This window comes from Pogoniulus pusillus, chromosome Z (genome assembly GCF_015220805.1).
Source record: "Pogoniulus pusillus isolate bPogPus1 chromosome Z, bPogPus1.pri, whole genome shotgun sequence".
Classification (NCBI taxonomy): Eukaryota; Metazoa; Chordata; class Aves; order Piciformes; family Lybiidae; genus Pogoniulus; species Pogoniulus pusillus.
In genome coordinates, this window is record NC_087309.1 from 90,788,283 (window position 1) to 90,842,869 (window position 54,587).

General features: G+C 43.0%; 1 protein-coding gene across 2 annotated transcripts; it reads left to right on the forward strand.

Annotated features, from left to right (window-relative positions):
* The first annotated feature begins 18,800 nt into the window (after positions 1 to 18,800).
* SLC25A46 (solute carrier family 25 member 46) lies at positions 18,801 to 36,217 on the forward strand. Of its 2 annotated transcripts, XM_064176722.1 has the most exons (8): positions 18,805 to 19,393; positions 22,175 to 22,217; positions 24,817 to 24,874; positions 25,353 to 25,430; positions 26,783 to 26,883; positions 29,694 to 29,750; positions 30,154 to 30,211; positions 34,147 to 36,217. In XM_064176722.1, the coding sequence occupies exons 1-8, from the start codon at positions 19,141 to 19,143 to the stop codon at positions 34,723 to 34,725; spliced, it is 1,227 nt and encodes a 408-aa protein (XP_064032792.1). In that variant the 5' UTR covers positions 18,805 to 19,140; the 3' UTR covers positions 34,726 to 36,217. The 2 variants fall into 2 exon arrangements, with proteins under 2 accessions (XP_064032793.1, XP_064032792.1); XM_064176723.1 differs by lacking the exon at positions 29,694 to 29,750 and having other exon boundaries at positions 18,801 to 19,393.
* Positions 36,218 to 54,587: the final 18,370 nt, after the last annotated feature.

Sequence of the window (54,587 nt, forward strand, 5' to 3'; positions counted from 1 at the left end):
TGCATAGCTCAGATTCCCCTGCCTGTGTACTCACTAGCAGAGCTCACTTAAGCCTGCCTATATATATGTGGAGCCCATAATCTCCCAGCCAGCCATGCATACCTTGCATGCCCGCTGCCTTATCATTGATTGCCTGCTAAGTGCCACTGCTGCTGAGTTACCAGGAAGCAGACTCTGAATTGCCTGCACATGATCGGCCTGTCTGGCCACTGTTACATTGTGCTGAGGCAGCACGACATCCTCTCATGCACCTGAGGTCCTGCCAAGAATCCCTGGACAGAGCATCCAGAAGAAGCCAGGAGACAAGGGCAGAGATTGTGTCCTTTGCCAGCAGCACAAGGTCAGAGACTATTTCCCCACAAGCCAGGAAGATTCATCCTTTCCCCCTGAAGCCAGGAGGATTCCAGCCTCAAAGTCCATGGGCAAAGACTCCCCTGAAGTTTGGACACTAGTAATAGGCTGTGACGTAGCCCTGGAGGGTGACTGATGATTAATAAGGATTGTAAGTGAATGCTTTAATGCCTCTGTAATATCTGTTGCCTCTGTCATAGAGCAGAAACAGTTTCCAGCCCACTCTGCTGGGTGAATAGCATATAGATTCTGAGCGGCATTAAGCCATGGGGAAGATCCTCTCTCTGTGTATAGCTTCAATGTTTGCTAGTTATTAATAAGTTACTGTAGATATTAATCTTAGAATGTTTCCATGACCATGTAGAATCTTTTTAATATTAATATACAGTGGTTGGGGGTGGCGAGAGTTCAGAATATTGAGTTTAATAAATATATATTTTTATAGAATATTATCTTACACCAACTAATTTCTCCCCTTTGCCAAAATAGGCGTAGGTGGCAGAATACCCCTCCATGACACAGGCCAACCACAACATAGGGTGCCAGGAGGAGCTGTGTTTCAGTACCAGTTACTTCTGAGGCAGTTTAAAAACCCTCAAATGCTGCCATTATCTGTTTCTTGGTTGAAGTGTAGTTGGCCTCAGCCCCTTTGTAGCTTTGACTCCAAAACCCTGGAGGTTGACTGCCAATGGAGCACCTGGGTAAAATGACTCTTTGTTCACCAATATGGTTAGATGGCCATAGTCTGTTTTATTTCCATGATGCAGAGACTTACATGCTTTCTTGCAAGAGGTGTGCTCCACTAAGATTGGTTACATATAGAGGGTACAGGGTTACATGTAAGGCATGGATAGGGTAATATACTATAACAATCTGAGGGTCAGCCTCCGGGGCTGGCTAACTCTGCCCACATGCAGCTGGTACTCCACCCCCTGCAGCTGCATGTGGGGGGTGCTACCCAGCACCTGGTATCTTAACTCCCAAGATGGGCTCAAGGACACTTCCCAGCACAGGTTGCTCATGTTTATCATTTTGTGTCCTGTTAGCAAGAAATTCTCCAACACTTGACCTCAAGTCTCCCTGGATGTTTTCTGCCAAAGACTCCATGTGGGACCATTCTTCCCTGCAGTGTAAAGTACATCTGAACCATCTTGTCCTGTATGAACTGGACCAAGGTCTACTGCATGCACAATCTCCTGTTTGATTTGTTCAAAAGCCTGTCATTACTCAGGGCTCCACTGAAAATCATTCTTCATCTGAGTCACTTGGTAGAGAGGGGTCACAATCAAGCTGTAGTTTGGGATATGCATCTTCCAGAAACCCAAGACACTTGAGGAAGCCTGGATTTCCTTCTTATTGGTAAGTGGAGACATAGCGGTGATCTTGTTGATGACATCCACTGGGATTTGGCAACACTTGCCATGCCATTTTATTCCTAAGAACTGAATCTCTCTTGAAAGTCCCTTGACCTTACTGTGTTCTATAGCAATCCCAGCCTTGTGAAAATCTGGATTATTTTCTTCCCTTTCTCCTAAATGTCTTCTGCTGTGTCACCCCACTCAATGATGTGATCAGTGTACTGCAAGTGTTCTAGAACTCCGTGCTGTTCCAGTACAGTCTGGATCAGTCCATGCCAAGTGGTGGGGCTGTGTTTCCACTCCTGGGGCAGCTGATTCAAGATATGTTGGACACCTCTACATGTGAAAGCAAACTGTGGTGTGCATTCCAATGCTATTGGAATGTAGAAGAATGCATTAGCAATGTCAAGCAGCACACCTTCTGGCTGCCTTAGACTCCAGTCAGTACTGGAGCTCCAGCATAGCAGTACTCACGACTGGTGTGATCTCACTGGAGCAAAGTAGTCCAGTGTCAGCCTCCATTCACCACTGAAATTCTGCACTGGTGTTAGGGATTAAGCCCTCTAGGGGGCTGGGAAGTGGCCTGTAAAACCCAATCCCAGATGGCCCTGAGCCCTCCTGGTAGGCAGGGTCTAGAACCTAAGCCCTCAGGTGCCCCTGACCTCCCCTAGTGGGAAGTTCCCTCAGGTAAATGGTTAGCCCGCTCCTACTTCCTGTCTCCAACCCTATAAAGAAGCAGGTGAACTTCCTGTTCTTTCTCTCTGCCTTTGATCACCAACACCCGCCTTGCTGCTGCAGCTGCTCCTACTTAGCCAGCTAACCACACGGCTAGCCAGCTACCTCAGGCAATCCATTGCCATCAATGTTGCTATATATATATATTTTGTATCTGTTTTTCCTTCCCTTACACCTCTGCAAACTCCCTTACCTTAAAAACCTTTTATTCATTGTTAAAGTTTTTCTTTTAACTTCCAAATTGGAGCAAGACTATTATTTGAGTATTTTCTACCCCTTTTACCCTTCTGCCTAAAATATTTCATGCAGGGAAAAGGCACAGGGAGAGAGAGCCTAAAATATTTGTTCTGTTTGGCTTTGGACTCCAGCAAGCTAAACTAGAACAACTGGTCATATGTGCTGTTGAAGGGTGAATAAGTTTTAGTGATCATCTTTCATCTCCCCAGTTTTTTAATTAATTTACAGATGAGGATCAAAGAATCCTGACTGGTGTGATATTGCTGCTGGTTCACCACTGCAGTGGAAAGTGGCATTTGCTGATCTCTAACACCTAACAAGAGCTACCACGAAAGGGTCTCCTGAAAGACCAAATAAGTCAGTCTATCATTTCCTTTCCTCTATTCCTAACACAGCTAACCAAATGCCCACCAGTATCCTTTTGGATCTTTGAAATACCCTTTCCTAAGATAGTCTATACCAAGGATGCATGGGGCACCTAGGCCAGTCACAATCAGATATTTGTGGCATTCAGTCTCAATGAGGCTCACCTCAGCTTCTAAAACACTTAGCTGTTGGGATTTGTCTGTCACGCCAGAAATATAGATAGGTTCTGTCCCCTCACAGTTGGATGGCATCAAAGTACATCGTGCACCCATATCCACTAAAGCTTTATATTCTTGTGGTTTTGACATACCAGGCAATCTGATCCACACATTCTAATAGACCAGATTGTCTCTCTCTTTCACCTGGAGGCAGGGTTCATCTAATCCCAATCAGAATCACTTACATATTCTAAGAAAGCCTTAGAAGTCCCTTTGAGAGGATTAGAGGCAGCATTGATTTGCTTTTTTTTCCAGAAGATTTCCCACTGGAAACTAAGGCAGCATTCTTCTGAGAAGGGATTCCTTGAAATTAACAGACTGGTGCAGTTAGGGCTGAAGTGGACTTTCCATATGACTTTTTCATGTTCTTCACCTGGTCATGTAAGTAAAACTGGAGGATGCTTCATGGTGTCTGCTTCCCAGATTCTCTCTCTTGGACAGAGAGGTGTTTGCTTCTAATAGCTGAAATACAAGGCTGCACAGGAAGGGTTCATTCCCTTAGAATTGGTTACACTTTCAAGTCAGTGCCTCCATGGCTGAAACACGGGCCTGTACCTTAGGAGACTTCCTTCATATTGCCGAATCAAGCTAACCAGTTCATCCACTGTTTGTCCTTGGCCATGTCTCATGGCCTAGACTGACATTGTCAATGAGCTGGTTTATGACAGTACAGCTCATATGAAATTTTTGCCTGTGGCTAGTGTGCATACTACCTCATCTGCATATACAGGCTGAAGATTGTCATTCGTGTCATTGTAGAGCATTTCTAGCACAGCTATTTCTCTCAAATATTGTATGCCTTTCTCCATGGGAATCCATCTTCCAAGGCAATTCCTCATATCTCTGAGGAGGTACCTATCCCTTACACCTGCTAGAAGCCATCTCCAGAGACTGAGAGTTTGTACCATTTTCCCGATAACCTTGTCACTGTCCCCTTCCCCAGACAAGGATCTCAACAGCTTGACTTCCCTGCCTTCCAATTCCAAACCATTAGCTCAAATATCCCAGCATCAGAGCATTCAGGTGATAATGGCCTCATATGGGTGGCAGCCATAGTCCTTCCATATGTCCTGCAACTCACCCAAAGACATGTGCCCATCATAAAAATAAAGTGATTACCTCTGGTGCTTCCTCTTGCCCTTTTGATGGCCCTGATTCATCCTCATTTTTTTTTTTTTTTGCAAAATGAGCCGTTTTTCTTGCGTACTTCTTTTTCTGTATAGTGGCAACTTATACTGGTAAACAATGGCTCTCTGGGACTGCTACCATGCTTCTTGGTCTCTTCGCAGGCCCAGAGATGTCTTCCTCCTCTCCCCCTTCCTCTGCACGCTGAATGGCACTAAGAAGAGCTTGATATACATGGGCCAGAACCCAACACGTCCCAGTGATTTGTGTTTCCCAGGAATTTTCAGGCTGACAACATCCTTTTATCAAACGCTTCACCAGCTCATTAGGATTTTGCAATTGCTCAGGAGTGAAGTTTGAAAACACTGGAGGTGATCAGTGGGCCAAATACTGGCCCAGACTTTCCCACACACCCTAGCACTCATAACTATTCAATCTTAGGGCAGGTGTCCATTGTTCTTGGAACAAATTTGTGACACTATGACCAAGACCAGGCACACATTTAAGAGACTTGATGTCAAAAGCAGTTATCTCTAAAGGTAATAAATGGTCTTTTCTATTCCATTCATTAGTTGGGTGATATTACTGATAAACGATGACACCATATACAAAAATCAGACTAAAGAACTGGAGCAGCAATCCACTTATAGCAAACATGCTAGTAAAAAACACAGTAGCAGGAAAATATTAAGCCATTTTGCCAGAGTGACAAATACAAGCATCATGGTTACCAAGATTACCAAAGAGCATGCAAATACAAAAAGTTCATGAGAGTTTATATGAGAATGTCTGTAGTGCAACCAGAACAGGAAACACACTCAGGAAAATAAATGTTTTAACACAAAGGGAAACATGTTAAAGCAAATATAGGACAAACAACAGAATCGAATTCTTAATATATCTCAGCTCAGCCCTCTCAAGACCCACATATGGTGCCAGATAAGACATGTAACAAGTTAGCACACAGTAAACAAGTTAACCTGCCTGACCTCTTCCCTCCCTCCCTGCTCCCCTCTCACATAACAGCAGGGAGATAGAGAGTTTTAGTTAAGGTATACAAATGATCTACTACTCCATTGCAGAGATACCAGATTAGACTAAAGAGTGGGGAGGGAAAAAAAAAACAAACCTGACCAAAATCTGTGCAGAATCTGCACAAGAACCTGCACCATACTATCCACACAAAAATCAAAACCAGAAATAGAAAGTCCAATGTCTCAGTTCTAGTTTAAATTTCCCAGAAACTCAAATATCGTTAATAACACCAATAACAATTTATAGGATGTCTTTCCCTCTAACCCTTTTTTTCAAAGAAATCAAATTAGATGTAGAGAGGAAAAGGTAAACCACACCCAAATAAATAGTCTCACTTTGATTTGGAAGTTAAAAGAGAAAACTTTAACAATAAATAAAAGGTATTTGAGGTAGGGGAGTTACAAAAAGGTGTAGGGAAGGAAAAAACAATATTTTACATATATGTACATATATATAACTAGATTGATGGCAATGGGTTTTGTCCACCCTTGTGGACTGATGGCCACATGGTTAAAAAAAAAAAAAGAGCAGCAGGAACAGGAGGGTGGTCCTGTCAGGCAGGGAGGCAAGGCAAGAGAGAACAAAACAGGAAGTTCCTCCGTTTTTATAGCGGGCTAGACAGGAAGTGGGAGTGGGCTAAGCACTATACCTGGAGTAAGGTTAAGGCCTACCTCTTGGGGGGGGGGGGGGGGGGGAAGTCAGGAGGATCTGGGGTCAGGGTCAAGACCACTCCCCCAGGAGGGTTAACCCCTTACACCCAGCCATCCCCACCAGAACAAGGAATTTTACAAAATATGTAACATCCTGTGAGCTTCATAAATCCCCTCAAGGCCCATTTCTGTCATGCAACGGCCATTGCTCAAAATGGTGTAGAATATATACAGATGATTTTCAGCTGGAAACACTACACTCTCATTCTTCGTTGACCTTGGTGCTCTGCAGGGTTGGTTTTTTTTATATGTATATGCTCTCACCTTTCTCTCCCCACAGCTGTTGGTGTTTTTTAGCCTTTCTTAAGTATCTTCTCACTGAGGTTATACCAGCTTTGCTGATGGGCTCAACTTCAGTCAGTGTCAGGTCTGCTTGTGAGACAGATGGAACTAGCTGTGTCTTTTGCAGGGACATCTTCTGGTGTTTTCTCACAGAAGTAATTTCTGTAGTCACATAAACCAAAACCATCTCTTTAAAGATGCGCTGCTGTGTGCTAGTTTGAAGCAGGCTAGAATGTTTTGGTGAGAAAAAGTAGATAATTGGCTGTGAAAAGGAAAACAATTGTGATGTCAGCTTCCCTCACAGTCTCACTGACAGGTATGGGAACAAGAAAGTAAACATTAGATAACACTTTCGCTGTTTTTTACTCACTCTGCTTCTGGCTTCAGACTGAGCTACATCTCCCTAACCTCACTGCCACTAACCTTGCTTATTAACCTCTTGGCTGAACCTCTTTTCTTCCTTAGGACTGGGGTAAGGTTGAGAGGGGCAGGGGGAAGGTGCAGGGGTGGTTGAGAGCCCCTCCTGGGGACTCAGGTTTCTGGGAGGGAAGTTGTGTTTCTGTATTACCTTTTAATTTGTATAGTTCTGTATATAACTGTATATATTGTAAATATCTGCTTGTATATTGTGCTAGCTGTAAATAAATAGCTTCATTTATATTCCCAGAGTCCAGCTGAGTTAGCTGGGGTACCTTCTAAAGTGTGTGGGGGCAGGTAACAGCCAAACCACCACATGCTGGAAAACTCAAGGAGCCTCTAAGAATTCTTCCGTCATATGAAGTATAGAGCTACCACCAACCAGGTGGATCTTGGACACATGGCATAAATCAAATCTGAGTCAGAAGATTTTCAGTCTTGTCTTCTGCTAATTGGGCAACAGAGCAGTAGCTAATAATCTTGTTTTCTAGGGGGAATGTAGATTTTAATTCTGTAGGACTTTTCAGAAGAAGGTAAGGAAAATCTGCTCAGACTATCCACTCTGCTGACTCTGTGTGGAGCAGCTCTCTCTGCAAGTATGACTTGTTCCTGCCTGTCATAATGTATGCAAGAATTTTCATGCATAGAGGAAGTGAGTCCTCAAGAAAAAGAAGGGTGGAAAATACCTGTGCAAACACATATGTGTTGGAGAATTTCTTGCTAACAGGATATGAAATGATAAACATGAGCAACCCGTGTCCTTGAGCCCATCTTGGGAGTTAAGATACCAGGTGCTGGGTAGCACCCCCCACATGCAGCTGCAGGGGGTGGAGTACCAGCTGCATGTGGGCAGAGTTAGCCAGCCCCGGAGGCTGACCCTCAGATTGTTATAGTATATTACCCTATCCATGCCTTACATGTAACCCTGTACCCTCTATATGTAACCAATCTTAGTGGAGCACACCTCTTGCAAGAAAGCATGTAAGTCTCTGCATCATGGAAATAAAACAGACTATGGCCATCTAACCATATTGGTGAACAAAGAGTCATTTTACCCAGGTGCTCCACTGGCACATATGCTGGTACAAGCAAGCAGCATAGCCAAGCATGAGGTACACGTAGACAGAAAAGGTGATTCATGTCTTCTTACTGAGATATTAAGACAGATACTGAAGGTTCATATATGGAAAAAACATTGCCCGTTGAGTAACAAGCTGCTTATCATAGGTTGAGTTTTAATCTACTGCTATTCACACCATCTTGCCCATGCCAGCTTCAAAAGGAAAGCGCTGTCTTGAGTAAAGTATTATGAGGCTTTAAGTTCATACTGTAATGTGTCAGGCTTCCTGTTCTAGTTGATGCTTTTGGGTTACAGGGTTTTGGATATTGTTGTCTCTCTTCCACTGAGATTACAGTGGGACAGGCAAAGATAGGAGAGTAGCTCCCTGGCTTGGGTTTTTAATTCACTTGCTTCTGCTTGTTGCCGCTGGCTGCTTTCTGCTGTGCTTTTTCTGCAAAAAGGCTAAGGTAATCATGGTTTTGTACTATGATTCTCTGATTTGTTCAGTAAACTCTTAGCTATCTCTTTTTGTCTCAGTCCAGCTTTTTAATGTGTTTTTTTCCCCTCACTTCTGTTTTGGGGGAGGCATACAGGTTAACCTGCTAGTTCAGTTTAACCCATTACACTGCTTTTTTGCAGCTTCCCAGAGAACAGATGCCCTGCATGCATGGCCTATGAACACACAGGTTTGCTGTGAGCTATGTGAGTATACACAGCTGTGAGTCAATGAATTCTTTTACCTTGCATATAGGATCCTGAATGACACAGGCTCCCTTTCTTAAAGTTACAAGCTGGAAGAAGACTTGCCTGAAGAGTGGGGCTTGTATTTCTCACAAAGAACTTGAAGATTTCCATCTGTAAAGCCAGTCTTTCTGGTTTTACAGATGGAAATCTTCATGTAAGTGAGACAATGCTTTGGAAGACTGTTCAAGTAATCTTGCTGGGACTGAAAAAGTAGGAATGGGTAATGCTTATCTGTGACCTACACTTTACTCACCCAGACTACATAGAGTCAATATACCATGTTTTAGAAAAGACAGCAAATCTGACTTATTTTTCCAAAGTGGAAAAAGACTGAATTTTCCTTTGGAACAATACTCAATCTCCCTCATTTTCTGGGTGTGGTTTGCTGCTTTCTCTTCCAGAGTACCTTTGTTCAATTTTCTCTTCTGGAAGCTGGTCATGCTGCCAGGAGAGTGCAGCAACTAAGCACAGAAACTGTCCCTATATCAGGTCATATGGGAATGTAATTTAAGAGATCACTACCACCGTCAGCTCTGTGTCTTACTCTACTTATTGCTCAATGCATTTGCCTGCTGCTAATTTTCTTTCTCTTTTCTGCTTTCAAGCAAAATAAATCAGCTCGAAGTTGTGCTGTATATTCTGAAAGCAATTTCTATGCTATGGGAACATGATCAAATACCAGGTGCTCTTCTGGGGATGCTATATAAGACATAGATCCCACATTTCCGTTTAATAGTACTGTTTAACGTCTTCTTTTGTGACATAGACCATGGGATTGAATAGACTCTCAGCAAGTCTGCACATGATATCAAGCTCAGTGGTGCAGCTGACATGCTTCAAGAAGCAGATGCCACCCAAAGGGACATGGACAAGCTCTAGAAGTGGGTCTGCGTGACCCTCATGAGATTTAAGAAGGTACTGCATCTGAGTTGAGTAACTTCTTAGTATCAACATGGCTGGAGGCAGAAGGGATTGAGACTAATAACCCTGAGGAGAACTTGGGAGTACTGGTGAATTAAAATTTGGACATAAGCTGGGAATGTGCACTTGCAGCACAGAAGGACAACCATATTCTGGGCTGCATAAAAAAATGTGTGGGTAGCAAGTCAAGATTGGTGATCCTGTCTGTGCTAGTTTGAAGCAGGCTAGAATGTTTTGGTGAGAAGAACTAGATTACAGGTTGGGGAAAGAAAATAATGGTGATGTCTGCTTTGCTCACAGGCTTGCTGAGATGTATAGTAACAAGAAATAAAAACATTAGATAACCACTCTCGCTGGGGCTGCTGTCTGAGCTACATATTACTCTCTAACCTCACCCTCCATTTTGGACTAATCCACTTTGCTTCCTAACCCCCTGTCCGAACCTCTATTCTTCCTTGGGACTGGAGTAAGGTTGAGAGGGGTAGAGAGAAGGTGAAGGGATGGTTGAGAGCCCCTCCTGGGGACTCAGGTTTCTGGGAGGGGAGTTGTGTTTCTGTATTACCTTTTTACCTTGTATATTTTTGTATATAACTGTATCTACTGTAAATATCTGCTTGTATATTCTGATAGCTGTAAACATAAGCTTCATTCATATTTCCAGAGCTGGCTGAGTCTAGTCTGGGTGATTTCCAAAGTGTGTGTGTGTGGGCGGGTAACACCCAAACCATCACACTGTCTTCTCTTCTGCTCTGGTGAGAGCCAACCTACAGTATCACATCAAGCTCTGGAGCCCTCAGCACAAGAAGAACATGGACTAGCTGGAGCAGGTCCAGAGGACCACAATGGGTCCTCCCCCCATGTAACACCTGGGATGTAAAACCTCTGCTATGATAAAAGGCTGAGACGTTTAAGGTTGCTTAACAGAAAGCTCTGGTGAGACCTTAATGAAATCTTTCAGTACTTAAAAGTGGCCTATAAAAAAAGTTAGGGATAAACTTTGTAGTAGGAGGTGTTGCAATACAACATTGTATGGAATTAGTTCTAAACCGAAGAGGGGAGATTTAGGCTAGATACAAATGATTATTTTATAATTACAGTGGCAAAACACTGGAACATGTTTCTGACGTAAGTGGTAGGAGCCCCATCTCAGGTTGGATGGGACACTGAGCAACCTTACCTAGTTGAAGATGTTCCTGCTTATTGCAGGAGAATTTTACCAGATGACTGGTCCCTTCCAATTCAAACTATTCAGTGATTCTGTGATTTCCACAGCTTTACAGGGGACTAAAACCATGTAACAAACACGTGTATTGTACATTTATTTTTGTGTTAGATGTTTGCATTGTTGGTACTACTGTTGCCTTCCTGCTGCAAGCAGTGTTACAAATAACACACTGCTCGATTCTCTGGCTGCATTTTCTCACAAATCCATGATTCCTGTAAGGTTCAAGAGCCACCCATTTCATGTGTAAGGCCACATGATCAGATTACCACATATCCTTAAGGTCATATATATTCCAATATTTATTTAACTGATCCAGGCTGAATCTGTCTGAGAAACAAATGTAACTTGGTTGGTTTTAATATGGATCATTATAGGAATAGGGGAATGGCCTGTTAGCAGGGAACAGCTGCCCGAGACAAAACAAAATATAGTATAGACCTTGGGCATGCAATGTGTGGGTCAGACAGACCTCAGAAGAGTAAGATAAGTAAGATCCTGCGGTCAGGACTGCTCAGATAGTTGCATAGCAACTTATATCAAGAAGCAGAGAAGAAAGTAGAAACAGCGTCTTCGGCCTGAGCAGAGTATTAGCCAATCATGTAGTAGTTACTAACTTTTACTGTAATTCTATCCAATCAGTGATTAACATGCTAGCCCTTCTGATACAATATATACCTGCCTATTTTTCTAATAAAATGGAATTTTGGCTTGCATTAAGTCGTTGCCCCGTCCCTTCATTGCGGCAAATGGTGACTCCCGATGTGATATCAGTGCTTATCGTCTGGGATACGAGGACGACCGGCCGCAAGCCTCTGGGAACTGAAAGCTGCTGAAAGGAAGCAGATTGCAGGCCCGCACTTCATCACCTCCTCGAGATTGGTAGGTGAGCTCAGAGGAACTTATATATGGGGAATCAAACCTCATATGAAGAAAGGGACGTTTATAAGCTCATGAAAGATTTTGTATATGAACATAAGAAAGACATATCCGGTTATGAGCTGGAATTACTTATGAGATGGGTCAAGGATGAATTCCCTGACACTACAGAAATTACGGTTTTTGAGTCAGAACTATGGGACAAAGTAGGGGTCTGTTTATGGGATCTTTCTACAAATGGTGATTTAGATGCACAGCGCTTGCTTGCACCGTGGCGAAAGGTGTTTGAGGCTGTTAAAGAACAGGAGGGGAAGTCGGGGAGAGCATTTAATCCCTTAGACTTAAAGAAGAAGGGAATGCAGACGAATGCTCCGATTCAACCCTCTGCCCCTCCCCTGCCTTTTGATGCTAAGGACTCGCCTACCCTACCGGCGCCTAAGCCGCGAGTGCGATTTAAGCCTGCTGTGGGAACTTCGCAATCAACATCATTTAGCGAAGATCCTTTTGAGTTAGATCCCTTCGATCCCGAAAAGGAACCAGACCCAAATCCACCGGATGGTCATGATCCCCGTGTGGAGTGGGCAGCAATTAAACAACGAGCTTTAGACGAAGGGGATGCCGACATGGCAGGGTGTATTACGATTCCGCCCCGACCTGCCACAGTACCAGCCCGCATTATTGCAGCACCGGTGATCTATCCAGGGCGTGGCGGCAACCCCCAGTGGGAAGCTCTCAGCTTTTCAGTTACCAAAGAGCTGCGCCGTGTTGCCGCTGATAATGGACTGGGTTCACATTATTTCGCGGGATTGCTTGGGTCCGTTTGTGAAAGTTACGTTTTAACACCTTATGATCTGAAGACAATAGCCAAATTGCTTTTAAATTCTTCTCAATACGTGCTTTGGGAGTCGGGATGGCGTCAGAGTTTAGAAACTGTTTTACAAAGGTTTGCAGCGGGGAATAATCCAGCCCTGCAAGCATTAACTATGGATCATCTGATGGGCACGGGGCCATTAGCCGATCCCGTTGCCCAGGCGAGAGATTGTCCGAGAGAAGCTCTGGATGCCACTAAGGAGGCTGCTAAACGAGCACTCCTTAAGATTCCAGACACCCGCAAACCCCAAAAGGCTTTTACGACTATTATGCAAGGACCAAAGGAGTTGTTTATGGACTTCGTAGCAAGACTGCAGGAAGCTCTTGGAAAGCAGGTTGAAAACGAGGAAGCTAGGGAGATTTTACTTCAACAATTAGCAATTGAAAATGCCAACGTGGACTGTAAGAAGTTGCTGAAATCGTTACCGAATCCAAAACCCTCCCTGGTTGAGATGATGGAAGCTTGCAATCGCTTCGGGACGTCCGATTTTAAATGCGAGACTATGGCGGCTGCTTTTGCCGCTGTGAACACAGTGGGGAGGGCGACTGTTTGTTTTGGCTGCGGGAAGCCAGGTCACATTAGGAAGAACTGTTATGCTCAAAAGGGGCAAGTGAATAAGTCTATATCAATATGCCCCCGGTGCCAGAAAGGTCGCCATTATGCAACTCAGTGCCACTCTAAATATGATAAACAAGGGAAGCCGCTTCAGGGAAACTGGCGAAAGAGCGCGGACCGGCGCCGCGCTCCGACACAAATGATACACCCGGCATACCAGCTCTCCGAACGCAAATCCGCGGCTTGCAATGAGCCACAACAGGCAGTGCAGGACTGGACTTGGAAACCAAACATGCAGTGACCTTACTCGATTCTTCAGTTCATTTATTAGACACGAACTTTCAGGGACCTTTGCCAGAAAATACAAGAGCTTTGATTTTGGGAAGATCGTCGACTACCCTGACTGGTCTTTTTGTATTACCGGGAGTTATTGATAGTGATGCAAAGGAAGTGAAAATTATGGTTTGGACACCACTCCCTCCCTGTACGATTGAAAAAAATAGTCGTATAGCTCAGTTGCTTTTACTTCCTAGGGATCCATTTAATCCTCAAACAGTGAAGAAACGTGAAGGAGCTTTTGGTTCAACAGGACTTCCAGAGGTCTATTGGACTCAGTCGGTGTCTAATGAAAGACCTATACAAAAATGCATAATGAAAAAAGCAGACCAGCACGTTGTTTTAAATGGCATTATTGATACTGGTGCTGATGTCACTGTTATTTCTTTGGCCAAATGGCCCCCGATATGGCCACTGGCAAAAATCTTACAGCCACTGGCAGGAATAGGGGGTGTGGGGGAAAGTCAGCAGAGTGTGGAATTTATACAGATTGTTGGGCCTGAGGGAAGGATTGCAACTGTTAAACCTTTTGTGTTGCCGGTACCTATGGTCCTGTGGGGGAGAGGTGTCCTGTCGCAATGGGGTCTCACATTGGAAACACATTTTTAGAGAGGGCTGCTGATGGGTGCGATACCCCAAAATTATCTTGGAAAATACAAATTCCTATATGGGTAGATCAGTGGCCCCTCCCTGAGGAAAAACTTCGCGCCTTGGAACAGTTAGTACAGGAGCAGCTAGAGCAAGGGTACATAGTACCTTCTTTTAGTCCCTGGAATATTCCTGTTTTTGTGATTCAAAAACGATCTGGCAAATGGCGTTTGCTTCATGATTTAAGAAAAATTAATGATGCTATGGAATCCATGGGAGCATTGCAACCAGGGCTCCCCTCTCCCACAATGATCCCTAGAAATTGGGCTTTAACTGTCATAGATTTGAGATTGCTTTTTTAGCATTCCTCTTCACCCTGAAGATGCTCCTCGGTTTGCCTTTTCCATCCCAAGTGTTAATATGCGAGCACCTCTAAAGCGTTATCACTGGACTGTATTACCACAGGGAATGAAAAATAGCCCCACAATTTGTCAATGGTATGTGGCTAAAGCATTGTCTCCAGTACGTGAGCAATTTCCTCAGGTATTGCTGTATCATTACATGGATGATTTGCTTATTGCTGCCAAAGACCCATTTGACATGGAATGGGAGGTACAGGAGGTTTGTGCAGCCATTGAAAAAGCTTGTCTTTGTATCTCTAAAGAAAAGATACAGAGAATTGAACCTTGGCAATACCTGGGATGGAAAATAAGAGCTCAAACAGTAACACCTCAGAAGGTTCAGCTGCAAACTCAAGTGAACAATTTGCATGACATTCAAAAACTACTAGGTTCTATAAATTGGCTACGGCCTTTTCTGGGTATTTCTAATTCTGATTTGGCCCCACTATTTGAACTCCTAGAAGGTGACATTAATTTGTCTGCCCCCTGCTCTTTGACTCCAGAAGCAAAGGAAGCCATTAAAAAAATTTGTGAAGCTATACAATCACAACAGGCTTATCGTTGGGACCCTAACCTGCCACTATTTCTGATAATTTTGTGGGATGATGTTAAACCTTTGGGTCTCATCTTTCAATGGGATTTGAGCCTGAAAGATCCATTGCTACTTCTTGAGTGGGTCTTTTTACCTCATCAGTCTTCAAAAACTATTTATTCCCAGCCAGAAATGTTTGCTCATGTTATCATGAAAGCCAGGAATAGGGTAGTTACCCTAACGGGCAAACAATTTTCAGTCATTTACACCCCGCTTACAGATGCTTATTTTATCTGGCTGATGCAGAATTCCTTACCATTTCAAGTGGCAGTCCAGGGGTATGTGGGTCAGTTTTCAAATCACCCACCACCCCACAAATTGTTTCATTTATCTTTTGCTCTGGCAGAGGAACCTAAGAGAAGCTTTCAACCATTGGATGCAATTACCTTTTTTACAGATGGGTCAGGAACATCACAAAAGTCAGCAATAGTTTGGTGGGATGCTAATATGCAATGTTGGAATTCAGATGTTTTTTTACATCCAGGTTCTCCTCAAATAGTAGAACTAGCAGCAGTTACATGCGTGTTTCAATTACATCATGATAAGCCTTTCAATTTAGTCACTGATTCTGCCTATGTGGCAGGAATTGTTATACGTGCTGAAGATGCTGCACTCTAAAGATGTTCCAAATCCTCACCTTTTTGATTTGCTGCAGAAATTGATTTTTCTTTTAAATAACAGACAACATTCATTTTTCATTATGCACATTAGATCTCATACTGACCTCCCAGGATTTTTTGCAGAAGGGAATTGCCAAGCAGATTTACTGACTTTACCAGTTTTGACTTTACCTGATTGAATGGCTCAGGCCAAGCTCAGTCATATGTTTTTCCATCAAAATGCAAAGGGCTTAAGAAGGCAATTTGAATTGTCTGCTTAACAAGCAGTAGATATCATTGCATCCTGTCCAGATTGCCAACGTACCATTGTGCCTACAGGTAGCGAAGGTGTTAACCCTTGTGGATTAAACAGCTTAGAAATTTGGCAATCAGATGTGACTCATGTTCCAGATTTTGGATTGTTTAAATATGTACATTCTTCTATTGATACCTTTTCTGGAGCATTATATGCCTCCTGTCACAAAGGAGAAAAAGCAAAGGATGCAAAAAAAGCATTTTCTTAGGGCCTTTGCCATGTTAGGAGTGCCTCGAGCTATTAAAACTGATAATGGCCCTGCCTATATTTCTCAATTCTTGCAAAGCTTTTTTTCAGAATGGGGAATTCGGCATGTCACTGGGATTCCACACTCCCCTACAGGGCAATCTATCATTGAGAGATCACATCAGACTTTGAAATCTCTTTTGCAAAAACAAAAAGGGGGAGGGGGGATTTCAGTGACACCTGAAGAATGATTACAAAAGGCACTCTATGTTTACAACTTTTTGAATTGCACAAGGATAGATGATATTCCACCAACAGTGCGACATTTTGGAAACAATCGCCTTTTGAGCTTCAGGAAAAGCCACCAGTTTTAATTTGTGACCTAGAATCAGGTAAAGTCAAAGGTCCTTATCCTTTAATAACATGGGGAAAAGGATATGCTTGTGTCTCCACAGAGTCAGGTCCTAGATGGATACCAGCAAAATATGTTCGTCCTTACAAGGGATCTATTCAAGAAGATCAGACGGACAAGGACAAAGTAACAGCTTTGACTCCAGGATGAAAGTTGCAGTTATTGTGATCTTGGGAATATGGGAGGTTGGATTATGCGTTAGTTATGTTTTCAAAAATTAATGTTTGGATTACTTTAGTTAATGTCACTAAATTATAATTGCTTTGTTTAGCTATGGTCACTCTTTAGAATTTATTTTTTATAAAACTTTTTGTGGGATGGGGACTAATTGGATTTATTTGTAGTATGTAAAAATGCTTTGTTATGTATTACTTATAATATTCTTGCTACTTATATTGCTACTATGTATTTTGCCATGTATTTAATGAATGATTGGTTGTGCTACTGTTAGGTTCTCCTTTGTACAACAAAAAGGGGGAGATGTAGGAATAGGGGAATGGCCTGTTAGCAGGGAACAGCTGCCCGAGACAAAACAAAATATAGTATAGACCTTGGGCATGCAATGTGTGGGTCAGACAGACCTCAGAAGAGTAAGATAAGTAAGATCCTGCGGTCAGGACTGCTCAGATAGTTGCATAGCAACTTATATCAAGGAGCAGAGAAGAAAGTAGAAACAGCGTCTTTGGCCTGAGCAGAGTATTAGCCAATCATGTAGTAGTTACTAACTTTTACTGTAATTCTATCCAATCAGTGATTAACATGCTAGCCCTTCTGATACAATATATACCTGCCTATTTTTCTAATAAAATGGAATTTTGGCTTGCATTAAGTCGTTGCCCCGTCCCTTCATTGTGGCAGATCATCATCTTTACACACACATACACACACATCCCTGTCTTTGTCGTGTCTCCCTCCCCCCCAAAAAAAACCACCAAAACAAACAACAACAACAAAACCAACCAACCAACCAACCAAACAAACAAAAAAACCCAACACCCACCACAACACAAAAAACAAAAGCTGCAGTGGTTTGTCCCCTGTTTCCAGAGGCAGTTCATTCTTGTGTCCATATTTTTCAGACTACAACATTGAAACAAAACATTCCCAATGGACTTTAAGGAGAATGTCATTGCCCCATAAAAATGGTGGTAGTGAGAGAATATCACCAAACTTGGGAAGTCAAACTTCTTAACACTAATGTAGTATTAAGACGTGCACCCAGGTGCAAAATACCTGTGTCTGCACTTGAGTGGTCTGGGATCTCCAAGCAAAAACAATATGTAAAAAGATGTTAAAAAACATCTTGTGACTAACTGATGTCACAAGAACTCAAGGTCTTCAGGAAAACACAGGAAAGAGAAAAAAAAAACCACAAATGTCTTGTGCATTCTTGTTCTTTGAAATGCAGATAGGCCTAAGGCCAAGTCTTTGAATTGCAAGCCTAAAGCCACAGGAGCAGGGACATTATTTTACATTAGCACAAATGTGCAGTTGCTTTCTGAGGCTTTGCTCTTCCCATTTCAAACACCGATGCCAGGTCTTTACCAGGGTAGTGGAAAACACTTGAAGCTCTACTGATAAACCAGCATTTAAGGGCCAAAGAAACCAACACATTATGCAGAGCCAGATGGTACTGTAATGGTGGTAAAACACAAAGCACTGAAAGGCTTCTGCCACCTGTGCTACATTTAGACTTGAATGGACTAATGCTGGTTTAACCTTATAAAAAAGCAAGCTGTGAGCCAGACTAAGCTCTAGTTGTAGAAGACCTCAACAGGCTGCTCAGAGCAAGAGTTAAAAGAGCACCAAACACATAAGGAAGGTGTTTAGATAGTGTAAATTGCCTCACGTCAGAAACCTGTCTGGATGGCAAAGGGGATACACTCATGATGCCACTCATGCCCATTTCTCCTCCCGCAGAGCAGCAAATATAATTTTTGTGGGACTCAAATTAAGAGACGAGGGAGGAAGTAGAAGGAAACATGACCGGCGAAGTTGCATCAGTCAGACACTGTTTTCTGACTCCTCCTGCTCTGCCTCCCACGTGGGGTTTTGCTCAGGCCTCTAGGCACTGTCAATACAATTAGCAGCCTGAGCTCCCAAGTTCCACCACCCAGTTTGTACGGCAAGCCTGATGGCACCTGCGCTTTGGTCTCACAGATTGCGACTGGACTGAGAGTTTACCAGAGCAGTTGGGAGTGTGCTTGCAGAGGGTGTTTCTACATGCCAAGAGGTACTGGGGCTCTCTTTAGCCTTCCTCATAAAAACTTAAGTCCGTAATAGGACGACGCAGCCCTCCTGCAAGCTCGCCTCCGAGTCGGCCCGCCGGAACGGTAGGGTGCGCCCTTACCACCGTTCGCCACTAGCTCAGGCTCACGTCCTTCCACTGTGACCCACCCGGAGCTAGGAAGGAGGGTTGCTATTGGCCCAGGCCGTCTCTGCCTCTTCCCGATCACCTGGCCTTACGCTCGAGTCCAGGACACTGCGGCGCAGCGCTTCGCGGCTGGAATCGGTGGTCGGAGAGAGTGGGTGAGGGTTTCGCTGCGGCCGGTGCCGGCCCGTGCGCAGCCCCCTACCTCCATCCACCAACCCATCCTTTCTCCTGCCCCTTGCTTGATTTCGCCATGCACCCGCGGCGTCCCGAAGGCTTCGACGGCCTGGGCTACCGTGGGGGCGCCCGGGAGGAGCTGGGCCCAGGCACAAGGCCCTTCAGCAGCGCCTCGGAACTGGGCCACTGGGTGACAAGCCCGCCCGACATCCCCGGCAGCCGCAACCTGCACTGGGGCGAGAGGACGTCGCCGTGTGGGGCGGGGACCCCCTTGAGGGGCGAGAGCCTCAACGAGGAGCCCAGTCTCGGGGCGGGCGGCTCCGGCGCCGGTAAGGGAGGGCCTAGCCTGGCCCAGCGGGACAGTCGGCATCTCGCTGTTACGCTTGTCGGTTGCTTGTCTCCAGCTCTCGCTCTTACAGGGCGCTGTCGCTGCAGCCCGTTAACCCATGACCCGCTGAGGCACGCAAGGGCGAGATAGTGGCGGCCATGGGCTGTTGTGGCGTGGTCGTGCCCCTTCGAGCACAGCCCACATTTGCTGGCCCTCACCACTGCTCCGGGTTCGGAGACGCGTTGCAGCCACGGGCTGGCGATGCTGAGGCGTCAGGGGAAAAAAAAAAAAACATTAGAAGGAAGAGCGTGCGCCAGCGCCTTTTCCTCTCCAGCGTCCGCTTCCTACCCCGTGATTACACGCAAATGTGCCTGAGCGTGCCTGAAGGCACCCTGCAGCTTCTTCAAAACCCGAGTGGTTACCCCCTGCTTCCCGTTGTCTGTGTAAACCATATCTTGCAGAGACACTTATGTTCTGTAAGGGCAGGAAGTACTGTTAAGTTTTAACAGGATACTCTGTTACTTAGGGTTTGTATTTCAGACTTCGTGCCATCTGTCTGCTTGATTGTTACATTTTAAAAGTACAGGGATTGTGGCATGAGGTCCTGAAATAGAACCGTTATCCCTGCATGAATGTGAAGGAATCGTGGAACTGGTACAATTTGAGAAAGCAACTACGTTCAGCTCTGCTCAGGTTCACAATTACCAGAGAAAAAAACCTTAGAATCATAGAATCATAGAATCATAGAATCAACCAGGTTGGAAGAGACCTCCAAGATCATCGGGTCCAACCTATCACCCAGCCCTAGCCAGTCAACTAGACCATGGCACTAAGTGCCTCATCCAGTCTTTTCTTGAAGACCCCCAGGGACGGTGCCTCCACCACCTCCCTGGGCAGCCCATTCCAATGGGAAATCACTCTCTCTGTGAAGAATTTCTTCCTAATATCCAGCCTATACCTACCCTGGCACAACTTGAGACTGTGTCCCCTTGTTTTATTGCTGGTTACCTGGGAGAAGAGGCCAACCCCCACCTGGCTACAATGCCCCTTCAGGTAGTTGTAGACAGTAATAAGATCACCCCTGAGCCTCCTCTTCTCCAGGCTAAACAGGCCCAGTTCCCTCAACCTCTCCTCATAGGATTTGTGTTCCAGGCCCCTCACCAGCTTCGTTGCCCTTCTCTGGACATGCTCCAGCACCTCAACATCTTTCTTGAATTGAGGGGCCCAGAACTGGACACAGTTTATATACCTTCATAAGTACAGTTTATATACCCTTTAGTATCAAAGTGTTTTACTAATTTATTTTTAATGGTTATGAATGGATGAGACCTCTTTGTTTTAACCTATAATCTGGTTTGCTTAGGTCTTCAGTATAACATGTAGCTGGATTTTATCACTGCAAGCGCTACTTAGAGCACTACTTAATTTAGATACGTAGGCTCTAATGTTTTTATCCCATTTTGACATGGACAGTATGTTGTTGCTGGTTTTTGGGTGACTGATAAGGAGTTAGTGTATCACTGCATCCAGCTTGTGCAGATGTAGAGTCTTACTCCCTTTGGGAGGGCTGCCACGTCTGTGTGGAGCTCCACTGAAGTTCCTGGCATTATCTGTGGTAATTACAGGCTGCATGCACCCTCTAGATTATAAGGCTGACCATTTACTTCCAGTTCTTTACACTCTAATGCCCTTAAACATCTCTCCTGATAAACTGGAATTATCAGAACAATAATGTGTAAGTATTATTTTTTTGTCTGGTAGCAGACAATAGACATACCCGTTAAGAGAGATGGCACGTGCTAGAGCAAGTGCAGAGGAGGGCAGTGAAGCTGGTGAAAGGCCTGAAGAATCTTTTGAAGAGTGACTGAGGGAGCTGGGGCTGTTCATTTTGAAAAAGAAGAGACTGAGGGGAGGCCTCGTTGTTCTCTACAACTACCTGAAAGGACATTGTAGAAGGGATAGTGCTGGTCTTTTCTCAGGGGTAATAAGTCATAGAACAAGAGGGAACAGCCTTAAACTGTGAATGGCTAGGTTTAGGCTGGGCATCAGGACCAAGTTTTTCACAGAAAGAGTGGTCACACATTGGCATGGGCTGCCCAGGCAGATGGTTTTGTGTTTAAAAAATGTGTTTAAAGGTCGTTTGGATGTGGTGCCTGGGATATAGTTCAGGAGTGAACCTTGTAGAGTAGGATTATCAATTTGACTTCATCCTGAGGGTGTTTTTTTGCATGTTTCTGTGATTACTCTTTCTGTAATTTTAACATTAATAACTGATTTTTTGCAGGGGAGTGGAGGTAAGCAACCTACTTGAAAATTTACATCATCTTTGTTATATTCTTGATGGTGTTTTGTGCTACTTTTGTTCCAAGAGTTTTGTTCTTTTTACTGTTTTTGTTTTAAAATTAAGTTCAGTTTTCTGAATTTCAGAATTATCTAAACTGTCATGCAGGCAAACTTGTTCAGTGATTGGCCTGATCTAGATTTCTTAGATACTATGATATTGTGGTTTACTTTTCTCTTTTTTTATCCCCTCTATCTGTTTAAAGACAAATACAATTTTGTTGTAAAAGTATGTACAAATACAGATGCAGTCCAAAGGGTAAATATTCTTGAGGGAGTATTTTTTATTTAATATCCTCTCTTGCTGAGTTGCCATAAGTGTTTAGTGCATGTTACTTTCTGAAGTAAGTACAGTATAAAGTGTTTTTCAGATTTTTTTGCATGGCATTTTCTCCCACTTTGCTTTTGTCACTGCTGTAAAATCTATTTTTATTTGTTTCAGAGCAGTTGAACAGATTTGCAGGCTTTGGTATTGGCCTTGCAAGGTAAGAGTTGCATATTAATTTCCAGTGATTATGAAGTAGTAAAGCTATAGCTATGTTATGATCCCAGATGTACACTTAATGTGTTGTGTCTGTACGCCAGTAGACTTAACACAATTAAAAGTAGAAGCCTGCTACCTCAAGTCCATGTAGGTTTCAGTTCCTGTTAACTGAAATATTCCTCAAAGTTACTTAAACAGCAGTGAACACAAGAAGCATTTTTTGTACTGTATGCCCAAGGTATGTATACCCTATCAAAGCAATCTGAAAATATCAGCAGAAAACTCTGCACATTTGCCACTTTTACTTATATTTTCAGGCAAGGAAATGGTTCCTAAGAAGCTGAAAATGTGTTGAACTGTATTATCAAAATACTCTGAAATAGTAGCATTAATCTATACAAGTGGTCTGATAACCATTTTATTCTTTGTTGTGTTGATACTGATTATTGACAGTGTTTTTGAGGAAATAGTGGACTTTGACAACTTAAGCTTGAAGATTATGTTAAGCTTGTTAAGTGTAAGGGTTTTTCTAGGATGCTCAGTCACAGTCACCTAATGAAGTTGGCTGGCTTACTGCTGAAACTTGTGAAAGGGTGGCCTTGAAAAGTGACTGGAAAAAGTTCTGCTCCTTGTTGACCTGAATGTGAAGCTGCTCAGAGAAGAGCATGTCTCTCTTCAGAGCTCTATCAGTTGAAGTTCCTATACTGCACTTCCTCTTAAAGAGGAGGACCTTTTACTTGACCACCAACCTTTCCAGCGTCATACCCCATTATCACCCTTGTTTATCAGAACTTCTTTTAAGCAGTTAGACTCACTAAAATGGAGGACAAAGGCAGTGAAAGAGTTTGATTATTTTTTGCTGTTTAAGTTAGGTTGATTTACTTTGGAGCTGTGAAAGCCAGCAGATGCCAGCTCACTGGACCAGAGGATAGGGATAAAGAAGGACTAGGAATGACCATTTGTGGCAAGTAATGAGTTGTATAAATTAAGTCATCCTATGTCATGGAACTGTCACTCTTCTACTGCTTCCTTTGCATTCGATCAGGTTGCTCGTTCAAACCCCTTGACGAGGCCTTGCTAAAGCAGAGTTGGAGTGGAGAGAAAAGAACTAGCCCTCTCAAACACGTAAAGAGTTGCACTTTTTCCAGCCTCATCATTCTGAATGAGCTCAGAAGTGGAATGGAGCCATAGGGAAAGAACATACTAATCTTCAGGAGCAGAGAGGTAGTCAAGCCTGACAAGTTTTCTATGCTCTAAGCATCATGGCAATTAGGACTTTGAGCATGTGATTTTCGGGAAAGAAATCCAGACCTAGTCAGCACTGTATGATTGTGGTAGTAGCAAACTACCGATTAGCTTAACAGTTAAGAAACTGCAAGCCTGTGTTTTTTCCTGTGCCAGTTAATATTTGTTTATACAGAGTAAAATACCCACGAGAGACTACCTTAGATAATTATTAAGGTTGGTGGTCAGAGCTATTATTTGGGATGCTTAGATGAAGCCCAAAGGTTTTGCTTTTCTAATCCCTATCTCAGGGTATAGGGTTAACACTCCAGGGGGAGTAACCCTGAACCTGACCCTAGGGGTCTTGACCCCTCCCCAGGGGTGGGTCACACCACCAGGTGATGGTTAGCCCACTCCCCCCGCCCCTCTCTCTCTCTCTCTCTCTCACCACACTCCACACATCTCTGCCTGCATACCAGCACACCACGTGGCAGACACCAGACAGACAAAACCACCATCACACCACTCGGGTTGTATTTATGCCTTTTGTATTTTGCTATTTTCCCTTCCCTATCCTTTGTAAACTTCCCTACCTCCAATACCTTTCTAAGTTATTGTTAAATTTTTCCTTTTAATTTCCAAATCAAGTGAGATTGATATATTCGGGTGTTTTTACCTCTCTCTCTCCCTATATCTAATCCCTTCCTTTGGGAAAGAAGGGGGAAGAGGGGAGGGCACACTACAAATTGTTATTGGGTCTATCAAATTTATTAGAGTCTCTGGGAATTTGGATTAGAACCCAAGACACTCAGGTTTGAATCCCATAGAGCTAAGTACAGTGATGACAAGCAGTTTGAAATTAAATTAAAAGCTTTTTCTGTGTCTGTGACCAGAAATCCTGACTCTGAACTAAGAGAACTTTCTCTAGTTTGACCAAACTACCATTTCTGGGGGTGGAACAAGAGTTGGTTTTGAGCAGTAGCATTTTCCAGCCCTGCCAAAGAGAACCTTGATTAATAAAGTGAAATGTGGAATTAACATAAAGCTGGAAACCATTCCTTTGGTAATTTTGACTCTGGCCTGGTTTATTTCCTTATAATTTGCAAAGGAAAAGTTAAATAAATTTTGTGCCTTGTTTTGTGTTGTAAAAATACATATATACTGTAAATACATGTATGGGATTTTTCATAGTGAATGTACACATCAGTTTTTTTTTGACACTTGCTGCTTTATAGTATTGGCAGTCTACTAGGTAGCCATACAAAATACTTAATTAATTCACTAGATATTGTACATTTTTTTAAAATACTGATTTGATGTTATTAGAGAAAAATCACAAGCCTTTTCTAATACATAAATATGCTTTTCTTTTAAAGCCTGTTTACAGAAAATGTACTGGCACATCCTTGCATTGTTGTACGTCGTCAGTGTCAGGTATGTTTTCTATATTACTTTTTTCAGTCTGAGATGGTGCATACTATGATTTCCATATTTTAATATTACATAGAGTGTAGGGATGCTGCATTAGAATTCTTAGGGAGATGCTGCTAAGCTAACATATTTTATTTGTCTTACTTTTTTACATTCCAAAGTACAAGTTACCTTCAATGTCTTCATTTTTGTTTGGACAGTGGAAAATTAATTGTATCTTGTTTCAATGTCTGCATAGCAACTTTCAGAAAAGCAGAATGCTTTGTTTTTAGTAATTTCTGGTTTATGCTGGGTTTATGGTTTACATTTTCAGCATATGTAAACTTATAAGTTCTGATTATTTTTGTACATTTCAGTGATAATTGATTCATATTTTGATCACTTCAGAGATATAAGGTCCTAATTTTGGAAGTAGTTTTTCCTTTAGAGTTGTAACATCTGAAAGTGTTTATTAAATTACCGTTATTTATATTTTTAACAGGTTAACTATCATGCTCGGAATTACCATCTCACTCCATTTACTGTTGTCAATATTATGTACAGCATCAATAAGACACAGGTCAGTACTTGATACAAGGCCATATTTGAGCAGTAAATATATGTACATTGCATTTATGTACATAGGCATCTTTAACTCTTTATTTGGCTAGCGGTTAAAAACATGGCCATTGTAAAGGTTTGTTATTATTATGGTGGCACAAATGTTTCAAGACCAATGTAAATTTTCTTTAAGTAGTATGTACTAGGGAACATTTGCAGAATGTCCATCTCTTGGAGGTGAGGAAAGCCTCTGCAGAGGCATCTGGATAGGCTGGATTGATGGGCTGAGGCTAAGTGTATCGCCTTCAACAAGTGCCATGTGCTGTACCTGGATCACAGGAAACTCATGCAGTGCTTCAGATTTTGGGAAGAGTGGCTTGAAAGTAACTTGGCAGAGAGGGACACTGATTGACAGCTGGCTGAATATGAGACAGTAGTTTGCTCAAGTGGCCATCAAGTCCAATAGCTTGTTGGCCTGTATCAGAAGTAGCGTGGCTAGGAGTAAAAAAGTGATTGTGTCTCTTTGCTTACTACTGGTGAGGCCATGCCTCGAGTACTATGTTCAGTTTTGGGCCCCTTACTACAACAAGGAAATTTAGGTGCTGGTCCAGAGAAAGGCAACAAGACTAGTGAGGGGTCTTAAACTTAAGTCCTGTGTGGAGTGGGTGAGGGAGCTAGGGTTGAGCCTGGAAAAGAGGAGGCTGAAAGGAGGCCTCATTTCTCTTTGCAACTACACAAAAGGAGGTTGTAGTGAGATGGAGACCGGCTATTCTCCCAGGTAACAAGTGGTAAGATGAGGAAATGGTCTCAAGTTGCGCCATGGTGGGATTAGGTTCAGTATTAGGACAAATTTCTTCACTTAAAGTGTCATAAGGCACTGGAACAGGCTGCTGAGAGAAGTAGCGGAGTCACCATCCCTGGAGGTGTTAAAAGACATTTGGATGAGGAGCTTAGAGACATGGTCTAACAGTTGTATACAGGGAGATGCTACATTATAGATAGACTTGATCTTAGGGTCTTTTCAAACCAAGTGATTCTATGTAGAAAAGACGCTTGGAACTAATTTCTTTCAAGCTTCCTGGATTTCTAAGGGACGTACTTTAAACATCTCAGGCACATTTTGTCTGTAGAAAATAATGTTAAATTTATAATACAGTGAGAGGTACTTCAAATTGTTGACAACTGCTTGAAATGATGGAAAAAACCCACCAAACCTTTCTTCATCATTGAAGTTAATTGTCCTCTGGTCTTAGTGGAGTTTAATGGTAAAGTTGTAGCCCTGTGCAGTCTGAAGTTGCTGAAATACTGTAACAGTAGGTAATATTTTGAGTTTTATGTTAAACGAAATATAATGTATATTTCAAAACACAGGGTCCAAGAGCTCTCTGGAAAGGAATGGGCAGCACTTTCATTGTTCAGGGCATAACACTGGGAACAGAAGGCATCATCAGTGAATTCACACCTTTACCACGGTATTGCATGGTTCTTTTTATGACTTCTAACAAGCTAACACTGGGTGTTGACATACTGATATCAAGGCTGTTTGAAATTTGGTTAAATCAGTCAAGACACTAAATGTGTTTTCAGCACAATGGGATTGTCTTGGAAAAAACAACCTTGTAATTATTGAAGAGTGAGAGGCTCATTACAGGAGCTTCCTATGTTTGGTATGTCTGCTATCTGAGTATAGAGATAAGTGAAGCAAATTGGTCTTCAGTATAATTCCACTGTTAGTAGAAAAATTCCTAAGTTTCTTTTTTATATTTTGTGTTGTATTGTGTGATACGAGCAAATGCCAGGTGTGAAGTCAAAAGTTCTAGTTTCATTAATCTAAATGCAGAAAACTTAGAGCTAATGAGCTACACTGACATCCCGCTGAACATCTTTGCTGTCTTTGATAGACCAGAGAACAGAATGGCCTATGTTAATAAATAAGAAGGGTACATAAGCAAGTCTGTGCGGCTGTCAGCTTTGTTTTCTGTCCTCCTTTACCATCAACTCTTTGTACATTATTCAATATTCTTATATCACATGACATGTGATACAGTGTTCATGTTTTCATGGTTCTGATTTTTGTCTAAAATGAGCAAGCATTTTCTTCTTGTGCATCAATTGTTCAGTAGTTGGAGGAGTCAGCTGGTGCTGCTGCCAGAAAAAACCAGTCTTTTCTGGTAGCACTTTTTCAGCACTACCTGCAACTTGTTCAACACAGTATATATGCAGTCATGAAATTAACAGAGTTGGGAAAGTGATCTGACTACAATGGTTGTCTTGTACATGTAGCACTCTATGCAGTTTTTTACTGGATTTTCTCCTGCTTTTTAATGGTAGCATGCATGTTTGTGCTGTCACAGGTAGGTTATAGCAGTGCCAACAAATTTGATTTAAAATGTTACTTACCTACATTATCAGGCCCCAAAGGACACAAAGTAGTGAGATATCAATTTCAATTCTGTATCATAGCATCCTGAAAGATCCTTCTGTTTCAGGAGAGGGGACCAGAAATGAGTGTTAATGCTTTTGTGGCAAGATGACTTTTCTTCCATACTAGACAAATTTACTCTGCAGTTGTTGGAACCTAGTGAATTGGCTTGGCAGGTCAGGCTTTCACACTTGAGTTTGGCTGGTCTCATTTTCTGCATATTTTAAAAGTTATACCTTGGCAGATGTGATCCAAGTGATGATGGTAAATGATATTCCTTTCCTCTTTAGTGACTGACCTATGTTTTTAAGAAAGTGGTAGCTAAATAATAGCACACAGTCCTTCAGAAAGGGCAAAAAGTTTGCTTTCTCAGATTAGTTGCTAGAACTGCAAACGGTGACTGCCACTACTGAACAAGAATTGAAGCTCAACACTTTTTAACTTGTTATTAAAAATGCATAGCCTAAGGTGTCCAGTGTTTCAGACAGAAATATCTTTACCTCATAGTTTGAGTATTTGCCAAAGTGTGGTAGATCCATTTGTTATTTAAATGTTCTCTTGAGCAAGGTGGTACTAAATTTTCTGTCAAGTTCCTGTTTACTCTTCACATTTTGAAATGTGTAACTAGAAAATACTACTTAAAAGGGATTTTTTGGAAGTCACTTTTGTGTTAAATACATGGGGTTTTTGTTCTACCAGTATACATTGAAAACTGGTCATAAGTAAGACTTGACATAATACTGTACAAACTACTATGGAGCATCTAGTCTGATCTTTTGTACTTGATTTGGTTTTGTCTGTGTCAGAATGTCATTTAGGTTTTCAGGAAAGAAACAGCATGTTGGTGAATGTAACATCAAAGAACAGAAGAAGCATAACCAAAACAGAAGCTAATCACAAATGTGCATGGAAAAATGTAAAAATAATCCAGTATTCCTTGAAAATGGCATTAAGAGTTGGTACTTAATTGAAAGTTTCTTTGACAGAATATCTTTCAAGCCCAAATAACTTCTGAAAGTTAAGAATGATTTATTATATGTGTCACTGATCTGCCCTGAGGAGAGGGTCTTTGGGGTGCTGGTGGACGAGAAGCTCAGTATAAGCCACCAGTGTGCACTTGCAGCCCACAGGGCCAACCAGATCTTGGGCTGCATCAGGAGAAATGTGGCCAGCATGTCGAGGGAGGTAATTCTCCTCCTCTACTCTGCTCTGGTGAGACCCCACCTGGAGTACTGCATCCAGTTCTGGAGCCCCTATTACAAGAGGGATGTGGACATGCTGGAGCATGTCCCAAGAAGGGCCATGGGGATGATCAGAGGGCTGGAGCACCTCTCCTATGAGGACAGCCTGAAAGAGTTGGGGCTGTTCAGTCTGGAGAAGAGGAGGCTCTGAGGTGACCTTATTGTTGCCTTCCAGTATCTGAAGGGGGCCTACAAAAAAGCTGGAAAGGGACTTTTTAGGATATCAGGTAGTGACAGGACTAGGGGGAATTGAGCAAAGCTGGACCTGCGTAGGTTCAGGCTGGATGTGAGGAGGAATTTCTTCACCATGAGAGTGGCGAGACCCTGGAATGGGTTTCCCAGAGAGGTGGTTGAGCCCCCCTCCCTGGAAATGTTTAAGGCCAGGCTGGATGAGGCTCTGGCCAGCCTGATCTAGGGTAGGGTGTCCCTGCCCATGGCAGGGGGGTTTGAACTGGGTGATCCTTGTGATCACCAACCCTGACTGATTTTATGATTCTATGGTAAAATCCTTAACCAAAACCAATCAGTATGAAAAATGAATGTTCACACTCATGGAAGAAAATGCTTGATAAGAGCATGTTCTCCACAGTAAGGTTTAGATTTTTATTTTTTTTTTAAGGGAGCTTTCTCATAAATGGAACCTCAAGCAAATAGGTGGACACCTTCTACTTAAAGGGTAAGTAAAGCATTTGTATATAATACATATATTTAGTAGTTTAATCTGCAGCTGTGGTTACTTCACAGAATGCTGATAGTAATTGTGAAATTAGTTTTTTTGAGCCATCTTGACCGTGTACTTTCACTGTTCATCTTCTCTTATTGCATTCCTATGTACCTGACTGATTTAAAGATCATATTATTAAATTGTGATATTTGTGAGACCCGAATCAATCTGTTCACAGGGAAATAGAATTAAACTGCAGACTAAGGATTATCTGAATTTACTGATGTGCATTTAATAGTTGAGTTGTCATTTGTTGATTTTCTGTCAGACATGACTTGATAGATAATTTCAAGTTCCAGGTTTGTCTAAAGTAGTATTGATGTGACTTTAATTCTTACTCTGTTTATGTTTGCAGTTTAACACATGTGATAGCAATGCCTTTTTATTCTGCAAGCCTGATTGAAACTGTACAGGTAACTTGCATTTTTTTTACAACAATCACCCTTACTAATTTTATAGATTAGGTTATATACAGAAGTGAGTGTATCATTCATGTTTTCATTGCAATAGTTACCTTTTGTTTTGCTTGAGGTTGTAGGATTTAGTAATAGAGATAAAAAGTATTTACTGTGATGGCTATATTAGTTTTACTGTTTAAGTCCAAGTCAAGAATTAGAAAGGACATTTAATGTAGATAGTTGGAATATATTGTATACAAAATGTGTATGAGATACATCTATGTATTCTGCCAGATGAACCATAAGAAGTTTTGTCATTTAAAATTTTAGAGGCTCACTAGGTGAATTGTTGCAGTGAGCTCTTCCCCTGTGACAACTATAAAGGTTTTCCAGCAATTAAGCTTTTTCTTGATGAAATACTGGACTCTGCTACTTTCACACAGTCAAGTTTTTACTGTTAAATTTCATCTAGTTCTTCCTTAGCCGTGAAAATAAATGCCTAGACCAGTCACTTAGCATACAGTTTCTTTAGCCATACAGATTAACCCAGAGCACTGTATTGCAGATTGTTTTTCAGTGAGCTGTTGCATCTCTCTGGAAAAAGAGACAGGTTTTAGCTATGCTGAAGTGATCTAGGGTAGTACTTCCAGCTATCTTCATATAATGAGTTGATCTTAATGAACACTTACTCTAAAGAGAGCTCTCATGTGAAGGGTGGTGCAGCGTAGTCTCTTTCATGTCATTTAGTTGTAGTAATTCTCTTTTGTAACTGTCAAGGTCCGGAGGAGCAGAGATTAACAGTATCTCTGTCCAGAGGAGCTAGACCAGTTCTTCTGGATTCCGTGTTGTGAAATTAAGGTGCAAACGAGACCAGATATCACCATGAAACTGTTTATTAAAGGATAAGGTTGGGCAAAACGGAGAGAGAGAAGGGAGAAGGGGGAGAGAGAAAGATCAGAACAGAGGGAGAGAGGGGAGAAGGGGGAGAGAGAAAGATAAAGAGATCGATGGAGAAGAAAAGAAGGAGCAGGGAAGGGGAAAAGGCTGTGAGCATATTACCCTCAGTCGCAGATGAAGGAGTGAGAGAGAGACGGGTGCGTGGCCCAGGGATGATCTTCTGCGGAGTTTGTCAGAGATTCTTCAGGTGGTGTGCAGCTGTGGTGGTCTGGTGATGGTCTGCCCTCGGTGGTCCGGTGGAGATGTCACTCTTGGTCCGGTGGGAATGGTGGTCCGCTGGGAAGGCCACACTCTGCTGGTGATGCCACTGGTGGTGCGGTGGGGATACCACGCTTGGTCTGGTGGGGATGCCACACTTTGGCAGGCCTTTCTCCTGCCTTTTTATACAGTTTTCTGCTCAGTGTCCAGCTGCAGCCCCCCCAGGGCATCTTCCTGTGCATTCTCACACATTCGCAGGGGTCCGGCGTCGCCGGGGGGAGGGCCTCCGCCCTCTCTCGGCTACACCTGTCCACACCCTGCATACACAGCCCTTGGGGGCAGCTGAGATAAGGTGGAGGCTTCCTGGGCAGTCCAGCCAGGGTGAGGTCTAGGAGTTTCAAAGGTATTGTCTGTTGATTTGCATCTCTGAGCTTTTGGGCCAAGCACCGAGTCTGAGTCCCAGAAGTAACAAGATTAAGGAGAGATGATGCAATCTTCGTTGATTAAGGAGGGACGATGCAATCTTTATCTTTGTTGATTAACAAGAGAGAGGATCAGACTCTCACAGTAACGTAAGCAAATTTTAAGTACTCGAAGACTGATTTGGATCCACATGTCTAAACCTACAGTTCAACTGCTGATGTATGCCTACAAAATGGTGCTTTTTCTGAGGAGGAGCAGCATATAAGGGTGACTTCTACAATTTCTTAGTTTCGACATGCACTTCAGAGGCAGGATTCTGCTTTGTGCAGAGGACTGAAACTTAAAGGAGCCAGAAAGTACTAGGAAAGCTGTTCTAAAATGGCCATGTTACAGACTAACAGGACAGGTGAGATCAAATGTCTGTCCATAAGTGCATGTAGATGAACTCCCAGCAATAAATTCAAGTTCACTCTCCATTTAGGAAACACTCTTCCTCTCATGTTGAATTATTTTGAAAATAATGTTCTATAAATCCACCTGAGTGAATCTCTTAAGTTTGTGGAAGCCTTGGGAAGATTTAGCTTGCCTCATACTGGGAAACTGGCTTGAACTGTTAATGTCCTGGGGAATGACTTTACCCTGGGCATGCTGTAATCCTGGACCTAGAAATGGTGGTAAAATACTATTCATTTTTGAGTTCGTAGCAGGCCATGAAATGAAATGTTTTATTGAGATGTCTTCCTCCTTGTGTTTTGTTTGAAAGGATGTTACCTGTGTTGTGGGACTTGGAAACATATTAATAAATTATAAAAGAGCACATGATTTAGAAGCCTGTCCTCTGTTTGCAAACATTTTTTTATTTACTAGAGACAGCTTAATAGGAAAACAATTGGAAAGATGAACCAACATCATCCCCAGCCTTTTAGACAAGCTGTAAATAAAGCGCTGGGATATGAGGGGGATTTACTCTTAGTAGGTTCATCTGTGTTCAAGTATTTTACTGCTGTATGAAATGTCTTGTTCTTGAAAAGGTCATCACAAGTTTTCTTATTAGAAATACAACAGAGGTAGTTATTATTTGTGAAAGTACTGTTTATGATGTATTCATCACTGCAGAGAGGCAACTTGACTTATCAGGTTTACATTGTATTCCTGTGCTGCAAAAGAGCAGTGCCATTTAACTATCGAAGACCGTGGGATTTGTTGCTAACAGTTTTATATTGACAGTATCTAATTTCTGATAGTATGGTTCAACCTATAGTATGGTTCACCCAAGTAAATTTATTTCATCAAAATAACTGTAAATGTTAAAAACTTACAGCTGTGACATTACTGGTTTTGTCTTTCACTTTTCAAATGATGTATTTACCAAAAGCAAGTACAGTTATTAATTGCAATGACTGTAATGAAATGGAGAAGCAGAGGATTTGGTAGGGGCTCTGATGTGTTACTTGTCCTTAATGCCTGGAACAATATTATATTCTCAAATATTTGAATTAGTTTTTCTTCTATACAGACTGACCATGAAGACTTTGCAGGCTGTTAGTCCTTCCCCAGTGTACTGAGGAATGTTCTAGTGGTTTATCCTGGCATGAGGAGACATGGGCAACTGAGGAGAGTTCTCAAATCCTGAATTTTTGATGCAACAGAGATGATAAAACTCTTAAGTTTGTATAAGCATTAGATGGGACAGTAATGCCTTTAGCTTAATCCTTGAGTCATAGGTGGAGTAGAATGGATTAAATAATTAGGAAGTGAATGCTTTGTTTTCACTACATGAACAAAATAATTATCTCATTTCTAAGAGGCAGAATGGATAGAGTGCAGCTTTAGGTGCAGAATAGGATGGAAATGTTCAGAGCTGAACCTATTCATAAAAACTCAGCTTTAATTGTGGAAGTCTTTATTATACACATTCAATATTAAAGACTAGAGTAATAGTTCTGAAAGAAAAATACTTTTATTAAATACTAGTAAATTATTTTAATGGTCATAAATAAATTATGATTTTGGTAATTTTGATTTTAGTTTCTTAGCATCTTGCTCAGCAAGTAGGCATTTTCACTACATGACTATTTTGGAGACTGATACTTCCAGAAAGTGGTCTGAAAGTTTTATTTCTTTGGTAGCAACTCAAATAACTGGAATGTACATAAAATGTACATTAAATAAAGATTGCTTAAAATGGGTTCTTTGGTTGTTTTTTTTTAAAGCAACTTTGCTAGAATGCTATTGAGGTCTAGAGCAAAGAATTTGTAACAATATACCTGTGAAGATAAAATAGCATGCAAAAGTTCAGTAGTGTCTGAGTGGATGTCAGAATGGTTGTGACTTGTGCAGCACAAATTGTAACTATTCCTTTGGGCTTATAGAGTGAAATAATTCGAGATAATCCTGGTATCCTGGACTGCGTGAAAGAGGGAATCGGCAGAGTTGTGGGTATGGGAGTACCCCACAGCAAGCGTCTCCTTCCTCTTATGGTCTTGACTTTCCCAACTGCTCTACATGGAGTTCTTCACTACGTCATCAGTTCCATCATCCAGAAGCTGGTTTTGTTTGTTCTGAAAAGGGACCGTTCCCACAATCTTACAACTGAGAGCTCCACTTCTGTGCAGAGCATGCTGGATGCATATTTTCCAGAACTTCTTGCTAGTTTTGCTGCTAGCCTTTGTGCTGATGTCTTGCTTTATCCACTAGAGACAGTTTTACATCGCCTTCATATTCAAGGGACACGTACAATAATTGACAATACAGACCTAGGCTATGAAGTGCTTCCAATCAATACTCAGTATGAGGGAATGAGAGACTGTGTAAATACCATACAAAGAGAAGAAGGAATGCTAGGCTTTTATAAAGGGTTCGGGGCTATTATAGTACAGTATACTTTACATGTGGCAGTTCTACAGCTTACAAAAATAATTTACTCAACACTGCTTCAAAATGTTTCTTAATCTGTTCAGGTGTGGATTTAGCATGGTGGTCATGATAGGCTTAGGTAATTGTTTAAAATAGCTTACAAAATTAAGTCAGAAGAGTCTCCTCTGGATTCTTCTTACACTGTCAAGAACTTGTTTTAAAATTGGGGATATAGATTCCTAAGTGTAATTAAAGTACTGTTTAAATTTAAAGCTATAGGCACAAATATAATATGTAATCACACAGAAGGGGATGTTTTCAACTCCTCTCAACTGGAGTTGAGAGTAAAATAGAAACTGTAAAGTTAAGTAGACATAAATGTCACAGTTTACAAGTACATGGAAGAATTCTTATTTTGCTGCACAGTGGCAGAAGATGACAGGGAAATCTTGCTTCATACAAGTAACAAAACTTTGAATTTGGCAGTTGCACAGAATGCCTGTTTGGCTCTCTTGCAGTTTTCAAAGCTTACAATAACTTAAATGTGTGAATATAACAAATTAGAAACTGATGTGTGCATGTGTAAGTGCCATTTTTAGTCTACTTTCCACACAACTTCAAGGTTTTACTCTGCTGTAGAAGAATTTTGCAAACATGTAGTATCAATCTTCAAAGAGCATAGAAAGTCTAAATTACTATTTGGCTGTTTCTCTTTTGATAGAGGGATATGTACACAAGTATCTACTGTTTATCACTGATAAGATGTGTGATGTCTCTGCTGGATTAGGTATTCTGTGGAGCAGAATTAAGGTCTGTATGCAGTAGTTTGCTTTGTCCTTTTCCCTTAATAAATCCAGACTTTTGGTCTGAAAATGAGTTCTGATCATTCAAAATAACATAGTCCTTGGTTTAGTCAGTAAATACCGTGAAAGTTGTAGAGGATTTTTAGCAAATAAACATGTGGAGCTGCTGCCTTTTTCACACTTTTTCACTTTGTGACTACTGTAAATTGTTGTGCATTTTCAGCATTAATCATTGTGTAGTAGTTGTCACTCATGGAAAGTAGTCCTGGGAAAATAATAAAAGAAGTTGCTGTTCATAAATGCTGGCTTTAAATCATTTGCAGGTCTACTTTGCTGTTACTCTAACTCATAGTATTTTAAATGTTAGTTGTTGAAAGTACAGTGATTTTGAGAGCTGGTTTTATTTTGAAATATTGTTAAATTCAGTGTGTAGAATGGAACCAATGAAATAAAATGAAAAATCACTCTATTTTATTTTGCTCTCTGGCTTTTGGGCTGCACTTCACTCTCTAACCTAACTTGCTCTCTAATCCATCTGCTTCCTAACCGCCCTGTCTAAGCATCCAAACTCACCTTGAATGTAAGGCAAAGTCTGGGGTAAGGTAGAGAGGTGGGAAGAAGGTGGAAGGGTGGTTGGGAGCCCCTCCTGGGGAATCTGGTTTCTGGGAGGGCTGTTGTGTTTCTGCATTACTTTTTACCTTGTATATTGCTGTATATATTGTAAATACCTGCTTGTATATTGTGCTAAGCTGTAAGTATAAAGCTTCATTCAGTTTTCAGATCAGCTGAGTCCAGTCTGGGTGATTTCTTTTAAGTGTGGGGAGTGAGTAACACTCAAACCATCACGTCTTTATTTTGGCACCCAATGTGGGGCTCAAACCCATGACCTTGAGATTAAGAGTCTTATGCTCTACTAACAGGCATGTGAAGAAACTCTGATTTGTGTGTTGTATTTTATTGTACAGACTTAAGAGTGTTTTTTTATAAGTTTCTCAACTTTCATAAATGCAGGAACATTGAATGAAACTACATGCAAGAGCTTGGGTAAAAGATTCAATTCTTTTATATTTTTGAAGTTTTTTGTTAGGTTGACTAGTGCCTCCTTCCGGTTAAAGACAACATTGACACCATACCTGGTTGTGTAGGCCCTTGTCCATCAAGTTTCTAATTCCAACTTTTAATACATAAACCCAGCCTTTTCAAGGGTGTTACATTTTACTGAGGCCACTTATATTGTAATAAAATAAGGAAAGCAGTTTGCCACAAAATGGAAGAATGTGCCTGCAAGAGGCAAGACAGTGAGTTCTCAGAACAGCACTAGATACTATAATGGATTACTGTGTCAAACATTCCTGACTGCGTCAAACACTTTTGCTTTTATTACTGAGAGTTTTACGGTTCTATTCTGTGCAAGAGTCTCAGAGCTGTTAAGGATGCTGACAGCTTAAAGCAGCTCCTCTGGGGGGTAAAAACCATTTGCTTTGGGCTGCTCTTTTTTGGTCCTCTTGCCATCAGTTTGAATGCGTTTTGAATCTTCCTGTACATGCTTTACCTTCCAAAGGAAGTAATACTCTACTTTGTCCAGAGTTGCTGTTTTTACCCATGCAAAAATATAAATGCATATGAGGTGGAAAAAAAAAACCCAACACTTAATAAGTTAATGTTTTTCTGCTTTTCATTTGGTTCTTAAATCTAGGTAGTTTTTAGCTCAGATGAGTGATCAATAGGCATTTCTAGCAGGATATACCCCTGAGAATGACAGAATACTGTATTGTGGTTTGTGGGTGTTTTGGTTTGTGGGTTGTTTTTTTTGTTTGTTTGTGTTTTTTTTGTTTGGGTTTTTTTTTTTTTGAGGAGAGAGCTGATTTCAAGAATTCACTTCTTACCCATATCTTTTAAAAGGAAAACTTTCATGTGTGATAACTGACAGTACACCAGGCAAGGAACGTGTGAGTTACCAGGCCTGCTAGAAACTGTTTCAGTTACCTGCCTGTGTTATTGAACAGGTTGCTTTACAAATTATACTTGACTTTTGGGTGTGTTGGAATAGTGTTGGTACAAGTGCTGCATTATTCAGCCATATTCTTTTTAGCAGATCTGCTGTGGGACACGTGATTTGATCAAGCTCTGAGTCCTTTGTGTAATCCTTGAGTGTGTTTTACAGTTTGGTTTTTTTTTCAGAAATATACGATTCAAATTGTATACTTTTCTCAGCTATTATGAGTTTAGCAGCATGATCAAAGCAAGTACATGTGCTAATGTCCTTGTGGCATCTGATATAGTCCTTTCCTTGAACGCATGCTTTCACCTACAAACATAATCAGTAAACGTGACGTGAATGAGACCTTTCTGTATTACTATACAAGTTCTTTGCTGTTCTTCAATATTTTTGCTGTTATCAGTGGTCACTTGCAAACTTTCAATGATATCTGAGGAGAAGAGGTCACGTAAAATTTTTCAACTAAATGATTGTTGCTACGAGATTTGAGAGCAGTGTACAGCTGCAGCTTTATCTCATCTTTTACATGGGAAGAGATGGTAGCACAGTGTGAACCTTTAAGTTTTTTTTTTTAAGAAGATGTAGTGCCTATCTCCAGCAGGAGCAGTAGGAGGATATTATTTATTTAATCAAGAGCTGGTGTCATCTGTGACTGTAACCAAATCCCATTTTAAGGAGCTGAATCTGTCTTCAGATTTGTGGGGTTTCTGGATGCTTTTAACTTCTAAGAGCCTTATTTGGTACTAAGACAAGTACAGAAAGAAAAGGATTTGTTGGACAGGACTTGCATCTATTCTGTGTACGCAATTCCTGTCTCTGCTTAAACTGAATTTCTTGAGGCTGCAGGCTTATAAAGCGGTGGTCTTTATTCTTAGTTTTAAGGTACTTTCAGAAAAGATAGATTCACTTTTACTGCAACAGTGAGTGTACATCACTTACTCTTCAGTCCTCAGTTTATTTCTGTAATCTATGTGACTTTCTTGCTGAGACATCTTTGTTAATGACTGTATTTAGTACAGTTGGAGAATAACCAGAATAACCAAACTGACTAATCAGGCCAAGCAGAGTACTGTCTATTATTAATATGCCAATTTTGCTATTAATGAGCTGTCCACACCAGCATGCAAAAAACCAAAAAGTTGAGGTTTTATTTTGTGACATAATACACAAACAGCACTGGATGTGAGAAGAGTCTGTGCTCTGCAAACTTGTATGATAATAAATGGTTACTCTTGACCTTTTATATGACTAAGTTATACATAAGTAATGACCTCTATGAATAATTATGCTTTACAATTCTCGTAACTATGCAAAACAGTTCTTGGAAAAGGAAAACATTTGTGCACCTGCGTGATGTGACTCCTAGGGTCTTCCTGTCCCCTTCCTGTGAGAGTGAAGGCAGATGTCTTCCTCTTCTGTCCCCTGAGTGACCCCCAGGTGGTGCGCATGCCGCCTTGATTGTTACACTCTCATGGTTAGAAATAGAAACCGATTGGATATGGCACATCCCTCCATCTGCTCCTCCTATATGATACATTTACCTGTCTCACCACAAATCATATCCTTCTTTCTCACAATCCCTCCCCCTTTTTCCAGATCTTTTGATTCACGTTTGTCTTTCAAATTCTTCTAAAATTAGTTTGACTCATTCGTCTTTGGGTTTGGAGTCTAGTACTTTTATTTGGATACTGTCCTTATCCTCCTGAATACTAAAATTTAATGATTCAATAGTTTCCCTTATTATGCCACTTAAGAGGAGGAGCAGACAAGGGATGAACATCAATAGTAACATAAAGGATTTTTTGGGGGGATTAATAATGTTTAAGTCCCCCAAAATTCCACCAGTTATCCTTCCACCATTTCTCTATATTCATGCAATTCCATGTTTGTACAGGAGCATGAGCCACCTTTTTCATTTCTGCAATTAATTTATTCACTGCCTTTCCTTTGTCATCAGTTTCAAGACAACTATTAGTGAGATTGAACTTTCCACATACCCAACCATCTTGGGCCGATAGGTAACCCAGAGCCAATCTGTTTTGATATATAGCTGTCTGTGTTTTTGTATTTTGTTTAGCTACCAGACTAAGAGCGTCTCCCGTTTTGTTCACTACTATTTCCACTACCTGTTGTAACCATATTATATGATTTAACATATAAATTTGGGTCCTGTAACTCTTAAGACCCATCTTCTGCCCAACTGGCAAGATCATAATATTTGATGATCTTTTCAGGTGGTGGAGAAGAGGAGGCTCAGGGGTGACCTCATTGCTGTCTACAACTACCTGAAGGGAGGATGTAGCCAGGTGGGGTTGGTCTCTTCTCCCAGGCAAGCACCAAGAGAACAAGGGGACACAGTCTCAAGTTGTGCTGGGGGAAGTATAGGCTGGATGTTAGGAGGAAGTTCTTCCCAGAGAGTGATATCCTATTGGAATGGGCTGCTCAGGGAAGTGGTGGAGGCACCATCCCTGGACGTATTCAAGAAAAGCGTGGATGAGGCACTTAGTGCCATGGTCTAGTGGACTGGAAAGGGCTGAGGGATAGGTTGGAGGTCTCTTCCAACCTGGTTGATTCTATTCTATGATTCTATTAATTCTCTTTCCAATTACCAATTTGTAATCTCCCCTTATCCCTTTTTGGCCTTACCAGCTCATCTGGCTTGATGTACAGAGGAACACCTAATCTTTCCCTTTTTGAGATGGGCAGCAAGAAAAAAAATGGGCCTTATTGTTACAAATACACAGTAGCCTATCCAATTGCTAAGTAAAGTGACTTAAGCCAGTTTGGCACATATCCAGTAATAACCCACATGGAGCTGACCACCCTTGTCCAGTACTTTCTCCTTTAGTATAATTCTTCCCCTTTTTGTTTATCAGCAGTGGGGAGCCCCATTTAGTCCAATTAGAAATGGTACTGTTCTATGTGTATCCACTTTCACAGACTGAATGTCCTACAGATCTGCCCCCTGGCTGCAGGTTATGCCAGCTGCTATGTTCAAAGATGCTGGTTTGTAATACCCATTGCTGTGTCCTGCTGTGGTTACTGACTTAACGTACTTCAAGATTTATTATTGGCCTCCAAGGATTCCCGTGGCCATCTTTCTCCCATACTGGTTCCTCCGCATACATAGCAATTAGTTACGTTTAATGACTTTGCCATATTTTCTGCTAGATTTGCAAACAAGTTTTTGGCAATGGTTGGAATTTCATATGCTACCCCCGTCTCCATTTTGTGATAAAATGAATGGAACAATAGGGTTTCCTTGAAACCTTCACTTGATTCTTCCTTAACTCTTATGTCTAAAATTACCCCAATGTCTTCCCCCTGCCCATAAATTTGAATTCCATATCCATCTATATTATTTTTCTTCCATTCCCCAGGATTATAAATAGTAAGGTTTACTGGATTACAGGTACGGGCACTGCAGTCAGTCTTAGCTTTTCCTTTTTGTAGGCTGACCTCCAGACCTTCACTCTTCTGAGGATTTTTCATTCAGGTGGCCCAACCTACACAGCTCCAGTCTGCACAGTAATAATAATCCTTATTCCCCCAATAATTTTGTAACACTGGTTACCATTAGGGCATATATACTTGTCTTTATATATTTTCTCCATTCTACGTTCCCACAATTTGTATAAGAATCATCATCAATAGCATCACGTGCATCAAACATCACCCAAATTGGTGTGCTCAGGTTTGTTGTTATCCCACTTTTTCCTAACAGCCTCCCATTCTGGTGATTGGTCCTTATCTCAATCCACCATTTCTAAGGAACTTCTTTTGGGTTGTAATAGGTTAGTTTCCCACTTTCATTGCAATGAGCATATTCAGTCTGATTAACATAGCATGGGGAGGAATTAGCTTCCTTGCAGTCATAGATGGTATGATAGACCAGAGTTTTTGTGGTTACCGAACTCTGTTGAGTATCTCTAACACATTCAGTGCAATTTAGAATCATAGAATCAACCAGGTTGGAAGAGACCTCCAAGATCATCCAGTCCAACCTATCACCCAGCCCTATCCAGTCAACTAGACCATGGCACTAAGTGCCTCATCCAGTCTTTTCTTGAAGACCCCCAGGGACGGTGCCTCCACCACCTCCCTGGGCAGCCTATTCCAATGGCAAATCACTCTCTCTGTGAAGAACTTCTTCCTAATATCCAGCCTATACCTACCCTGGCACAACTTGAGACTGTGTCCCCTTGTTCTATTGCTGGTTGCCTGGGAGAAGAGGCCACCCCCCACCTGGCTACAATGCCCCTTCAGGTAGTTGTAGACAGTAATAAGATCACCCCTGAGCCTCCTCTTCTCCAGGCTAAACAGGCCCAGCTCCCTCAACCTCTCCTCATAGGATTTGTGCTCCAGGCCCCTCACCAGCTTTGTTGCCCTTCTCTGGACACGTTCCAGCACCTCAACATCTTTCTTGACTTGAGGGGCCCAGAACTGGACACAGTACTCAAGGTGTGGCCTGACCAGTGCTGAGTACAGGGGAAGAATAACCTCCCTTGTCCTACTGGCCACACTGTTCCTGATACAGGCCAGGATGCCATTGGCTCTCTTGGCCACCTGGGCACACTGCTGGCTCATCTTCAGCTTACTATCTATCAGTATCCCCAGGTCCCTTTCCTCCTGGCTGCTCTCCAGCCACTCAGTCCCCAGCCTATAGCACTGCTTGGGGTTGTTGTGGCCAAAGTGCAGAACCCTGCACTTGGCCTTGTTAAATCTCATCCCATTGGCCTCTGCCCACCCATCCAGCCTGGCCAGGTCCCTCTGCAGGGCTCTCCTACCTTCCAACAGATCAACACCTGCTCCTAGCTTGGTGTCATCTGCAAACTTACTGATGCTGGACTCATTCCCCTCATCCAGATCATCAATAAAGATATTGAACAGGACTGGGCCCAGCACTGATCCTTGGGGAACACCACTAGTGACTGGCTGCCAACTGCATGTGGCACCATTCACCACCACTCTTTGAGCTCTGCCATCCAGCCAGTTCTTGATCCAGCACAGAGTGATTCAAGGCAGGGGTGACAGCAAGCACTCCTACACAGTATGAGTCCTACTGTCTGTCACAGGCCTTGCCTCCATACCCATTACACATGGGATTGCAGCCCACGGTAGGCAGAACTTCAGCAAGCAAGGTGTCTCTTGAGGTTCCTGATTTCTGTTTTTCTCAGATACTCTTTCAGACTAGCTCGTGTGTCCCTTTCGTGGGAGTGGGGGCTGAGGAGTCTTAATTTTACTTTCATGCTTCTCCTAATTAACTATAGTCCCCGAATTATTTTACTGTGTCTGAAATTCCAACCACAGCCATACAGTGGTGTCTTCTTTAGATGCAGCTTTGAAGCTCCTGGTTCTGAAACAATGTTCCACTCAGCTGGAGGTTTCACAGGTCCTTTCATTCTGGTGGCATGCATCCATCCCTTTTCCACCATTCTTACAGCAGTCTCTGTAACTAGAAGAGCTGGAAAAGGTCTATTCCTTCGTGGGGTCAAACTTTCTTTCCTCCACGTTCTTATCATTACACAATCCCCAGGTTCAGTTTGGTGGTTTTTAAACATTAGGGTGGGAGATTGAGCTAACATGCTTTTTTCTCTCATTTCTCCCATTCTTCTCCCAATTACAATTATGTGCTTCTTAATTGGCATGTCTTGTATTTCAGGATTTTTGACACATTCTCCAGGCAAGTAAGGCATTCCAAATAACATTTCGTAAGCTGAAAGTCCCGTATCAGCCCTGGGCTGAGTTCGCACATTCAGCAAGGCCAAAGGTAGGCACTTTATCCATGATAATTGTTTCCAACATTAATTTGGTAAGAGCCTGTTTCAGCCTCGTTCATTTGTTCCATCAGACCAGAACTCTGTGGATGCCATGGGGTATGGTATTCCCATCTGTGCTAGTTTGAAGCAAGCTAGAATGTTTTGGTAAAAAGAACTAGATAATAGGCTATTAAAGGAAAACAATGTTTGTGTCTCCTTCTCTCACAGTCTCGCTGACAGCTCTGGGAACAAGAAGGGTAAACATTAGATAATATTCTCCATTTTGTGTCACTCTGCCTTTGTCTTCAGACCTAGCCACATCTCCTTAACCTCACTGCCACTAACCTTCCTTCTTAACCTCTTGGCTGCACCTTTATTCCTTTCTCAGGATTTGGGGTAAGGTTGAGAGGGCAGGGGAAGGTGTTGGGGTGGTTTGAGAACCCCTCCTGGGGACTCAGGTTTCTGGGAGGGGAGTTGTGCTTCTGTATTACTTTTCCTTGTGTATTTCTGTATATATAACTGTATATACTATAAATATCTGCTTGTATATTGTGCTGCTTGTAAATAAATAGCTTCATTTATATTCCTGGAGTCCCTTCTGAGTTAGCTGGGGCAATTGCAAAAGTGTGGGGGGGCGGGTAAGAGCCCAAACCATCACACCATCTTATCCCCAAGGCTTCAGCCATTTTTTGGAGTATAATTGAGGTGAAATGTGTACCCCTGTCAGAATCTATTACCTTTGTGATCCCATATCTGGGTATCACATGTTCTAATAAAATTTCGTCCTGAATTTCCCTCCCCAACCCATATTTATGGATCTGTTTTCTGCTCATCTTCTAGAGTCAAGTTCAAAATTTTTACTTTCATCACCCCATCAGTAGACATTACCCCTATATTCAATTGAACCTGTAAATCTCTTCTTAATAAATTGCACCCTGCCACGAGGTCTAAAAGCAGGTCTGTGATGGTTTGGGTGCTACCTCCCCCACTTTAGAAATCACCCAGACTACACTCAGCTGGCTCTGGAAATTGAATGAAGCTTTTATATTTACAGCTTAGCACAATATACAAGCATATATTTACAATATACATAATTATATACAGGAATATACAAGATAAAAGGTAATACAGAAACACAACACCCCTGTGTTGTGGTAGGCCTGATAGGCCCAAAATAGGTTTATACATGTCTTCCCTTGCCTAGGCATGCTTTTCTGCTCCACCAGAGAGGCAAGTGCAGGAAATGGACACACAGGAACCTGGAGCCACTGAGTCTGGCCTGCTCAGGGTCCTGTAGTGTAAGGCACACAAACTTAGCTTGTGCCTGCCTAGTGCAAGGCCCGTGCTTTTCCCAGATTAGGGAAAAGTGAGCCTATGGTTTGGCTAACTGCTATCCTGATTGGCTATTCTTGTATCCACATTGATAAAAGGAGATACGCAGGTGAACAACGTGCTTTTGCTTCCCTGCTTTGCTTCCCTGCTCTTTGCCATGCTCTCTCTGCTGTGCTCAGGCGTGCTGCTATTGCAGACTGCCTTTTTGCTTGCCTAGTAAACTCCACTGCCACAAGTTACCAGGAGCAGACCCTGGATGCCCGTATGTGATTGGCCTGTGTGGTCAGCGTGACATAGTACTGAGACTGCACGACATCCTGCCTTCTGCACCTGAAGGTCCTGCTTAGAATTGTCCAGAAGAAGCCAGGAGACAGGGTCAGAGATTGTCTGTGTCCTCTTCCCAGAAGCCAGGAAGATTCAAGCCTTAACATCCAACAAGACAGAGTCCCCTGAAAGCATTTGGGCACTGTCTGGACTGTGGCTAGCCCACATGAGTGGGTAATAATTATTTGCGAGTAAAAGCTTAAATGCCTCTTTGTAATTCTCTATTGCCTTCTCTTCCAGTTCAATTAATGTTTATATATATTTTGCTGGTTATTACTAGATCTAGATACTATAAATAGAATGTTTCCATGACTGTGTAAGAACTGAAATATTACTAAAATTAGGAGTCGGGGGTGGCAAGAGTTCTGAATATCAAAATTAATAAACAGTATTAATTTTGAAAAATACTATCTTGTATCAATTAATTTCCCCTCAGCAACACCCCACAAGAAACCTGAGTCCCCAGGAGAGGCTCCCAACAGCCCTTCCACCTTCTCCCACCCTCTCTAACTTACCTCAGATGTTGCTTTTTGCCCGAGGAAGAAGGGTCGGCCAGGTTCGTTAGGAAGCAAGTGGATTAACCATAGAGATGGAAGATAAGGTTAGAGAGGCATGAGAGGTTGGACTCAATGATCTCTTTGGTCCCTTCCAACCCCTAACATCCTATGATCCTGTGAACTGTTTGGATTCTTGCTCTTATACCCGTTAGCAAGCCTATGAGTGAAGTAGACATCACTACTGTTTAACAGCCGGTAATATAGTTCTTCTCAACAGAACATTATAGCTAGCTTCATACTAGCACAATCCACCCCTGTCTATTTCACTCAGAGTATTGCTGAGAACTGTTTGTCTAAACTAGAACAATATTTATGCTAATGAGTAATTAGAATGCAGTTCACACTTTATTCGCGCTATCTCACATGTAGGAGATTGAAAACCTCAGAAAACAGCAAACAGTTTGTCTCCTCACAGATGAGACGAGAACAGGGACTCCCAGGTGTCATTGGGTTCGTGCTCACATACTGTCGATTCTCTTGTAGATTCTTTCATTGTTGGACTCCGATGGTACCTAGAACAGAAAATTCCTAACAGCTTGTATTATACACCTGAATTTAAACTCTTTCAGCTAAACTTAGATTTCTCTGTGGAGTACACTGGATTTCACCATTCTCCTGCATCACCCAGTAGGTGTGACCAGGACCTTCAGCAGACACCACCCCTTGGACAGGTTTCCTTTCGCCCAAAGGAGAAAACAGCCAAACAGTTTTCCCTAACAGATTCTTTTCACATACAACAGGAACTTTATCTCTGTCTACTGTTTGGACCAAATCTGATTGTGCAGGTCCTGCTCTGTTTACTGAACCTCTACTATTCACCAAACAGGTTGCTTGTGCTAAATGTTTGTCCCAGTTTTTCAGAGTTCCACCCCCCATGGCTTTTAGGGTGGTTTCCAGCAAACCGTTGTAGTGCTCAGTCTTCCCTGAAGCTGGTGCATTGTAGGGTATGTGGTAGATCCATTCAATACCATGCTCTTTGGCCCAGTTTTTCACAAGATTATTCTTGAAATGAGTGCCATTGTCTGACTTGATTCTCTCTGGAGTTCCATGTCTCCACATGATCTGTCTTTCCAAGCCAAGAATGGTGTTATGTGTAGTAGCATGTGGAACTGGATAGGTTTCCAGCCATCCGTTGCTGGCCTCTACCATTGTTAGCACATACTGCTTGCTAGAACGAGATCAAGGTAAAGTGATGTAGTCAATCTGCCAGGCTTCTCCACACTTGTACTTCGACCATCACTCACCATACCGTAAAGGCTTGATTCGCTTAGCCTGCTTAATAGCAGCACAAATGTCACAGTCATGGATGACTTGGGTAACTTGGATAAGTCAATTGACCTATCACATGCCCATTGGTATGTTGCATCTCTGCCTTGATGTCCAGATGAATCATGGGCCCACCGAGCTAAAAACAGTTCACTTATCTCAACATGAATTATATCCTTCTTTCTCACATATCATAATGCTGCTACACTGGTAATATTGGAGCAACTCTGACTCTGGTTTTAGTTAATTATGAAATGACAGGTAGTAATTAGATTTTGAAATAACTTGTGATTGATTATAACAAAATTTCAATGCTGAAACTGAGTAAGGAAAAAGACATTACTTATGCAATAAGAGTATAAGAAGGTGATTTTGTAATGTGGGAGAAAATGTAGTATTATTCAAGTACCTCCTGTTCTGCCTTGTGGCATTAACCCTATGAGGAGAGGCTGAGGGAGCTGGGATTGTTTAGCCTGGAGAAGAGGAAGCTCAGGGGGGACCTCATTGCTGTCTACAACTACCTGAAAGGAGGTTGTGGCTTTGTGGGGCTTGGTCTCTTCTGCCACACTACCAGCAACAGAACAAGGGGGCACAGTCTCAAGTTGTGCCGGGGGAAGTATAGGCTGGATATTAGGAGGAAGTTCTTCACAGAGAGAGTGATTTGCCATTGGAATGGGTTGCCCAGGGAGGTGGTGGGGTCACCATCCCTGTAGGTCTTCAAGAAAAGCCTCGATGAGGCACTTAGTGCCATGGTCTAGTTGACTGGCTAGGGCTGGGTGCTAGGTTGGACTGGATGATCTTGGAGGTCTCTTCCAACCTGGTTGATTCTATGATTCTATGAGCTTGTTTTCTTTGTACCTGACACTTGCATGGTACCACTGTCGTGGAGGGCCTGTAGGCCCGAAAATAGGCTTCTTTATGCCAGGACCCCTGTTTGTAAATATGTTGTGTAAGCCCCACAGGCCCAGCTCCTGCTTGCCTAGTGCAAGGCCCATGTGATCCGCATATTTGGGGAAAGTCCAGGCACTGTGGCATTTGCCTATTATGGTAAGGTTTGGCTAGCTGCCAACCTCATTGGTCATTCTAGTGGCCAAGGGGCCATTAATCTCGGCCCATATTCAATAAATGAGTGTACACAGGTAAACAATGTGCTCAGACCCCTGCATAGCTCTCACTCAATTGCAGCTCGGACTCCCTGCATAGCTCTGACTCTCTTGCTAGCTTGGACTCCCCTGCCTGCATACTTATTTGCAGAGCTCACTTAAGCCTGCCTATATATGTGGAGCCCATAGACTCCAGCCAGCTGTGCACCCTTGCATGCCACTGTGTTATCGGGACCGGATCCTGTATTGCCTGCCTTTACCTACGGAGCACAGACTCTTGAGCAGACATGCACTCCTTGCATGCCCGCTGTTTATCATTGCATGGTAAGCGCTACTGCTGCCGAGTTACCAGGAAGCAGACTGAATTGTCTGCACGTGATCGGCCTGTCTGGCCAGCATTACGTTGTGCTGAGACAGCATGATATCCTGCTCCTGCACCTGAGGTCCTGCCTAAGAATCCCTGGACAGAGCACCCAGAAGAAGGCAGAAGCATAAGGCAGAGATTGCATCCTTTGCCTGGAGAACGAGGTCAGAAACTGTCTTTCCCCACAAGCTGGGAAGAATCTCCTTTCCCCACAAGCTGGGAGGATTCCAGCCTCAAAGTCCATGGGCAAAGCTCCCCTGAAGTTTGGACACTTGTAATAGGCTGTGACGTAGTCCCGGAGGGTGATTGATAATTAATAAGAGTTGTGAGTAAATGCTTTAATGCCTCTGTAATATCTGTTATCTCTGCCATAAAGCAGAGAGAGTTTTCAGCCCACTCTGCTGGGCAAATAGTATATAGAACCCAAACGGCATTTGCCGCAGGGAATAATCCTCTGTTTATAGTTTGAATTGTTTGCTAGTTATTAATAAGTTACTGTAGATATTTTATCCTAGAATGTTTTCATGACTGTGTAGAATCCATTTTAATATTAATATACAGTGGTTGGGGGTGGCAAGAGTTCAGAATATTGAGTTCAATAAATGCATATTTTTATAGAATATTATCTCGCACCAATTAATGTCTCCCCTCCACCAAAATCAGCATAGGTGGCAGAATACCCCTCTGCGACAACCACTCCAGATTATGCATGTATCTTCCTAAGTCCTCATAACTTCCATTCTCATTTATTCTGTTTCTGTGGTTTATATTGATTGGGAGCTGTGAAACAAGTGAGTATATTGTAAATAGCATAGCTACAATTTCTTTTACAGACTTCTCATCACAAATGGTCTTTCCCCTGGCTCAGTATTTGAGCTAGTTTGGAGTCTAGTATCTTTATCGCTAGGTGAAGGGGTTGACAGAGTAATTTCCAAGTGACATTAAGCTGGGAAGGAGTGTTGATATGAAGTTCAACAAGGCCAAGTGCCAGGTCCTGCACTTCGGTCACGACAACCCCATGCAACAGTGTAAAGGCTTAGGGAAGAGTGGTTAGAAAGTTTCAGAGCAAAGAAAGACCTGAACTTGAGCTAGCAGTGTGCCCAAGTATCCAAGAAGGCAAAAAGTGTCCTTGCCTGTATAAGGAATAGTGTGACAAGCGGGACCCGGAAATTCAGAAGTTATTGTCCCCTTGTACTCAGCCCTGGTGAGGTCACACCTCGAATACTGTGTTTAGTTTTGGGGTTTTAACTACAAGAAAGACATGGAGGTATTAGTGCATGTACAAAGAAAGACAGTGAAGCTGGTGAAGAGTGCCGAGAGGAGATGTTCTGAGGAGCAGCTGAGAGAACTGTAGTTGTTTACTCTGGAGAAGAAGAACTGAGGGGGTACCACATTGGTCTCTAAAACTACCTGAAAAGAAGTTGTGAGGTGGGTGTCAGTCTCCCAGGTAGCAAGTAGTAGGATGACAGAAAATGGCCTCAGGTTGTACCAAGGGAAGGAGGTTTAGGCTGGATGTTAGCAAAACCATCTCTACTGGAAGCGTTACCAGTGATGTAGGCTTCCCAGGGGAGTGCCTAAATCTCCATTCTTGAAGGTGTTTTAAAGATAGAATCACAGAATTAACCGGGTTGGAAAAGACCTTTGAGATTGAGTCCAACCTATCACCTTCTAATTAACTAAACCATGATTATAAGTGCCTCATTCAGTCTCCTTTTAAACACCTCCAAGAACAGTGATTCCATCAACTCCCTGGGCAGCCCATTCTAAAGCCAATCACTCTCTGTGAAGAACTTCTTCCTAATGTCCAGCCTAAACAGCTTGAGACAGTGTCTTGTTCAGTTACTGTCTGTGTGGGAGAAGTGATCAGCCCCCACCTGACTATTGCAGAGAGCAGTGAAGTCTCCCCTGAGCCTTCTCTTCTCCAGGCTGCACAACTCCAGTTCCTTCAGCCTCTCCTTGTAGGGCTTGTGCTCCAGTCCCCTCACCAGCCTTGTTGCCTTTCTCTGGACACATTCAAGCACCTCAACATCTTTCTTAAACTGAGGGGCCCAGAACTGGACACAGTACTCAAGGTGTGGACTATCTAGTCCTGAGTACAGGGTCAGAATGACTTCCCTGGTCCTGCTAGCCACACTATTCCTGATCCAGAGCAGGATGCCATTGGCCTCCTTGGCTACCTGGGCACACTACTGGCTTATGTTGAGCCAGCTGTCAACCAGTACCCCCAGGTCCCTTCCTGCCTGGCTGCTCTCCACTCACTCTGCCTGGAGCCTGTAGTGCTGCATGGAATTGTTGTGGACAAAGTGCAGAACTCAGCACTTGGACTTGTTGAAACTCATGGTGTTGCACTGTGCCCATCTGTCCAGCCCGTCCAGGTCCCTCTGCAGAGCCCTCCTACCATCTAACAGATCAATACATACTCCCAACTTTGTGTTGTCTGCAAACCTCTTGATGGTGGATTCAATCCTCTCATCCAGATCATCAATAACAACACTGAAAAGGATTGGGACTAACATTGATCCCTGGTGCACACCACTAGTGACTGGCTGCCAACTGTATGTGGTACCATTCACCACCACTCTCTGGGCCCAGCCATCCAGCCATTTCTTAACTCAGCCTGTGCTGAGTTGCCCCTGTCCAAGCCACAGGCTGCCAGCTTTGCCAGGAGTTTGCTGTGACAGATGGTGTCAAAGGCCTTGCTGAAGTCCAGGTAGTCCATTCACAGCCTTTCTCATATCCACCAGACATGTCACCTGGTCATAAAAAGAGACTGACTTTCTCAGTAATTCAGAGTTTTTATTTCACTGAGTAAGAGCTTCAGAATTCTTCCTTTGATAAACCATGTCAATAATCTGATCAGGTTTCAACTGAAATAATCCTTGGATGAGGCAGACCCCAGGTATTCAATGAAATATTTCAAACATAGGGAACTGATGTTTCCTAATCTTTGCTATCTGGAAAATTTTTTACCAACCTACCTAAATGTGGTGACTTCAAAGCCTGAAAAATGCTTGAGGATTGAAAGGTCAATTGAGTTTCCTAATGCTGCTTTGATGAATTCAAAATTATTTCTCATCTGATCAGGCATACACAGTTGTGATGACAGTGGATGTTCAATTCTGATTCGTTGTACTAGAGCAGAATACTGAAAGTTATTTTGTTACCAGTTTGAAGTGATGTCTTCCACTTGTTCAGATTTTACATGAGTGCTGAACTTGATCAAAGTACTTCTATATTCTTTTTAATTTCTCTTTAGACACTAAAATTTAAAGCATAGGGACAGTAAATTAAAGTGTATTAAATTTTAGAAGAATAGCAGAGTTAAACTGAAATACTGCTGAAAGAAAGGGTAAAAAAGATGTTAGCACTGTTTTAATGACTGCTCATTAATTCAGGAAATGCAGACCACACATCAGAGAAAGTGACATACATTAGTAAGATACAAACACACAAGCCTAAAGTATCTCAACAGCTCTAATGTTGGAGAATTCTTGTTAGCAGAGGACACAGAAATGATAAACATGAGCAACTGTGCTGAGAAATGTCCTTGGGACGCTGCTAGCCCAGGAAATCAAACTGTAAACAAGTGAGCACCCCCCACACAGCTGCAGTGGGCAGAATTTGATAGCCAAGGGGGCTGGAGTAGGTGGTCTGGAGGGCTGACCCTTAGAATGTTATGGTATGCTGACCTGTTGATGCCTTACAAGTAACCCTGTACCCTCTGATTGTAGCCAATCTTTGTGGAGCACGCCTCTTGCTAGAATGCATATAAGTCACTGTATCACGGAAATAAAGTGGATTATGACGATCTAACCATATTGGTAAACAAAGAGTCATTTTACCCAAAGCTTTCCACCGGCAAATGGCGCCTGAACAGTGAATCGGGCATTTGGTTGGCTAAGACCAAGGCAGGCCAGCTGCGGGAAGGACCGTGTTCAAGAGGCCAGAGGGTTGGCCAAGAAGGGGCCAATCACCCTGCGGACGTTTTTCACATCGAAAAAATTATCGTCACCGGTGTCGCTGGACCAGGGGGCATCACCTAGGGACAGAGGTGACAGCTGGATATTCCCGTCACGGGTGAATTCCCTGAGTGTATAGGTAAGGCCGACGTAGGAACGAACGCGCACTGTCCCTGCTGGTGTGCATATTCCCCATGAGAGAAGTTCCGCCGGCCATTGAGAAGCTCCGAGAACTGCTGGCCCGGGCGCATGCGCAGGGTCATATGAGTGAGTCTCCCATGATCTTTAAACCAGAAGTGGGGCGAGAGGTTGGAGGCACGCTGTGGGACGCGGTCATTAACGATGGAAAAGACTCTAAGACAGCTCGAAAGCTAAATCCCACCTGGCGTGATGTGCTCCGTGCGTTACTGGAACTGAAAGCCAAAAGAAGCGCTGCAATCGCAGCTTCACAGTCGCTTCTGGCTGCTCCGGTCATTGCCGGCAGTTCTGAAGTGTGCGTGGTGCCAGCTTCCACCTCTGACCCCACCCCAAGAGTCCCGTTGCTGCCTGTGGTTGAGAAAGAGAGCTCGGTAGCTCGGTTTTTCGGTCTTAGCCATGCCGCTCTGTCGGGGTACGGAGGCTGGCGAGAGGTGAGATCGGGGTACTGACAACTCGAGACAGCAGCTTCTAGGCATCTGTGCATCAGCACATCAGTACAACTTTATTAGGGTAGTGCAGCATCTTATATAGTGCTCCAGAGGAGGTGTTTCCAGCCAGCCTGGAGCTGGCAGAAGTGGACAGTACAGATTGGCCCCAAGTTATGTGTAAGGCAGAGATAGGTTACCTGTGGTAAACAACCTGTGAGTACCACCCAGGGGGGCTGGCCAGGGTCAGCCCCCCTTGGGGCTGCGTCCGCCCCAGGGGCCGGCAGATTCCACCCCCTGACAGCTGTGCGTGGGTTGCTCATGGTTGCCAGCTTAGGCCCCTGGGAATCAGTAAGACCCAAGGACACTTCCCATCACAGGGCCTGATGTTTACATTTCATGCTCCGCTGCAGGAGAAAGCTTCCCACACCGCTCCAGTCAAGGGAATGACTGGGAAGATTGCCAGCTCAGTGGCGGAGTTGAAAAAGAACGTGCAGCACGATCCGGGCGGTCAGCCATGTTGCCCGTCCCACGCCCCGCCTCCACCCTCCACTGCTGGGGCCGTGCCCGATAAACTGGTCGTTGACACCACCGAGCCTGACGATGGCGCTGCAGCTGGAGGGGTGTGCTTTCACAGCTCAGCATGCATTAGCGGCCACCAGTCGCCCACGGCTACCGCTGACGATACTAAGCTGTTGCCAGAACAAGTGGTTAAGATGTTAGAAAAATGGACGCCTGAATGTGCAAAACAACAGGACGGGCTGCTGCACTTGGCGACTCTGCCTGCCCCACCGCCCCCTCCTTCGCCAGCGCCCCGCCCGCTGGTCGAGCGCCTTCAGGAGATCAGGAGCTGGACGCTGAGATTCGGGAAAAGGTGTCTCAGCATAATCTGAAGTGTTCTGGTGTCATTAAAAACGCCCTGTTCGAGGGAGAGTGGCATCCTGTGCAGTCCACAGCCTTCCCTGTGATAACTGAGGCGAATGGCAAGGTGCACTGGGATGCCTGGCTCCCGGCTTAATGCCCGGTCCCTCCTATGCAGGAATCAGGCAGGGGACGACCGAGGAACATAGTCACTTCATTGACTGGCTGTGGGCAGCTTTAACATATGAAGGGGAGTTGCATGATAGCACCAAAGCAGGCCTGATGAAGAGCATGGCATTTGAAAATTCTAATCCCAAGACCAGGGGTATTTTAGCCACGTTGCCCGTAGGGGCATTGGTAGAAGGCATGTTAGAATGGGTGGCTCGTGCCCAGGGACGAGAACAGTACGCACTTGTGGCAGACACCGTGCATGCATCTAATCAAGCTACGGCAGGAGAGTTAGCCCAAGTGGTGGGACAGGCGGCCGAGACTGCGCTTGACAAAAAAGTCCTTCTTGTTTCAGCAAAATGGTGGGAGAACTGCCCAGTGCCTGCGGGCTGTTATCGCTGCGGCCAGCTGGGTCACACAACGCAGTGCTGTTTGGCCTCGGTGTGGTGCGACCATTGCCAGTCTCCTGGCCATGCCACAGCAGTCTGCCGGTCAGGAAACTTCACAGACAGTGTGAGCAGCCACGCGCAGACAGCAATAGCTGTAGTGCAGGACGAGGCAAATGGTACCTGGACACCCACTACCCAGCCGCTAGCAGGAGCCTCGGAGTTGACTTGGCAACAGCAGTGTCACCTTGCAGAATACACAAGTCACAAAAATTTCTACCACTGCTTCTTCACTATCTCCCTCGCCAAATAAGATTGCCAGCGATTTGTCTCTATAGTACCATCTGTGAATAAAGCTGAACCTGCGAGCCGCTATGAATGGACAGTTTTGCCGCAAGGAATGAAGAACTCACCAACTCTCTGCCAATTGTTCGTTGCAAGAGCATCACAACC

What these genes read in the sequence shown, in the direction of transcription:
- SLC25A46 (XM_064176722.1), top strand. Translation starts at nt 19,141, where the DNA reads ATGCACCCGCGGCGTCCCGAAGGCTTCGACGGCCTGGGCTACCGTGGG. An exon ending in ACAGCATCAATAAGACACAG is followed by an intron (nt 25,431 to 26,782) that starts GTCAGTACTTGA and finishes TTCAAAACACAG; the next exon opens with GGTCCAAGAGCTCTCTGGAA. An exon ending in GAATTCACACCTTTACCACG is followed by an intron (nt 26,884 to 29,693) that starts GTATTGCATGGT and finishes TTTTTTTTTAAG; the next exon opens with GGAGCTTTCTCATAAATGGA.